The sequence below is a fragment of the Fundulus heteroclitus genome, chromosome 6 (assembly GCF_011125445.2).
Source record: "Fundulus heteroclitus isolate FHET01 chromosome 6, MU-UCD_Fhet_4.1, whole genome shotgun sequence".
Lineage (NCBI taxonomy): Eukaryota > Metazoa > Chordata > Actinopteri > Cyprinodontiformes > Fundulidae > Fundulus > Fundulus heteroclitus.
This window is the reverse complement of record NC_046366.1, coordinates 7051321-7107602: the sequence shown is the minus strand read 5'-3', so window position 1 is coordinate 7107602 and position 56282 is coordinate 7051321. Positions and strand designations below refer to the sequence as shown.

At 42.5% G+C, this 56282-nt stretch overlaps 3 protein-coding genes across 4 annotated transcripts; 1 reads left to right on the top strand and 2 right to left on the bottom strand.

The window, feature by feature from the left end:
• Positions 1–1638: 1638 nt before the first annotated feature.
• Positions 1639–32504, bottom strand: fggy (FGGY carbohydrate kinase domain containing). 2 transcript variants are annotated; one of them, XM_021315677.2, is made up of 16 exons: positions 32419–32504; positions 31835–32057; positions 30687–30798; positions 30220–30371; positions 29890–29978; positions 28636–28751; positions 28409–28537; positions 19075–19178; positions 18874–18981; positions 16420–16481; positions 15544–15706; positions 8601–8675; positions 8390–8510; positions 6566–6660; positions 4456–4517; positions 1639–2051 (listed from the first exon to the last, which is right to left on the bottom strand). In XM_021315677.2, the coding sequence occupies exons 2-16, from the start codon at positions 32015–32017 to the stop codon at positions 1970–1972; spliced, it is 1653 nt and encodes a 550-aa protein (XP_021171352.2). In that variant the 5' UTR covers positions 32018–32057; positions 32419–32504; the 3' UTR covers positions 1639–1969. The 2 variants fall into 2 exon arrangements, with proteins under 2 accessions (XP_021171352.2, XP_012716518.2); XM_012861064.3 differs by having other exon boundaries at positions 32363–32471.
• Positions 32505–40000: 7496 nt separating this feature from the next.
• On the top strand, positions 40001–41987 carry LOC105925309 (transcription factor AP-1). Its single transcript, XM_021315676.2, has one exon. The coding sequence runs from the start codon at positions 40397–40399 to the stop codon at positions 41375–41377; it is 981 nt and encodes a 326-aa protein (XP_021171351.2). The 5' UTR covers positions 40001–40396; the 3' UTR covers positions 41378–41987.
• An 844-nt stretch (positions 41988–42831) lies between these two features.
• tada1 (transcriptional adaptor 1) lies at positions 42832–51439 on the bottom strand. Its single transcript, XM_036137952.1, has 8 exons — positions 51301–51439; positions 50658–50749; positions 50504–50569; positions 46467–46561; positions 46079–46291; positions 45757–45908; positions 45511–45667; positions 42832–43326 (listed from the first exon to the last, which is right to left on the bottom strand). Exons 1-8 carry the CDS (start codon positions 51372–51374, stop codon positions 43174–43176), a joined length of 1002 nt encoding a protein of 333 aa, XP_035993845.1. The 5' UTR covers positions 51375–51439; the 3' UTR covers positions 42832–43173.
• Positions 51440–56282: the final 4843 nt, after the last annotated feature.

Genomic DNA, 56282 nt, shown 5'->3' with positions numbered 1-56282 from the left:
CCTGGAGAGAAGAGCGCACACACTTTGTAGTTCATTTTCGGAAGGTTGTAGGCCTGGATTTGACTCGCATCATCCATGTGCGTTTTAGTCACGAATGACATCAGAGTTAAAGGCTGTCCGAATACGGCACAGCAGTCCGAAGCTCCTTTCGACCCCATGATAAGAGTTCTTACTGTTGACTCCATGAAGGGTGAAGAAACAGGAGCAAGGAGTTAAGGGTATTTGGATGGAGCCTGAGTCTTTACAGCCAGAGCTGTTCTTCCGTAGTGTTAAAATGAAAACCATTCACAGGACTCCATTTATGCCGTTGGCAGATTTAGGGTTGAGGTAACATTTTTAACTGGAAATAATATTAATATTTCTTGAATGGCCTAGCTGGAGACTTTACTTGAATATGATTTAGAATCTGTTTAGGAAGTTCAATATTACGGTGATAGAAACAGCCCATCTAACCTCAAAGAAGGATGGAGCTGCTCCTGCCCCAAGATAAGTTCAAAATAAAAGAAGACACAGCTCTCTGTTCAGTAGCCCCCAGACTCTGGATCTCTTTCTTTGGACTTGAGATACATTCCAGTGAACATGCCTGGTCAAATTCTCAGTTATCCGGGTCATCGCAACAACAAACAGGCTTAATTCGGAGGCAACCAGACTTTCACTCAGTTCTTTCTGAACACGTTTCGACACCTATCCAGGTGTTTTTGTCAGGAGGATTGTGCTTCCAACTCCACAGTGTTTACAGCTTGGTCCTCCAACTCATTCCAAAGAGGTTACATCAGCAGTCTCATCAGGATTCAGGTGACCAAGTACTCCACTCACACCAAGCGATAGCAATGAAATTTGTCCCCTGTATTTAGGGAGCAGTGGGATGCCACCAGGGAGCATTCTGGGTCTAACGGTCTTGCTCAGGGACCCATAGTGGCAGTATGTAGGATTCAAACTGAGGAATATGCATTCTTCCCCTAACGCAAGCACCCTGCTCCAACTACTAGGCTACCAGTACACTTCCCAAGAAATAAAAAATGGTCATATCTACCAATCAGGAGAGAGCATGGGGGAAAAGGGCCCATAGGTCGGCATCTCCCTTTACCGGGCATGCCTAATGAAACTCCTAATCACATGTCATTTTCATCTTAACTGTTTTCTTTTTCTTCCGTTTAAAAATAATACATTACTTTGTGTTGGTTTAACACATTAAAACCCATTGAAGCTTGTGTTTGTAATGTAACAGCATGTAGAAATGCTCAAGAAGAATCAAATCCACTGGAAACTTTCAGCTAGATTTGGTCAGTTTCTGACTTCCAGGCACAACTGACCACGATCACTTTAATGTTTGTTAGCGTTAGCCCCCCACCCCCACCCCACTAAAGAAGCATTAAGTCAGCTGCTTAGGATTTGCCGTTGCTCTTCATCAGGTCAGCCGGCAGCATTAGCGAACAGCTTATCAGTTTTGATCTTAGGTATGCAGGCAGCAGCCTCCTCTGCTCTGATCAGCAGACAGGACAGAGGAAGGACAGCCGAGGTGATCCGACCAGGAAGTAGGAAGGAGGAGAACATACAAGCAGATCCACTCCCTGCTGATCTGAAGGACATTAGCTCTGACATACCAGTGAACTGGCTGGGAACGCAAATATGAGCAGATTCATTTTTAACTTGTCAATATTTATTAGAAAATCATTTCAAGTTTCCACCAAATCATCATGTGTGTCTTTTGAAAGACATACTGATATGTCTGGCCTTGCTGAATTTAGGCAGAATCTAAAACCCAGACGGCCTGTCGGATGTGAGCTTTTACTGCCAGCTATGTGGTTTTATATCCTGTATACAAAAGCCATATAATGAATGCTCAGCCTGAGCCTCAGGAAGTGGGTTTTCTGTGAGCGGAATAAAAAAAAAAGTGTGAAATTATTGACATTGTGAAGAGTTGCTGGGTTAAGACACATGTTCCAGTTTCCACATGTGTTTACTAGTCTCATTTGTGCTTCATGAGGGCCTGGTACTCCCTCTGGTGGGAGAACAGCTGCAGGAACACCTTGTACTTTCTCTCATAGAAGCTGTGAAAGAAGAGAAAAAAAACACAAATGTGGGGAAGCTGTGTTAGCAAGTCAATGTATTTTCTTTGCTGATTAATTGAATTTTTTTAACCAACAAATGAAATTACATTTTTAGTAAGCCAACTAACAAAAGCATTGAGCATCTACTTTTATATAACAGCACATGTACATACAGTTGACAGCAAATAATTAACAAAAAGCACAGCATCATCAATGCAGTAAGTTGTAGATATTTATACCCCCTCAAACGTTCAAATTTTTTCACCTTACCTTTTATTGGGGTTTTATTTGATAGACCAACACAAAGCGTAGCTTATTATGAAGGGACAGAAAAATGATACATGGTTTTCAGAAGGTTTTCGAAACACCCTACACATACACAGTTACATATTTTTTATTAGCAGGAAGCATAATAAAGTCATTCCTCACTAGATGATTTATATCAACTGAGGTGGATCGGGCCTTCTGCAGGTGTCGATGTCCTGAAAACAGGTCCTTGCAACTTCTTCACTCACATTTACCACCTTGAAGGGGATTTTTCTGTTTGACATTAAGTGATCTGTACCAGCAAGCAGAAGAAAATGTAAATCTATACTAACTTTGCACATCCGGAGTCTGAAAAATGGCTAATTTTCTGTATGCACAATAGCTTAACCCCAGTCAGATTGGATATGGAATATCTGTGAGCATTAATTTTGAACTTTTGCCACACATTTTCAATGCGGTACCGCGCACGTGACGTCACCGTCTCAAGAGCAACGCCCCTTTTGCCGCTTAGGTAGGGCACACAGGAGAGAACGCATACAGGAGAGAACGCACGGATAACAGATATGACCGACTTTACAGCCGTTAAACTTTCCCAAGACGATGTCCCAGGCGCACGGATTACTGGTCGCACTGTCGAAGAACACACCAACCTTCAGCTCAAACGATGGCTTGAGGTTCGAGGGCTTAAAAAGACTGGAAAACTGGCCGAGTTGATGAACGGTAAGCTTTGTTTTTTTGAAATATTTTTGAGTAAGCCTGGTAGCAGGCTATCATGTTAGCGCCTGCTACCATGATAGCCTATATGCGATCATGGTAGCAGGCGCTACTTTATTAACATGTCGGCCACCAAAATACTCTTACCTTGACTTGATGTCGCTGGAATTGGGTCAGGATGTTCTTCGGTTGGGCCCTTTCCTCCGACAAAATGCTTGCTACATATGTACTTGAATTTGGTAACTTTTTCCGGGTTGAACTGTTGTGTAGGCCGACCGCCCCGAAGCGTACACATTTCTCCTTGGCAGTCTTGAAGAAAACATCCTTCATATGCGGCCGATCAGCGTACCTCGAGTCGCTGTTGCACGTTCCATAGCAACAATGTTTAAAAACCATGGTCTTAGATTTGGAAAAAGCAGTCGTTTACCGAGTAAAACCTAGGCTAACGCACGTCTCTTTTACAGCGAAACAGCGGCGGGTTTCCGGAGTTTGCCCCACTGCGTACCACGTGATGTGACGTCATCGTGACGTTGTGTTTCTAAAAATAGCTCGCGCGCGGTACCGCATTGGATTTAGGTTTCGATCTATCCTGAATAAAAGACCCCTCCTCCAGCATGGTGCTGCCACCTTGTTCCACTCTAGAAATGGCTCATGGTGATATGTAGCTTCCTTCCACACATGATGCTTTGTGTGTCTGCCAGAAAGGTTAATTTTAGTCTTATCAGACCAGAGCAGCTTCTCCCACATGTTTGCTGCATCCCCTACACGGCTTGAGGCAAATTGCAAACAGGACTGGTTTTGGATTCTTGTCAGTACTGGCTTTTTTCTTCAAATCTCACATACAGATCTTATTTGTGGAGGGCACCACTAATTGTCATCCTCTCAACAGATTTGTCCACCTGAGCTGTGGGTCTTTGCAGTTTTTTCCTTGGCTTCATGGGTGATTTTATGATAAATAATCTTTATCCGCTATAACTTGGCAGGCTTGCTTTTTCCTATCATGGATTGAACAGATCTCTCTGAGATGTTCAAAGCTGGGGGATATTGTTTTCTTACCTAAAGCAGCTCTAAACTTCACCACCTCACTGACTTCCATGTGTTAAAATGGCCATGTTCAAGTCCAGACACAAATCTAATTTAGAATCAGCAAGAATTAAAAGCTGATCTCCAACTTTAGGGCAATACTGAATATAGATCATCATCTATACCCGCTTATCCATACAGAAATATTTCTGATTTTCATTCAGAAACATTGTTGAAAATCATGTATCATTTTAAATCCACTTTACAACTATGTGCTGCTTTGAGTTGGTTGCAGAAAACAAAATTAAAGTTGTACTGTGACACAATGTGGGTGTAAATACTTTTGCAGGGCATTGTATATTGTCCCTATTTCCCACTACTTGAAAATATTTTTTCTCACCTCTGGAGCTCCTGGTCAGGCTGAACAACCTTCCCCACTTTAGCCATTTTCTCCATGGCCTCCTGAGACACAGATTGCAAAGACAAACAGCGCTCCATAAATGAAGATCTGGAGACGCATTTCATTTCAAATCGGCTGTGACCTACATATCTTCCAAACACAATCCGACTGCTGAGGTTCTGGTGTGCCACGGCTCATGATTAATGCATGGAGGGCCTTCTCTGCTGTTTATACCTACAAAATCCAGGCAGTGGAGTGCGTGCGGCTGAGGGGGATCAGACACAACAACTGCTGGCTGTATTTATGGCAGAAAACAAGCTGACAGCTGCAGCCTAGTCCAAACACTAGCGTCTTATTTTTAGTCTATATGGATCCAAGGTTGCAGTGAATTTTAGCGCCGCGGCTCTTTACCCTATAAAAGATTTGAAACTTTACATCTCTAATCCATATCTGTGCACCAATCGGGTTCCTCTGTGTAAGTAGAGCCAGTAGCACTGAGGGTTTATGTTCTCTGGTTCCCTCCAGTAGGTGGAGACAGTGAGTCAGACTTTGAGAATATCTTTTAAAGTGGTACCCCAAATGCTTTCCAGATCTGGGTCCCTCTATAAACTCATTTTTTTTGTGAATTCCCAGCATGCACCTCTGTATGTCATGTTAAACCCTTGACAAATGAAGTCTGAACAAAGTATTGACATCAGGGATACTAATAATTGTGTCACTGTGGATTTGGTTCAAACTACAATTTGAAAACATTGTTTTTCTCCCTACTAAATGAATGTTATTAACTTAAAGAATGGATTTCTGTTGTGTTTTTGTTTTTTCCCCAGCTGTGTTATCCAAAATACAAATGTTCACAGGGGCCTTATTTTCTTTTACTCTCCACTGTTTCGGGTCTACCTGCATCAACATAATGAGCGGTAGAAATATTGGAGTCATAGCAGAAACTGCAGTAAAAGTTATGTCTGGAAGTAGATTATGTATGCTCCCTTTAATGTATTTCATCCTAAGGCATAAAACCACATTTCAGACATGAGCAGAAACATTAGAACTGCAGTTAACTTAAGCTGTGTAATCTTTCCCTTCAACTTGTCACTATGACACAAATATTACTATACATTTCCATTTAGAATATCCTATTTGCAATTTTTATTGTTATTTCTGTTGGAGTGCACACCTAAATAGAAAGACTAAAAACAATATTTTTCTTAAATAAGGTATGCTGGAGACCAGAATTGAAACAAAGTTGAAGGAAAACATCCACTGCAGCTCCAATATATACTGATTTGTTTTCTTTTTCAGACATTAAGAAAATAACTAATTGCAGAGCGTTACTGTTGTCGGATGAATAAATCTGTTATAAACCAATAAAAAGGCTCAATCAATATGAGCCTAAATGTTGCTGTATGTGTCCTCCTACAGGTTAAAACTATTATTAGGGTCACTTTGTAATTGAAACACAATTTAAGCCTCAAACCTCTTGAAAAAAAAATAATCAACCTTTTCCTTAATCATTTACTGTACTGATTTGGGAAAAAAGCAAGTAACTCATCAAATAATACGAGCCAACCAACCCAAGCATCAGTGTTTTGATTCTTGTTTGCTATGTTCAGTACAACCCTGTTTTGAATACCCAGGAACCTAAGAAGTGTATAAAAAAATGCAATAAATCCTTTAATGTTGGGAAATGAAAGTAATTTTCCACTGAATGATTAATTATTCCATTTAAGACTTGAGTTATGTCAACAATGTTTGCGTAACATTTGCAATCTTTTTATTTTACTCATCAAGTCACTCATATTATTGAAAAGATAAGGTCAAAGTAGGTTAGGAAAGTCAAACCACATAATTGCAATAAAATTAGATGATAACAGGGTAGAAATTAGACTAACAGGGTAGGATGAATGCCTTACTTTTGATTACAGGAAAATAAAAGTGCTCGCTCATTTAATTCTCCAAGGCAAACCATTGTTGACAAAAATCTGGTCTTCACCAGGATCTAAAATGACTGAAATCTAACTCAAGGTCTATCAAAGGCTGAAACCCTTCCATCAGTTACTAAGCGTAGATGAAAAATAGAAAAGTTGTGTAATAGAGCTGTGTGTGACTGTACCTGTATGGTTCTGCAGTCCCGGGATGCACAGGCGCCCAGGACTGCCGCTCCCGCTAAAACAGCCTCGGTCTGATTGGGCAACACCACAGGCAGCCCTGAGAATGAAAATAAACTCATGGGCTTAGATGAGATCTGTCCTGGCTCCAGTACTGTGTAGTGAATGCACATGTGGCTCTGCATCCTCTCAGAAGTCATTTATCTTCTGTTGCATGTACATCTGTTTTTAAATCCGAGTTCACCTTCTACTAAATCAATCATTTATCTTGTAAACGTGAACTTTTGGCTTTGATCAGTGTCTATTTATAAGTAAGACTAATAACAACAACTTCCCAAACGAGATGCTAATATTTATTAAAAAAACTCGTCGTAATTACATTGATTACTTTTATGCAGCACTTGTAAAATGGTCATTTTAGAAAAAGGATGCCAGCGCAACATGTGTTATTCAAAACGTCCATTAACTTCAACTTGATTGTGCTGTGCAAGCTTTATCTTAGATTAACTGAGGGTCTGATCCATGTTATACCTTTGCACAAATAAACTTCCAGTATCACTTGTCTCATTAGCAATTTTTCAAGCTTTTTACTTTTGGGCCGTGGGCCAGAATCTGTAGGATGACTTTTCGTATGAACTGTCAGGGGGCAACTTTCTTGCTCTTGGATCAGTTGCTACACATAGCAGGGATCTCAAAACACCAATGTTCCCACGATTTCGCTTGCACGTTAATAAGTTATAGCCGATAAAAAATATACATTTTGCACTCCCATCCAATGGGTCACATGATTCGAGTTTTGCTGCTCAACCAATCAGATGGCTGTGTTTGTAAGCTGTGCGAGTTCAACCAGTTCATCATGGCTGCGCCCGTAAGGTGTTGTATGCATCTGTTTCCAGACGAAGAAAGCCCGCTCGTTTGCGGGCTCTCCCAGTTTGGCTTTGTCCATGTATTTCATTTAGCGCTTCCTGTGCTATCGTAGTGCAGCAGGTCTTGGTAATATCACAGTAAATTGGGCAAAAGTCTGAGCTGTTTCTGCCCTGCGATAGACTGGTGACCTGTCTAGCGTGTACCCCGCCTCTCGCCCGTTGACAGCTGGAGATTGGCAGTGGCACCCCTCACGATCCCAGCAGGGATAAGCGTGTAGGAAAATGGATGGATAGATGGATGGACTGGGCTCTTTCTTTTTCCTTGCCATCAACATCTTTGCCAACTGGCACCAGAGAATGGTATTATTGGGCTTTCTTCGTCTGAAAACAGACCCTAACCTTACCACAGACCAGCCTGTGGCTGTGTTCCTTGGTCTTCATGATGCTGTTAGTTCATGGATGTTCTCTAACAAACCACTGAGGCCTTCATAGAACATCTGGATTTACACTGAGATTACATTACGAACAGCTGGACTCTTAATTAGGTAACTTCTGCAGATAGCTGGTTGCACTGGATTTTATTCAGGTCTATCACAATAAGGAGCCTAATTAAAAATGAATCTAAAAAATTTTTTTTTATATAATTTTCCTTCCACTTCACAGCCATGCCCTACTTTGTGTTGGTCTATCACATTAAATTCTGAATAAAATATGTTGGCTGTAACATAAACTGAAAAGGTTAAAGAGGTATGAATACTTCTCTGAGGCTCTGTAGGTCCAGTGAGTTTAACAAGCTACCAGTGGACTACACTCTGGTTACAGCTAACGGATCAACTCAGGGTCAGGTGTCATACAATAGGGTTGCAAAATGTGAAAGTCTGATATTTTTACTCTGTCATTTGAATAACAAAGACCAGCTTCAAGTATAGCTGTATGTGTATAAACCTTCACTCTGTGGCTTACCTGTAGCATTGGCCTGGATCTGTACAAACAGAAGGTTTTTGCTCAAGCCGCCACACAAGAAGAGGGTTCTGATGTCATGTCCTGCTTCTCTCATGGCGTCCAGAATGTGCCGCGTACCGAGCTGAAATCAGAGACAAGGAGGAGGTTTAGACACCAGGATTTGTTTGCACACAGCCAAAACTGAGAGAGTTATTTGAAACATGTGGCTTACAGCAAGAGCTTGAACTGTGGCTAAATACAGCAGGGCCAAGTCATCCAAGGTTTGGGAAAGAGACAGCCCAATCACCTGCAAAACAGTCATGGGACACTAAGAGAGAAGGTCTGGGGAGTAACAGGAAGGGCTGAATCGCCAACTTAACCCTAAAATTAATCAGATTAAACTAGGTGACTTTGGGTCTCAGAGGATTTTAAAAAGGTAGCTATTTTATTTCAAGATTTCTGATATTCATCCATTTCATTATATCAAACAGTAGGACATCTTAAGGCTGCTTTTACAGAAATGAAGGATTAGGGTAACTAAAAGTTACACACTCTCTCTGTGACTTCAAATCTGTGAAAAACTGAGATCATGACATAACTGTAAAACCTTTCCCACCTGTAATGCAACATAATCCTGCAAAACTTTGAGTGAAAAATAAACAAATGTGTCAGAAAGACAAAAAGTGCAATAACAGTTGCATAAGTGTGCAGAACGTTGGTAAAAGCACCTTTATATTTTATCTGTCAGTATCCCAAATCTTGGTCAGACAGTAATTGTCCTTTCCATCTAGCAAAAATGCTCTCAGATTATAGGCAAATTTCTTGTCCCCTTTTAAGCCCACAGACCTTTGGTTACATTTAGTTCTTGATTCTGGATGGGACATTCCAAAACCTTCCTTATTATTTTCAGTTCTGATCCTAATTTGGATTTACTTTGAAGCTGAAAAATAAAAATCCTGCTGCATCTTCAGGTTCAGAACAGACACCTGAATGTTTTGGGCCAGAACTGATTGGTATTAGGAACTACTGTTCTCATCCACTGGTTTCAACCAACTTGAGAAAAACATCACATCCATCAGAAAAAAAAGAACATTCTCAGAGCATGGTGTGACCACCAGCATATTTTACAAAGCCTACAGTGCACTTTTAGCGATGATCACTATTGTTTTTGTGCTAAGCATCCTTTATAGAATGATGGACCAAAGGTTTAGCTTCATCGGGCTCTAACACATTCTTCCACAAAGACGGGATAGTCAGGCCTATAGCTTTTCTTTGCAAGAAAAGATTTATGTTCTGTGAACCCTCCACCTAAGTCCAGACTTATGAGGAAAACAGCAGACTGTTAATTGCAGAAGACAACCAGTACTTGTTGGAACCTCCTCCAGCTCCTGTCATATGCTTTTTGAGAAATGTCCAGTTGTTGAAATGTCCTATCATCCCATATTTGTTTATCGAATCCAAATGTCCTTCAGATTAAAACGAATTACAGTCTATAGGAAGTGATGTTATTTCCAATAGATTAGGGATGTGCCGATACCAGATTTCTTCAAACCAAGTACGATTACAAGTACTTCAACTTCAGTACTTGCCGATACCGAGTACCGATACGAGTACTATAAAGTGCCATTAACTCCTCAGAATTTATTTGAATTTTTTTTATTTTCATTTGGCTCAAACAGAAATACACTTGGTGTATTTTAATTGTATAGATCTGTCCTCTTGTTATATTTTAAGACATAGAACACCACTTTTAGTCTAACCAACACTGTTAAACATAGATTTTAACATTTACTGAATAGTTTTAACAGCCTTGTCACAGTTTTTACCTATATGCAAATTGAATATATAACTATGAAAACAAACTTTGAATGAGCAACTGATAAATTACATTATGCTTCTTGTAAAGCTTGTCTTTTAGGTCGGAACCTATTTTAAGAACGTGAGAGGCAAGTTTTTCTTGAGGAAAAGCAACATCTCTGCATTTGCTGCACTTAATCTGTTTCGATCTTCATTTATGATGTGTGAAACTGAGCTAAAAAGTCTCTCACTTTCTACACTGGTACATGGAGCTGAGAGGTACCTCTGGGATATTTTAGCCAAAGCAGGAAACCGCATTTTATTAACACCCCAGAACTGCAGTGGGTTTTCTTCTCGAGGAATTGTAGTCTCTCCAAGGTAGGTCTCTAACTGAATGGCAGCACCCACTGGGGTGGCATGGCTTTGTGAAGATGACTTGTTCTTCTGTTATCTCCTCAAACACTCTGTCCAGACTGCTGCTAGCTTGTGTCATACGAAGCCTTCTGGCAGGTGGCTCTTCCAGATTCTCCTTTGGCTCTCCTGTATTCACACTCTGCAACTCCACCTTCAGCATTTCTTTGGCATCTATGGCAATGTTGACGTTTGAGAAAAAACGATCTTTGTACCTACAACAGAAAAAAAATACATTTGCTTTTTATGGATAGGCTAGTCTTTAAATTGTAGGTGAAAAATGGTAAATCATATCATGTAACGTAAGGTAAGCTTATCGTGTATGTTAAATGCCATAAGTGTAATTGCATTATTCTAAATAAATGTTTAATTACGTTTTAGCTTAATTGGTTCTGTTTTGATCATATTCTAATATGCTAAACAGAAATGGGCAGACTTTTACCTTGGATCCAGTAGAGTTGCAATGCAGTAGAGGGGGATCTTCTCCATGTCAGTGAAGCGCCTCTTCACAGCTGCAGCTAAGGTCGACTTCATTGTTTTGATACCCTGATCTTCTTCAGTTTCTCTGTTCAGGATTCTCAGAAGCACAGTCACAGCAGGGATCACATCTGATGCCAATGCATCAGAGCAGCTTACTTTTCTTGTAAGCTCTTCAAACGGAGCCAGAACAACAACAGTTTTTTCCAAAAGTGCCCACTGGTGAGCGGCGAGATTCTCTGGAAGCTCGTGTTCAGATCCATATATTCCAAGAGCGCGCTTCTGCTCAATGAGAGACTGTAACATGTAAAATGTGCTGTTCCAGCGGGTCTGTACATCCTGTTGCAATCTTTTTGTTGGTTGGTTGAGCTGCAGCTGAATATCTTCCAGCCGGGAGTAAGCTAATGTGGAGTGTTTAAAATGTCTTACGATTTTCCGACCAATAGCGACAGCATCAGTCACACTCCTCTGGACCAGAAGCCCCTCGTTAACCACCAGCTGGAGTGTGTGCGCGAAACATGGAAGGCTCTGAAGTCCGGCATCCGTCATGGCTTTTATCATGTTTTTAGCATTATCACGTAGCACAACATGAATCAAAGTTTTGGGAACGCCCCACTTCCGGAGCATCTCATCAAACACATCCGCGATGGCTAAGCTAGTGTGTGATCCCCGAAAATGTTTTGCATGCAAGACAGCCCTCTGCAGGGTGAAATCTTTGTCAACCCATTGCGCAGTTAGGCTAATGAGTGACACCGGGCTAACGCTGCTCGTCCAGATATCAGTTGTCAAGCTTATCGCTGAAACGTCTTGCAAAAGGCTTTGGATGTGTCTCTTCACAAAGTCGTATAGTTTCGGCAGCTCCCGGTCAGTGATGTATTGCCGACTAGGAATTTCATACCTCGGCTCCAGCACACTCAGAAGACGTCGGAATCCAATATTTTCAACGACGGATAATGGCTGGTCATCGAGGGCAATGTATTGGGTAAGAGCTTCTGTTATCTTCATTGCGTGTGGACTGTCTCTGGACATCTTCTCCCGCTTCTTCAGCGTTTGCGGCAATGTTGGTTGTTGCAGTTTCCCACCGCCATGAGAGAACTCCTTGTGTTCTGCGTCGTGTTGCGTTTTAAGATGTTTTATCAGGTTACTTGTGTTGTAACTGTTAGGGTTTGTTCCTCCTCTTGATAACTTTGATTGACATATTTTGCAAACAGCCTTACTTTTGTCGTCCTCGTTAACTTGAAAATATTTCCAAATAGCGGACATGGCTAACTCCTTCACCCTTTTTGTGTTTGCTCCCTCCTCCTTCTCTATGCTCTTGACGTCACACTGCGTTCTTCTTCGCTGTTTTGTCTTCTTCTTCTTCTGCGTTCTTCTTCGCTGTTTTGTCTTCTTCTTCGTCTAGTATCTGATCGCAAACTAATGCTTTCTGTTAAAGAGAAAAGTATGCTAGTATCCGGTCCTATAGTATCGGAACACATTTACGGATACAAGTACGAGTACAAACACGTGGTATCGGGCCAGATGCCGATACCAGTATCGGCATCGGTGCATCCCTACAATAGATTGCTCCAGAAAGAAACTGTATTTCATCTTGCCATTGCCAGAATATCGTCCACCTATTTTCTATACCTGCTTTATCGTTCCTGGGTCATGGCTGTCAATCCGGAAAGGTCCGTTGGCAATTGGGTTACCATTACAGCTTAACAAATCCTTATAACAAAAACCATAAATAAATATTCTTCTGCAGTCTTAATTTTCAGTAAGAATAAAGAAAGCTCTCTTGTAATATGCATCTTCACATTAGTTGTTAAACAGCATTTTACAGAGAAATCTTTCCTTGTTTTAGGAAATCCCTGCAAACGTAGCTTTTTGCTTTTCATTTGTATTTACTAACTATAAATAATATATTTAACTACCATCACTCCCAAAATAAGCCAAACATTTTGGCAGCAGAGTAATAAAGTTAGATTTTCCATAACTTTTACTTTTGAGGGTTATTTATTTGACCCCAGCCAAAAGGGTAAAGCCTTAAACAAAGAACAATTGTCAGGTTGGGCAGACCTGTGTGGTTGTGCTGGTGTTTTCCAGGGAGAGAAAAGGTTTTTGGGTTACTTAGAGTACAGGCTCGTCACTGGGCAGGGTCCATTATAGATGATATTGATATGTTCACATTTTTACAGTTTCTGGAGCTGTTTAAACATACCTTTGCACCCAAAGTGAGCGAGGAGGAGTCCACCATCAGAATGTGATCCCTTAAACTAGGTCAAGACAAGTTACCTAGTAGGGATGAACCTTAGAGAATCTCACTGATTTAGCTATCTGCGTAGACAACCGAAGGTTTTCAGTAAAGATCTAGCCTTGAGTATCTGACAATGCCTTTTTGTATCACTAATGTCCCTGCTGTTTTTAAGGCTCTGGTCAATGGCCAAGGCAAGTCAAGTGCATTTGTAAAGCACATTTCAGAAACAAGACAATGCTCTACATGAACAAAACACAAGAAAGGAAAACATAACAGAGGAAAGCACATTGTGTTGGAGTAGTAGCAGCAGGTCAAAATTTGAGACGAGTTGGACTACGAACTTCAACATTAACATTCAAAGGCAACTCTAAACAAATAGTTTTTTAACCTTGATTTCAAGGAACCTAGGGTTTCAGCACTTTTACAGTTTACTGGGACGTTGATAAGTGGATCATAAGAACTAAATGCTGCTTCTTCATGTTTTGTTCTAGGTATGCAGAGTAGATTTGAGCTAGAAGACCCGAGTGATCTGGGTAGTTGATACACTGATAACAAGTCTGTGATGTATTTAGGTGCTAAGCCATTCGGGGATTTATTGACTAACAGAACTATTTTAAAGTCTATTCTCTGAGATACAGCGAGCCAGTGTAAGGACTTTAGAACTGGGGTGATGTGCTCTACTTTCTTAGTTTTAGTGAGGACGTGGGCAGCAGCGTTCTGGATCAGCTGCAGCTGTCTGATCCACTTTTTAGGCAGACCTGTGAAAACACCGTTGCAGTAATCAATTCTACTAAATATAAACGCATGGATTAGTTTTTCCAGATCCTGCTGAGACATTAATTCTTTAATCCTGGAAATGTTCCTAAGGTGATAGAAGGTCGACCTTGCTTTTGGAGGTTCAGGTCAGAGTCCACTACACCCAGATTTCGGGCCTGATCAGTGGTTACCATGACCAGAGCCCTCCCAGTTTTCACTACTCACTTATTTCAATAAATCTCCAAAAACAACTCTCTGCCTTTGTGGTTTTTGTCCCATTCAGAGTCTATTAGAAAACCCAGTTATGACATAGCTGGTGACGTTTTGTCTTTAAACAAAACTACTTTTAGTTAGCGTTTGACAGAGACTTGAATAAAAATTACATATACACAAGCAGTCAAAAGTTTGGACACACCTTCTCATCCAATGTTCTGTCTTTAGTTTTATTCCTAGCTCTGGGAACTTCTTCAAGACAGTTGGAAAACCATTTCAGGTGACTAGCCTTATGAAGCTCACCAACAGAACGCTGAGTGTGTGTAAAGCCGTAATGAAATCAACTGTTTTGAAAAATCTATATATCTATATAAATTATATTACAATTTTTTGTTTGCTTCATTGTTTTGAATTTGCCAGGGGACCCAGACTGAGGACCCGACATTACAGCCGGACATAGAGTTGTGTTTTCAGAGGTTTATTGAAAACAGAAACTTGGATGCAGACAGGAGTAACCTTGTTACAACCTGGCAGTGTTGAGAGCAGGCTTTACACACTGCAGAGGCATGAGGCAGAACAGCAGAGATAAGTCTGTGATCAAAGGGCAGGTGAGGGTCATACACAGAAGATCAGAGGAAGGCAGACAAATCCAAAAGGTTAGGTAAAGGTCACAGATTAAGGTACAGAATCAAGCTCCAGAAATCAGAAGATTAGTGGACGTCAGACTAGAGCAATGCAAGGCAGGAAAATCCAGGAGACAGAACATGGTCATAGCATGACGATCAGGCAAGGAAAAACTGCTGGACACGTACTAACCAGAGCTTTGTTTTGTCTGGCAGTGAGTCCGTGGCTATGAAACGCTTGGACCGTGCAGGAACCAGGTGCAACGCATGATGCTGATTGCACAAGTGTGAGCCATGAGGCTGATTATAGCAGAGGAGATGGACGTGGTAGAATGGAGAAGATAGGCACAGATGCTGACAGATTTCTTCACATATGTATCAACATTGTAGAAAGGAGAAGAAGGAAAGTCTATTGAATGACAAAGATGTGTCCAAATATTTGACTGGTAATGTACATTATAGACACCTGAAAACACACCATAATAATGGTCTGATTTTTTTCTTATATGTTTGCCCCTTTATATAGACCTCTTCTTTCATATACAACCTAGGGTACTTTGGGTATTCAGAATAGAAAAGTTTGAGTTAGGTGGAGAAACAGGAACTTTGTGTTCCAAGTGACAACATCTCAGAGGTGTTGAGTCGTTTTCAGCCCTCACCATGCCTTTCAAGGCCGGGTCAGCAAGTGGCGATCTGTTCCCGTGGAAGTCCGGCCACATGTGAAGGTTAGTTCCCAGCAGGTCTACAGCAGAATGCGAGTTGGCCATCAGAGCCAAGTGGCTGTTCAGATACGTGTAGATATTCGCGCCAGTGAAAGGAACTCTGAAATGAGAAGTTATAAACATTTTAAGGACACATACTGGGCACTTAAGAGAAGATAAATATAATAATCTAACTAACTAACTCTTATAATATGAAGAAAGTTTTAATGATTGTTAATACAGTCCAGAAAAGAACTGAGTGCACCATTGTCATTGTCTTTCTCAATGAAACCAACTATCTCATGGTAACCCCTTTAATCAGACAAGGTCAGTTTTTTTCTAATTGCACTGTTATGAAGTTGATGGAGCTTCTTTTTTTTTTTTGCCATTTCTTTTCTTGAGGTGAAATTGAAAGAAGGCACACTCCTGTGAAAAATATCAACTTTCAGAAGCCTTTTGAACAATCATTTTCAATGTAGAATGACAGCCAACAAATGCTTTTGAAATAACAAGTCTTCCCAGACTGATGGGCTGAAACTACTACTTTTGAAAGGTCATTTATTGCCCGGGCTTTTAAAGAGGTGGCCACACCTGGGAAAGAAAATGTTTATCAATTAGCAACATCTGGCCACTACTTTACCTCCTACAACGTCTGGAAGCAGAAAGCGTGGCTTAGGTTTTTCCTATGACCGTATTAGCCCAGTTGGACAGAATCCACTACATCAGCGCTTCTCTGCTTTTACTGAAATGTGGTAAATACGATACGCTTCATCCAGCCAGCTGTGTGGAAGCGTTTGTGGGAAAAGCAGCACTGCATGAATCATGTGAGCTGACCTCTGGTTGACCTGTTCTTGTAGCTGGGTGTAGGCAGCATGGCCCTTCACAATGTGCTCAATCTGAGGGAGGAGAGGAACAACAGAGAAACAGGTGACAGAAGATAAGAAGACGGCTCACGAGGACGTGAGATTCAAGTTTGCTGAGTAATAAATGAATTAACCCAGAATTGGCTGCTTTTCTAAGTAAAGGGGTGTGTGATTGTTGTGCATCCGTTTTTTGTTTTTTTTTTGTTTTTTTTTCGGTCAATCTGCAGCACTTGCTGCATGTGTGGGTATACAGCTGTGTAAAAAAAAATTACACATCCCAATACACATTTAATTCTTCATAAAGAAATATTAAAATATTAAAGGGGATATATCTAGGGTGACCAGAAGTCCCGATTTGTGTGGGAATTTGCCACATTTTTCACTCGTCTCAGTGTCCGACAAACTTAAATAATATCCCGCATTTGACTGGGTCAGATTCAGAAAAGTAAAAAAATAATTCAACATGCACGTTTCTGAGATAAAGACGGCAGAGCTGCAGTCATCGTCAACGAGCGCTGCGTCGGCTGTAGATCTAAACAATCAACAGCTTCCCACCTCATGGCCAGCTGCACGCCAGGATGCTAGTAAAATAAAATGAAAAGGATTTTGATGTATACGGAACTACATCCGTCAAAGCAAAGACAATGCTACTACAGAGAATGGGGAACGGGTTCTGACTGAATGAGGTCAGAGAAAGGTCGTTCTCAGAGAGCTTTTTGTGAACTTTGCCAAAGTTATTTTTCAGCTTCACACGGAGCTACAGCAGCCAAGATTATCTTAAACAATATTTAACTTTAAGCAAAAGTTTCATACAGTTTTTCTAATAAGCTTTAAAGGAGGGGCTGGTGACTGTCTCCAGCGGTCAATGGGCGAGATACGGAGACACGGGGTCCATCCTGGAAGGGTTGGCAGTGACAGGGCTAATGTTTAACAGTTTTATTAAACTTCAAGAAAGTTAAATAATGCTTTTTATAAACTCACCAGTCACGATAATTCATTGTTGTGCACAAAACAGGCTAAGCAGAGTGTAACTAATATAATGTGCGCTCCGCGTTAGCTTAGTAGTGTTGGTTATGTGTCCCGGATTGTCCCTCACAAGCACCATGTTGTCCCACATTTGATCATTTGAGATCTGGTCACCCTAGATATATTGTGCAAAATCAAAATTTTTAGCCCGTAAATACATTTTATACGTTGTATACTTGGAGTTTCTAGGGGTGCAGAAAATTTTGTCTATCCAGGGGCTGCGTAGATACATTTATATTCTCTTTGGGTCATATTTTTCAAACTGTTCAGTTTTCTATATTCTCTATTGCACTTTTTAAACAATTACATCACAGTATTTACTGTGGAGCTGCTAAAGGAAGGACGTGGATTTCTTGTTTATCAGTTTATCAGCTGCCATTTTTATTTTTCGCTGTAATTTTGTATTCCAAGTTAAAGGATGCTGAAGCTACAAGTGAATAAGTGAAAATGTTCAGTTGTTCATTACGGCGTCCCCCAGCATAATACATAAATGGGTGGAGTGGACCGCTCAGAGACTTGGAGGAGGGCGGGATGTGAAGTGCCTCATTTGCATTCAAAGGGGACAGGTCATGAAAAATCCACCTTTTTTATTAAAATACATTTGGTTGTGTACTTGGACTTGAACGTAGTCTGTCCAGGTACTGGATAGATATCTCTATATTATGTTTAGGTCATATTTTTCAAGCCGTTCAGTTAACTTTGTGGGCAGAGAGTGAAATGCCTACTTTAGATTTAAAGTAACCGCACCAGAACGAGTTGCTCTCAGACGCATCTCAGAACAGGGTTAAAAAGGGGGAACATGGGGGTAAATAAACAAGGTAAAGCATTGCAATTCCACTTTATACAGACCACAACTGAATGATTTTAATCTGATATGGAAGAAGTGAAAAGCATGATATGGCCCCTTTGATGTGCCTGCCTTTGCCACACATGACATTTTAAGGTTTTCTGATACCTTTTTAGCATCTTGCTGACAGCCTTAAGGGTTAACTTGTCTGGGCCACCACTCCAGTGCATGTTTACTTTTGTCTTGCATGTCCTCCACAGAGTAGTTACCACACAGTAGAAGCAGTAATAGATCTCTTTATTTACTAACCACGGTCATGAGCAGCTACAGGTCTTTGTGTAGACCTCAGAAAGCTCTTTTGATCTCACTGTGGCATTTACACCAGCTTCAACAGTCAAATGCACACCAATTTGTCTGAGGTCTAATTAGGACAATGTTCTCATTATGTTCACCTGATCTGATATGTCTGCATGTAATCTAGGCTTCACTTTTTATGACATTTTACAAAAACCTGTTAACGGCCTTTCTGCTCCTATGATAAATTTACAGTGCTTAAACCTCCCACACTAGGGAGTCCTTATTTGTTCGCATGACTTGTCAAAATGGTCTGACCAGCCTTCCTGTAGCACTCTGTCCTCCCTCGTTGAGCCACAAGCCTGGCACCATGGCGGACGGGTACGGTCCCCACACGCCTGGCACAAAGAGAGGCTGCTCGCTGATCTGGTAACAAACAACATACATAAAAAAAAAAACTTGGAATAAAGCAATCAAGCTCTGATTACAGTGAATTCATGCAGCCCTGAAACCACTAACCGCCATGTGACAAGTGGACGTCCCGCAGATCATGGCCATGCGTGATGTGATTGGCAGACCCTCGCAGGGTAAGTCGAAGCCTTGCACATTAGCACCTATAACACCTGGAAGGAGGTCAGCAGCTATAAGCAAAGCTTTACTCAGCACAAAATCATATCAGATTATTTTAGGGGGGTAGAAATGTTGTAAACACAAACGTGCAGCATTAAATCTTTATAAAATGGCTCTCCTGCATTCACATGGGATTCAGCAGTGACACTAACTGCTGGAATAATGTTTGCAGAGCTGGTTTGAGTTTTGGGGAAGAAGGTTAGCCTACGTGCAGAGTGACAGGAACAACAACTTGTGGATGGGAGCGATTCGACCTCTGAACGACAACAATATGTGACTGGCAGAGGTCCCGACCGCAGGTCAGAGGCTAGGGTTCACTAGCAGTGTACCGCACAGAGCTAAACCAGATGGTTGGGATTCCCCAGGCGGCAGGAGCGTTTCCCACACACCCTGAAGGCAACGAACGCAGTGGAGACGGAACCTGCTCCTCTTCAAACTGCCGAGATAACAAAGAGTCTCCTGTCAAGGTCTAACGCCTGAAAACATGCAGCTATATAACCCTAATGGAAAATATTTGGCTTTTGCTGACCATGAAAACTAGTTGTCAGTTGCTTTATCATTTTATTTAATGTATATGTTTATGTATATGTTGTTACTTTAGATTCTGGACGGTTCTTTTCTTTTTTATTTCCCATATTCACACATTGTTCACCCAGCACTGGCCTGCCACTGTTTAGTTTTAAGGTTTACCAAAGATATGAAAAAGCCAGAAGGCTTTAGCTCGTCCCTGCCAGGCTGTTCAGGATGTGCATCAGGCCAACGGTTCTGCAACATCACAAGCAGAACCTCCACATTAACACGCAGCTTTCAGCCTCAAGCTGTTAAAACGCTAATCTCCTATTAAAACGATCCACTTTTAAATTCCTTCACTGACTGCCTATGATTTGATTTATTGAAAGATTTTTCACGTTGGACCTGCAGGAGTTCCCACAGAAACACTGCCTTGTCTAAGGCGGGGGGGCTGGTTTTAAACATGAACTTAATTACCAATGTTTCAAAAAGACATTATCAAAACAGCTGAAGTTTTCCATCGTATGAGTTGCGAGATAAAGTGTCAGAGTGACCGGAGCTTTCCCCAGCTGTATGGAGCAGAGAGGAATGCACCTCCCCCACATATTGCTATGCGCTGCCAGCCAGCTATTACAGTTTTCCATCAGTAACAAGAAGGAGAAAGTCGGCCAAGACACAAGAAAAGTCATGGTGTGGATACTATAGGACAGCCACCATGCCTGCCAATCCTGCTTTAAAACTACGGTTAAAAGGTAATATTCTGCACAATAAGAACATTTACTAGAAAGCACTAAATTTACACACAGAGGAGGGGGTGCAGGTTGGACTGTAATTTCCCTCTGGGATTATTAAAGTATTTCTGATTCTGATTGTGAGTTCTTCCTACGGCTTGAGCACCAAAGACTTCGTTGTGACTTAAAGCTCACAGGGCCCCGTCGTGATGCCAAGGTTATAGGGTCCCTCTGTGACTACAAGCTCCCGGGGCCCAAGTTTCCAGAGCTTGTTCAGAACTTCTGCAGGGATTTCCTCTTCCCGAGCTTCTTCGGGGGTTCCCACCTGCCAAGTTCCAGTCTGTCAAGCTCCAAGTCTCGTCTGACTCCAAGCGGAGGCATCTGCCGTCCTCCAGAAAGCCTTGATCTGGTGGCGTGGGCCTCCAAGAGCCCTGAACATGTACTGCGGGCCTCCAGACCTCCACGTCTTCCTGGGATGACCTCCGGGTTGCCTGCCTGAAGTGTTTTTTTTTGTTTCGCCCTTGTTCCGAGTCCCCCTCCGCCCACCTTGTCTGGGTTGATTTTGGTTTTCATTTTTTTAGCATGTGGAATCCGCCCTTGAGAAGGGGGTACTGTTAAGGTTCTGGCCTTGCTGCTTGTGTATCTGCCTCTGCACCCAGTAATTATGATTATCAGCTGCCACTGCCTAATTCAGCCTCATTCAGTTCACCTGGTCACCTGCCGTCACATACTGGGCTTCCACAGTCAGCCCGCGCCTGACTATTGAAAACTATCCAGTAAGTAGATGTCCAGCGTTCAAGCCTCAGACTAGGTTCTTGTTATCAAATGTCCCTGTTCTTACCTTTCCTTCATCGGATACTTAATTCAGGCATTCTGGACATTGACCTGGACTACCCCGACCATAAACCTTGCCTAGCTCCCTGTCAGCCACCACGGCATCCTGCCCAGAGTAGAAGCACACTTCCTGCACCGGGGCTTGCTTGTTTTAAAAATAAACCTTCTAAAACGCAACATATCTGGCCCAAATATTGGGTTCTCTGTTTTGTCAGCGCATAACAGATATGTGTACTATACTGGTGTAAGGAAAAATTAATAAGCATTTGCACTGTAGCCTATAGCAGTGTTTCCCCAACACTGCTCCTCAAGAAACGCCTTATATGTTCTTCTTCTTCGTGGAATTTTATAGCCGGTTGGCACGGAACGAAATGGTGCATTACCGCCACCAACTGGTATGGAGTGTGGATCTGAATGGCCACTATTTATTTATACTCAACAAAACAAGTCACAACAAAATCAACAAAACAAAATCATCAAAAATAAAATAAGATTCAAATCCTCTCAATTACATTAATTAATCTAAGATAATGAAAAACAATTGCATAGCACTTATCTTGAGTTCTTTGTAAGGATTTCTATTAAATCAAACTGTATTCTTTCCATTTTAAGATTTTGGACCATTTCCCTCCTTTTTCTTTCATACTTCTTACAGTGAACCATAACGTGTTCGATAGTCCCTTGTTGATCACAGTATTCACACCTACCGGTGTTATGTTTACCTATTTAGGATTAAACAGTACTTTATTCAGTGTGCCCAAATCTAAGTCTTGATGTAATTGTTTCCTCTCTTCTGTTCCTTCCTGCACATCTCAATTCTCCTACTCTCGTCTGAATCATGTAAAACCACCGTCCTTTCCTCTCTTCCTCCCATTGCTTTTGCCACCTTTCCTTCATCTTCTGTTTAATAATGCTCTTTACTTCCATTTTACTAATTTTAACTGACACATCAATTACTTCTCTAGTTGTACCCTCCTCTGCAGCTTTATCTGCCATTTCATTTCCTTTAACTCCACTATGTGCTGGTACCCACAAAAATATAACTGTAATTCCCATCATTTGAATTCTGTATAATGTTTGCTGGATTTCAATCAAAATATCTGTTCCACTGTCTGAATGATTCCTCTGTAAACTGACTAGTGATGAAGTTGAATCTGAACAAATAATCACTCTCAGTGGTCTTATTTCCTCTACCCATTTCACTGCAAACAGAATTGCTAGCATTTCTCCTGTGTATGCTGATATTATCACTGGTCCTCTTTCCTATTGTAATATGAAACTCTGGAAAAATAAAATATATTCCTATCTTGTTAACAAAACTCTTTGATGCATCTGTGTAGATCTGGATGAAACTGTAGTAACTATTAATATTTGCCTGTATTGTATGTGAATTCAAAATAAACCCCCTGTCCTTGTTTGTCTTTTCTAATAGTGTAAGATCTACTTTAGTTTCAGGTAGTATCCAAGGTGGTACTGTTGGACTTAACTTTAAATCATATATTAGGTGATGCACCCTACCCCACACCCACCCTTAATTTTAATTTTGTTTATTTACTTATTTTTATTCTATTTATTTATTTATTTTACTTTATTTTATTTCTTTTCCCCCTTTTTTATTTCTTTATTAAGTTTTCTACACATTGTATCCTGTTCAGTTTTGAAGAAAAAAAAAAACAGGAGCTAAATTGTATGCCTTTTACTAGTTTACTACTCATATATATGTATGTTCGATATGGCATTCCTTGTCATTTACAGTTTAAATTATGTTTGTAATGTCTCTCTTCCTCCTAATAAAAATATTAACACAAAAAAAACTTTAAATCAGTTAATTCTAACTCCATTGCTTTTTGTTTAACTGTCCACTCCTTCTTCTCTATTTCCCAACAAGATTTTAAAGTGCTTTGTGCTGGATGACCTTCACTATGGCCCTGTAAATTAACCCAATAGTTCAGAGATAACTGAATTCTTCTCAACTCAAGTGGCATTTCTCCCATTTCCACTTGTAGTGCTGCCGTTGGAGTTGTTGCTTTATATGTTTTAGATGTCCCTCTGCTTAAGAACACGTTTTTTCAGTTGATGGCTGATTAAGAGGCTTTGGCTGAACTGTAATCATCTGAATCAGGTGTGTTAAAGCAGAGGCACACCTAAATCCTGCAGGGCAGTGCGCCTTGAGGACCAGTGAGGGGAAACACTGGCCTACAGGCTGTGCAGTCACAAAAGATGCCTTCCTGATATCATCAGGGAGCAATGGTTAGTTTATTGGAATCATAATTTCCTAACAAACCTAAAGCTATATTACAACAGCGGCACTTTAACAAATCAGCCTATCTCCCTGAATTTGCATGGCAACACAGAAATGCAGCAGAGCTAACTGAAAGATTTTGAGGGAGATGAGGTGTAGAGTTTTATTATTTTATTAATATTTGTTTAAAATATGTTTTAAAAAAGGTAATTAATTTAACAGCAATTACAATAGCAGTGTTATTCATTAACTATTCAGAACTTTATATTATTTGCACATAGTGAGGTGTCTTATCTAATAAAGGCTAGAGTAACTACGAGGCACCGACTTTAAACTCTAAGACAGATATAAAAACCCACCAAAAAAAAAGTTCCCTTTTAGACCTGGTATGTACCAACCTTGAATTTTAGGGAACAATAAAACATTTTAACAATATTTTAAACATAAACCTGCTAACTGTTCATACTGTACACCACTGTACTATAATACTGTGGAGATCTGATACCGACCATCATTTTTTTTGCTGCATGCTATTTCATCATACAAAGCAATGACAAGAATTTGAGTTGATATGCTTTTGCAGTCGCAAATCTAGAAATAGTTCTTACATGGGGAAACATTGTCTGTGACTTAAATGAAGGGAAATCATCAAAGCCTGCATTCGTGAGTGTCATGTTTTTGTGAGGAACCCGAACACAACCACACACAGAGTTCTGTTTTGTGAGTTTTATTGAAGATGAAGACCAGAGTTCAGATCAGATGGAAGCAGGAGGCAGTTAGTGGCTGAGGCTGGCAAGCTGGATGGAGACGGAGCATGGAGGCAGCAGGAGCAGCAACACAGCAGAGTGGAGACTTGGAACTAGAACTTGACCAGCAGAATTAAGCAGCATGACTGAATGAATACTTGCTGGACCGGAGTGGAAGCAGAACCAGAACCACAGCAGGCGGACGGACGGACAGACGGACGGAGATGAAGGGAACCCGGGCTGGTAATGAAAAGGTAAGGTGAGCAGTCAAGAGCATAGGTAACAGACGAGCCGACGGGGAAGGGCAAACTGAGGGAGGTTTAAATAGTGAAGCTGACAGGTGGGACTGAGTCCTGGCTTGATTAGTGGCTGGCAGGTGTAGATGATTGCTGAGGTGGAGAGGAGACTGGGGTGTATGGAGGGTGAAAAGTGCCCTGAATATGTGCATGGTGCAGCAGACAAAGCTGCACCATGACATTACCCCCCCCTTAAAGCCGGCTCCCAGACGGCCAAAACAACACAACAAAAAAAACGACCCACCCAGGGTGGGTGGTGGGAGGCTAGGATGGGGGGCCGGAGTAAAACCAAAAACTACCCAAACAGGACAAATGTAGGCAAACAAGAAAACTTCTAAGCAACGCTGGCAGGCAAAAACCTAGGAAACGAAGGGGGAACTAGAGGGTGTACTAACACGCCAGAAAAACAGAAAAATCTAAACACCAGGGAAACAGAGAAACTAGGAGGACTCAGGAGAACTAGCACAACAGGGAAACTAGGGGAAGTCAAAACAGAAACTAAAGGACTATAAGAAATATAAGAACCAATAAATAATTCTGAAACCAAGGGATGATAACTAACCCAAAACTAAGGCAGAACAAGAACAAATAAACAAGAAAGCACTGGAGCCTTAAGGGCACAGACAGTGACGGCTGCTAGGAGACCGGCAGCAGCTAGGCCACATAGAGTGGTCGTGGAGGACGGCCAGGACGTGGCAGGCGGCGGAGCAATAGCGCCCGATCGAAACCTCGAGGAGGGCGGCCCCGACGGCGGGACAGCCAAGTCAAAAATGGGCGTCGCGGCGGACGACCCCGACGAGGCAAAGTCAGATTCGGGCGTCGCGGAGGGCGACCCCGACGAGGCAGAGTCAGATTCGGGCGTCGCGGAGGGCGACCCCGACGAGGCAGAGTCAGATTCGGGCGTCGCGGAGGGCGACCCCGACGAGGCAGAGTCAGATTCGGGCGTCGCGGAGGGCGACCCCGACGAGGCAGAGTCAGACACGGGCGTCGCGGTGGGCGACCCCGGTGGCGAAGTAGCAGAGTCTGATGTGGCCAGCGGTGGAAAAGTACCCTGGAGGACAGGCGGCTACCTACTAAGGGCAGCGCAAGGCCACAGGCTACGGAGGTCACAGGACTAGAGGCTACGGAGGTCACAGGGCTACAAGCTACGGGGCTACAGACCACAGGGCTACAAGGGACAGAGACCACAGGGCTACAAGGGACAGAGACCACAGGGTTACAAGGGACAGAGACCACAGGGCTACATGGTTCAGGAGACGCCTGGCTACAGGCCTCAGGAAACGCCTGGCTACAGGCCTCAGGAAACGCCTGGCTACAGGCCTCAGGAAACGCCTGGCTACAGGCCTCAGGAAACGCCTGGCTACAGGCCTCAGGAAACGCCTGGCTACAGGCCTCAGGAAACGCCTGGCTACAGGCCTCAGAAGGCGCCTGGTTACAGGCTTCAGAAGGCACCTGGCTATAGGCTTCAGGAAACGCCTGGCTACAGGCTTCAGGAAACGCCTGGCTACAGGCTTCAGGAAACGCCTGGCTACAGGCTTCAGGAAACGCCTGGCTACAGGAAACACCTGGCTACAGGCCTCAGAAGGCGCCTGGCTACAGGCTTCAGATGGCGCCTGGCTACAGGCTTCAGAAGGCGGCGTTCCCTCCTGGGTCACCGCGTCGCAGGAAGGCGGCGGACCCACGTCGGACGCCGGGCTGGCGTGCTCTGCACCCACGTCGGACGCCGGGCTGGCGTGCTCTGCACCCACGTCGGACGCCGGGCTGGCGTGCTCTGCACCCACGTCGGACGCCGGGCTGGCGTGCTCTGCACCCACGTCGGACGCCGGGCTGGCGTGCTCTGCACCCACGTCGGACGCCGGGCTGGCGTCGACCAGATCCTCGGCAGCAGGCTCTTCTGATGCAGCCCCTGAAGCAGGATCAGGGCTTTCTGTGGCCGACTGGGAGAGAACTAAATCTTCAACTGCAGGCTGAGCAGGATCTGGTTTTCTTGCTACTGGCCGAACAGGATCTGGATCTTCGGCTCCGGTGGGTAGACTGAGGAACAGGTCATCCCTGTCCCCATAGAAAAAATCCCACACCTGAGACTCGTCGACCTGAGGAGCTTCGACCGGACTCTCCTGATCGACAAACATTGCAGCCACACCCGTTCGAACCACCAAGGGAACAGAGGTGGCTTCGGACCCGGTCAGAGTGACTGCGGCGGCTGCCTCAGGCAGGATCTCAGGGAGCGCTGTGGCGGAACTCCTATGCCGGCGAGCTCGCCGTCTGCGCCGGGAGGGACCGGGCGGCAAGGGAGTGGCTGCTGCTGCCAACGAGGAAGCAGGGGTTGCAGAAAAGACAGCAGCAGCGGCAGCAGTGGTGAGAGCCAGATCATCGACAGGCACCGCGGTAGAATCAGGAGCGGGTGGAGTTGTAGCAGTGGAGATGGCAGCCGTGATTGACAGGCGGGTGGGCGGAACGGAAGCCACAGCTGCGGTGGCATCAGCGCTGGAAACAGCCGCGGTGAAGGGAGGTCTGGGAGGAGGTGGCCGGCTGAAGAGCTGGGCGACTGCAGCCCGTTGGTTCCAGTCGAGCTCCTCATATAGCTCCGGAAATTTGAAAAACGGTAGGAGTTCCTCTTTGCTCTTCAGCAGATTCCGCACCTGAGTCACCGCACTCATCCGCCTCCAAGGTGGACTGAGCGTGGCGATGACATTCAGACAATCCTGGACCTGTTCCATGAGGAGCCCCACGTTCTCCTGGAGAACATGCTCCGCTGAGCTACGGTCCGGGAGCGGGGCAAGATCCATCTTGCCAGTTCCTGAATGGAAGCTCTGTGTGGGTGTCGGGTTCTTGTGGTCGGCTCGTTCTGTCATGTTTTTGTGAGGAACCCGAACACAACCACACACAGAGTTCTGTTTTGTGAGTTTTATTGAAGATGAAGACCAGAGTTCAGATCAGATGGAAGCAGGAGGCAGTTAGTGGCTGAGGCTGGCAAGCTGGATGGAGACGGAGCATGGAGGCAGCAGGAGCAGCAACACAGCAGAGTGGAGACTTGGAACTAGAACTTGACCAGCAGAATTAAGCAGCATGACTGAATGAATACTTGCTGGACCGGAGTGGAAGCAGAACCAGAACCACAGCAGGCGGACGGACGGACAGACGGACGGAGATGAAGGGAACCCGGGCTGGTAATGAAAAGGTAAGGTGAGCAGTCAAGAGCATAGGTAACAGACGAGCCGACAGGGAAGGGCAAACTGAGGGAGGTTTAAATAGTGAAGCTGACAGGTGGGACTGAGTCCTGGCTTGATTAGTGGCTGGCAGGTGTAGATGATTGCTGAGGTGGAGAGGAGACTGGGGTGTATGGAGGGTGAAAAGTGCCCTGAATATGTGCATGGTGCAGCAGACAAAGCTGCACCATGACAGTGAGTGCCATGCAAAAAACACTGGTTTCTGTTTTCGAACACTATTTTCTTTCCATTGGCTGCGCAGAAATGCGTCTTGGTAAAGGGAGTTTTCCACTTTCAGGTACTACAGGTCTTCTCTGTTTTTCTTTGCTTGTGCAGCGTTTTGGCCAAGTGGGTTAGGTAAACAAATTACACTACAACAGCTGCAGAAACCCATCCAGGAGGTTTACAACTAGAACAAGAACTGTAAGAATTTTTCCACAGTTTTACCGAGTATAGTTTTGCTTTGTGGAGCATGACGCTTTCTCGTGTAGTTGCTAAAATATCACCCTTGCAGATGCAGCTCCTCTTCAGAGACACTTCATTAAGGTGCTATAGCTAAATTATGTGTCTCTCATTAGGAAATGATGTGATGTCAGTTGACTAAGGGAAACACAAGACCTTTGTCTCTTAACTACCCTCCTGTGTCCGGTGTTACCTAAGCCTCCAGCATGAGCATCAATGAGTGATGCACCAACCGCTGTAGCTGGATTCAAACCCAAATCTCCTGCGGCCTCTGGAGTCAGGCCTTCTGCCAGCGGACTTCCAGGAGAACACGTCGCACTACCTGGGTGGCAAATTATGAAAATGGAAGAAGACAATGATCAAAAAGAGCAACCCTTTTTTGTGAGAATACTGTTGTTTTTTTTGTGTGTGTGTTCTTGCCTATTTTGGAGAAATTATTTTCCAGAAGATCCTCCAGTCCAATGCTAGTCCAAAAGCTGGGATCCCATCCATCTGGAGGGCAGTATGTCCATTTGCAAACTAGAGTACATAAAGATCTGAGGGACAGCATGAAACGTGATACCAGTTTACATCACATGAGTTCTGATAACTGTCCAGCTGCCTTTATTATTTCCTGTCACAGGACCAAAAACTCTTTGGTCACGATAAAACCCAGATAGATCTCCGTATTCTCTGTTTCTACTTGAAAAAAAATCTCTGATATGAGGTCAGTGTCCATAAAACAAAGCACCACACCTTATCAGAGAAACAAAAAACATACACTTTGGTATCTATGACTCACAGTCACATTAAAAACCGTGCCTATCAAAGGTTTTATTTCCTGTTAAACCTTTGGTGTTTTCTCACATTTCAACCACAACTTTAATGTATTACATTTTAAATCAGGGTTAGGCTTGAAACGTGTCACACACCTCAGTTCAGTCCAGCATCCCAGAAGGGAAATTATGTGACTAATGCAATCCAACCAAGACGTAGCTGCCTGCCTAAACTGACAGTCTGGGTAAGGAGAGCATTTATAGAGAAAACTAGCCAAAAGGTAACTCTGGAGGAGCTGCAAACATCCACAACTCAGGTTGGAGCATCGTGGGTAGATGAGTTATCATTTGTGCACTCCACACATCTGGAGAAAAGCAATTGCTAAAAAAAAGCCATTAAAAGTCCCGTTTGCAACGAGCAATTTAGGGAACAAGTGATCTAGTCACGTCATCATGCTGTGGGTACGCTTTTCTTCCATAGGGACACAGAAGTTGACCAAAATCTCATCCTAGAAAAATACTTGGTAGGGAATGGAAAAGGCTTGAGATTGGCTCACGTTCAGGACAGCAACAGTAAACCTGCCTCCAGAGGTACAATGGAGTGGTCTGATCAAAGTATTTTCTTAGGTTAAAATGGTTAACAAAAACACCATTCCCCACATGTGTCTAAGTATTGATTCAGGGAGCAGAATAATAACGCACTCCAGACTTTCAGATTTATTTTCCTTCCACTCGATAATTACACACTACTTTGTGTTGGTCTTCTCATACAATTCCAATAAAATAGGGTAACAAGTGTGAATGTAATATGACAAAATGTGAAAAAGGTTAACGAGGTTTGTTTACTTTTGTACACGTATAAAATAAATTTTAAAAAAAGAAAAAAAAAAAACAGATTGCATCAGCCAACAGAGCTGACCTTGTGATGGAGCCTGTAGCTTTCCAGGACAAAAAGTCTGGCAGATCAAAAAAGTGAGCAGCTTTGTTCCAACAACTTTCCTTTAGATTCTGTCAAAGGGACAAGAAGAATCTGTAGTTATTAGCTACTTTTTTTACACAAAAAAAACATATATGCACAGTAATAGCAGAGAATTCAATGTTCAGGTAATTGATGAACTGGATGCCCACCAGCAGATTTGGAAGGGAGGCAGAAAAAAAAAATGAACATGACCATACAGATAACCAGGCGGTTCAAAGAGCAACAATAAAACGTACGGAGCGCAGTGGAAGGGTCGGTGACCTCCCTCACCTCTTTTAGCCAGAGAAGCTTAGGGGGTTGCATTTCTTGCGACATGACCCCTCCCACCCTGCTCAGGACCCTGTGTCCGGTGTTTGTTATCCGAGCTGCCTGCTCTGCAGCCCGATGGTCCATCCACATCACCACATTCTTCTGTGGGTCGCCTAGAAAACACAATCAATTCTACAGACTGCCTCAAGCAAACAGAAACTTCATTTCATTTACCTGAAAACAATATGGATAAAACACTAATCCAGTTTTAACCATTACTATTTTAATAGGCTTGCTATTAAAAAGAGCTGTATTACGTTTTTATAAGCTGCTATTTTAGTTGTTACCAGGCTGAGATGGTTGTCCTCTGAGTAAAAGGTCAAAGCCGTTTCGTGTGACACAAGAACTATTCCAGCTCAATGCGTACAAGACAGTCAACAGACTAAAAATTGAAAGTGAAATGAAGCAAACCAACACATGACACTCACCCTCCAGAGTGACGGGCACGGGATGAAAGCTTTCGTCCAACACCACAAGAGAGCAGGTCGCATCAAAACCAATGCCCCTCACCTGGCTGCTCTGCACTCCACTGGTTACTCTCTGCAACCAGACGCAGCAATAAGAGCACCGCATGTAATCATATAATTAATCACTGTATAGCAGCAAATGATCAGGCATTGCACCATCATTTTACATATGCTGTACACAGAAAATGGCAACATAAATTATGCATTATATTTCTCAAACAATTCACAACTTTGAAGGATATTAAGACAATACATGTTCCCTCTTAACCAGGAGCATTTTAACACTAGCAGATGTACGCTTAACTGTAAATTAAACCATACAAAGTTTTTCACCACATCAACCACACAATCCAGAATGGGCACTTTCACCACCTGCAGAACCACTCCTTTATTGGGGGGGTCTTGCTAACTGCCTCTAGTTTCCACCTGGTGTCTATTCCATCTGTACAACAGCAGTGAAACTGATTATCAATCAGCTTTGCTTCTTAAGTGGACAGTTTGATTTCACAGAAGTGTTATTGACTTAAGAGTTACATTGTGTTGTTGAACTGTTCCCTTTATTGTTTTGAGCAGTATATATGAGTTTAAAGGTGCGCAAACTCATTGAACAAGGTTATTTATTTATTTTCCAGCATTAAAATCAGTTTTTATTTCCATTGTACGAGATGTACAGTATGTCGCATTAAAGATAAAATAAAAAGATGAAATAACTTAATACGGTCTTTTTTTTTTTTGCCATGCTATGTGCACCTCTGAGATGCACTGTATATAAACTTATTTTTAACAGCACCTTTATTTGCAGTCCATTAAATTAGAAAATATTGCCCTCCCAAACATTGCCGATAAAGAGTTGCATTAAACAGTAGGCTATCTAAGACAGTAGAACTCAATGCCATGTCATTTGGGATGGAGTTCTTTAATATTAATCTTATATAAATATATATAAATATATAAATATATATATATATATATATAAATAAATAAAAAAAAATATATATATATATATATATATATATATATATATATATATATATATATATATATATATATTTATTTATTTTATTTTTTAATCTTTTTTGAGACCATCTCTCGCTCTGAGGTCTTCCTACCTTGACCACCGTACAGCATTTCTGCCATATCTCAGTGGAGGACTGGACATAGTGCTCAGGCTGGGGCTTCCAGATGCTGATGGCTTCCTCTGCGGTGGCCTTCAGGAGTCCATCCCGGGTAACCAGTGCAGCCCTCACACTGGCAGTGCCCACGTCCACGCCAACATAAAAAACCTCTGCCATGAGGAGGGGCAGCTGAGGATCCTCCAGTCAAGTATTACCCCTGTCAGCGTCAAATGGTAGAGGAGTAAATAAAATGTTCACAAAAGAAAGAATGAAATGCATGTTTTCTTTCTACTCTTGTTGTTTTTCTATCCATTCATTATAGTAAAGACTAAAATCATAGTTTGCAGCATTTTAATCTGGCCCGCTGTTATCATAAGGACACTTGTGTCCTCGGTTAGAAGATAACAGCGCTGCAGATTTACAACTATCACCGGCGCAGGCTGTCCTTCGATTAACGCGAGAACAAAACACCAAACAAACAACGCATTTGTTCTCACACTACGGCAACACGTTGGAACCTACCCAGAGGGTCCAAATCTCATATGTGAGCAGAGAAGAAAACCAACAAGTTTCACTACCGTGAACTTTGATGTGTGTTCAGGACTCTGGATAAGACGGCGCGCGAAAGCGGCCAAAAAGGATACAGTCGCGTTTCTCCGTCGAACCGAAACGAACGCAGGATTCCATAATTTCAGGAAAACCGTTAGAATAAGTAGATTAAAACGTGGTAATAAGACCTTTTCATGCGTATATGTTAAGTATTTATAAATAAAAAAATATATTACAGTAATAATTATATTTATTTGATTATTTAATTCTAACATATTTAATAAAGGTAGATGTCCCAGAAATAGGGACATTGGGACACCTATATGACAGATAAAAATTATGTATTGATTGAAGTTTAGCCTTTTTTGCGCTAAAAATAAATTACCATTGTGTATGTAGCTACTATTACAGTTCAAAAGCAGACAGGTCAGAAAACTGAACTGTTACTGACAGTTCAGGCAGAGCAGAGATTCTAAATCATCACTTAGCCAACCTTATGATTATGCGATCCAAACCATGTCACAGATTTATAAGCAAACTATAGTTTTAACAAATTTTTTGCCATACATCAGAAGCCTATAAAGTCACGGTGCATTACAGAGCTATTTCAACAACCATAATCAGTCTGATTAACTAGAACATGGGATACACGTGATTTTTTAAAATATATTTTATGCTTAGCAGCATACTATTGTGAACGTTTACCAAAATCCCTAATAACTTGTTTCCATGAGTCCCACCTTTTTGTAATCCTTTAAACTTGTCTGTGATTATTGGTTGTTCAGGTTTCATGAAGCTTGCTCAAAGGTTTTCTTTAGATCTGTCAAATGCTTGTTTTGTTTTGATAAAATGAGACTCACAGCAACATCTTGTAAAAAATATCACAGCACAAATGGATGATGTAATCTAATTACTTTCCTGTTTATTAAATGTGGTAATTGTTTGTTGCTTGTTGTCATTTAAATTAGTTTTTGTTGTCATTTCACCTTTTAACTTTTTTGTTCTCTTTGTCTTTTTTTTTTTTCTTCGTAGTAGGTACACATGGTCTGCTGTTCTGTTAGCTGTGACATCATCCAGGGGGGCAGATCATCCGCTACTACCATATGACATAGAAAGGATTCCTGGATCAATGGGCGCTTCTGTGCTTTTTGTGCCTCTGCTCTGTCTTCCCTAACCCCCAGTCAGTCGCCGCAGATGACCGTTCACACTGAGGCCTGGTTCTGCTGGAGGTTTTCCTTCCCCTTAATGGGGAGTTTCCCTCTCCACCATCACTTCATGCATACTCAGTATGAGGGATTGCAGCAAAGCCATCAACAATGCAGAAGACTGTCCACTGTGGCTCTACGCTCTTTCAGGAGGAGTGAATGCTGCTTGTCAAGACTCAATGCAATCTGCTGGCTTTCCTTAGATGGGAAACTTCTTGACCAATCTGTCTGATTTGATTGAATTTGACTTTGTAAAGTGCCTTGAGATGACGTGTTGTGAATAGGTGCTATATAGATAAAATGTAATTGAATTAATAATATTATCTATGTCTTCTTTATTGTTTTTATTTTGACACAACCCTCTCGGAGTTTGGACTTTTTTCAAACGGTGTTACTGTAAAAGTATTTGGTGGTTTTTATTAAAATAACTTTCAACCATTAAAGCAATATGACAGAATTTAAATTTTGAAGCTGTAACATTAAAGCATCCTTCCACTTTAGAGCTGTTATGCCTGAATGATTTATAGATCAGAGCTAAGTGGCCTGATAGACTAAAAGTTTTTTCTCTAAAATATCATGTACAACAAATAGACTAAAAATGGATGGCAGAGCAGTTGATGCCCAGTCAAAAATCGGCATACCAATTCCTGAAGAAATGTTGTTGAAGACTGTTTTTGAAGAACAAGTCATTGGTAGCAAAATTTGAGTGAGTGAGAAAACTCAAGATGTTCACACTGCGCTCAACTTCCTCTGGAGGAACATTACAGAAACGCTTAATGTGAAGAACACAAGGTACTGGAGGATGCCCTGAGTTTCAAGTGTTTTTATTTACAAATACAAACCATTATGAACAAGTTTACACATTTAAAATTACACAGGTGTGTTGAACACATATGTACATATTTTACAGTTCCAGTCAGAGTTCTTAGACACCTTGGGGCATGAATGTTATATTAGGTCTTGGTCTTAGACTGAAAGGTGCAGACCAAGAAAGAATGACCAACTGAAATTTGCAGCTTTAAATTTAATGGTTGAAAGAGACAAAAATTGATTAATTAGACCACGCTAACAAAATGTGTGTGTTTGGAGGAGTCGGTGAAAAAGTTTCAAACCTTACAACATCGTGAAAACTATCAAGGATAATATTGGCAGCATCATGCTAGTGGTCTGTTTCAATGCTGCTGCTGCTGATACGTGTAATATACAGACTACCTTCAATTATTTTCAACTTTGCCTTAAATCAACATCTAGCTGAGAGGATTTGGTCACAGATTTAGGTGTTCTTAAAGGACAATTGTCCATCTAAACTGGTTAAGGAATGAATAAAAGCTGCCGTATTGGCTTTCCCAAAGACCTCAACCACACTGGGTCGATAAAGGTAACCAACCAATTTAAATGAGCTCCACAAATTCAGCCAGGCTGTTGGTCAGGGTGAAACGTCCTGAGAGATATTTAATCAACTATTAGTCAGGCTGCATCAATATATTTGAGTCTGCATGTGTCACAGGTGTTCACAGGGCATTTTTCCATTTTAAAGTGAAGCCTTAAATCTTTGATGGGCAAGTCCAAGTCAGTGCTCAAGTCTTATGTCCCAATTTTCCCATCAAATCGACAACACCTAGGGTTAGCTTTGGTGTTAGCCGTTCATTGTAGCTCCGCTGCTCTCACAGCATACTTTCAACATGGTCGAGAGGCGCAAAAAACAAACTGCGTACAAGTGTAGAAGAGGAGGAAGGCCTCAGTAGAGAGAAATAAGACCAGAGTGGATTTGGGAGATTTCTTTCTCGCACAATCCCCTGAGGAGTGGAAGAGCAGGTAAAATGGTCTTGCGCCTGCGCAGTTATTCAAAAAGGAAACTCCGCCGTTTCTTGCTTGCATTTCTGGAAAAATAGCTGACTCTGCCTTTGAGCGAGATTCGAGGCAGACTGGAGTGGCACTCTCTCTGCCTTATGCTGCACGGCAGATTGGTGGTAAGGGCAGAAACTATATCGTCCATCGATGAAAAACATCTAATAACTTCTTTGTCCTCTCTGTTATTGTGTTCTGTTCTTGAAGCAGCTGTCTAAAGGAAGTGGCGTGGGCTGTGAGCTGTGTGTTTGGGCCTTTAATGGTCAGCAGAGATGGAGGCACAGAGGGAAACCTAAGCAGCAGGACAGGAAGAAACAGCTGCTCTTCAACAAACACAGCACAGACAGTGTTTGAAATCTCATCCGTCTCTCTCTCTCTCTCTGTGCCTTGGTTTGTATCACCCTCTAGTACACACGTGAAGGTAAGCAACACAGCGCTCTGTTGATACAACAGCACAAGCACTTATGGCCCGTATCTCTGCGTTTTGCCGGAGTGAAGGCATGGGGGGGGGAGTTTTGGTGGATGGCGGACCATCCCACCGCCGTACAACAACACCAGCAGGGTCTGTTGGGAAGCTGATAGCTTCAGCTTCCGACTGGAAAAGAGCCTGCAGTGGAAACAGCTGGCCTAGGCAGGGAGGGTGTGGGGAAAAAACACTATTCTCCAAAGGTAAAAGCCGGCAGGGAAACAGGAAGCGTGGCCGGGGCACAGTGGTAGATAGATGGGGAAAATACTGTTCTGTGGGCCTGACACAGGTGCACAGGGAGAGTGAGAGAGACATTCACAAATGGTGTCTTTCTTAAAGCCTTTAACTTGTGATGAAAGACATGAGAAGAGAGTCATACTCAGCAAATTAGATTATGCATTTCTAAGTGGTATGTTTGTAAGATTAGAAGTATGTTTTGAAAAAGAAGCAACAACCTTAAAGCCAGTAGTAAACATGCTTTTCATTAAGTCCTCATTTCCACATGCCAAATGTTGCTTTTTTTTTTTTTTTATTGGTCTGATAAAAAAAGTTCTAATCTTAAATGCTGTGTTTTTATTAGCTGGAGGTGGGAACAATTTTTGAATAAACAGAAACCAAGGTTTTAGAACATTATCAATCCGGGTCGCACTTAGTTAAATGAGTTGCTGAAACAAATGAACTTGTCAATATTACTCTAATTTATTGAATGGGACCGTACACTGAGAAGAACAGAAGCAGAACGAGAACACAGAAATGTGTGTGGGGGGGGGGACCTTTTTTTCCACCATAAATGGGCAATACAGGTTTCCGACAGACGTTTCTGTGTCCTACATTAAGGTTTTAGACTCATTTTAACAAACAGGTTTTGCATACGCTGGGCGGTGAAGACAACACTCGGGGTTGACCCGAGGCAGCTCTGGTTAGCCCTGTTCAACAGGGGCTGCTAACTTATTTAGTTGGCTGGAGGAGAACACGTTGAATAATACAAAAAGGGAAACCAGACAGACTGGACTGCAGCAACGGAGGTTTCAGGGACCAGTGCAGCTTCATTTTTACCCACAGGGCCTGCATGTGTGATTCATAAAACAGACCTGTGTCACATTTCGAAATAGTCAAACTAGTTCTGGTTGTGTCTGTGGGCTCTAGTCTTTTTTTAAGCGTTGTGGCCTTTGGTTGTTTGCAAAACATACTCAATATTATTTGAACTTCCTCCGTGTGGAATTAACACCTTGTTGATGCACCTTGATAAACTTTATGAGTGGATTGAAATTTATTAGAGAGAAAAAATCAATTACAGTATGGATAAGAGCTTTTTAATTAAATTTATTGTGAATTGACACTGTGTAAATAAACTGAAGCTCGTTGGCCAAAAGGCTCAGTTACAATAGCTCGTATTAGCGGTACACCACACAGCTCCCCTGTCTTTAGAGGGTTCCAAAAGCAGTTTTTTCAGGGCCAGCCCAGGTTCCTGCGGCTCTGCTGAAGACCAGGGTCAAACCGTGCTGACTCGAGAGCAGTTTTGAGTGAACACCCCTCTTTTCAGTGTTTGGCGAGGAGAAACGAGAAGGTTTTTCTCTGAGGAAGTCCAGAAAACCTGAAGAGCAACGGCATTAAATTTAAGGACTACTATACTACAGAATTGGTCAAACCGAAATACAATTGTGTTATTTTAAAACCATGAACTACGCCTGAAGGGTTAAAAAAGAAAAGAAAAAGAAAAAGGACGCCTCAGCTTTCTTTACCCAGACGAGCTGTATCAGATTCGTGGATTAATCAAGACGTTCTCTCATTTTACACTGAAAGCCGTTACATTTTGTGTCTGAACTGTCCATCCATCCACCTCTTAACGGTACAAGGCAGCACCTGTCTGCCTTTCCCTGGCGGAGGCCCGTCTTTCTGTATAAAGCACGCGGTAGGAGCAGCGGCCGGCTTTCACAGAGGTGCCCCGCTGAAAGGAGCTCGAGCACGGTCAAGCTTCGATAAAGCTTTAAATGTTAACTATGTGTCTGAAATCCCCCGGGCAAGGCAGCGGTTTTCTTTGGCAACTCTTGTCGCTCTACAGAAGCTCGATCTTGGTCTCAGCTGGCCGCAGCCTGGGAGTCCGTGCCTAATCAAACCGATAAAAATTATTTCACAGTGGTTAAAATCGTTTTTTTTTTTTATCAACGTGTGCTCTTCACTCCCGCCATGGCTGAGGCGAAAGATCTAATGTAAAGCTTTAAAATTTACGTGTTATGTTCGACAGCTTGCTCTGCTGAGACAGGCGCGGAGTGGGCCTGAAATAAAAATGATTTCACTGCGGTTAAAATCTTTTTCATTAACGTGTCCTTGCCCTGCCATGGCTGAGGCAAACAATCTCATATAAAGGTGTAAATATTAACTCCATCACTGAAAACAGCCTGAAGAAGGAGCGGTTTGCCCCGGGAACCAACAGCAGCGCTCTCCAACACGCAGTTCAGACAGGCTCTGCCTTATTTTAGTATTAGATGTGTGATCAAGGTATTTATCCTGGAGGATTACTCCTTAAAAATACTGAGACAAACTTGCATGTAAAGTTATAGAAACATTATTCATGAATTTTCTTTAATTCATAATGATGTATTTTGTTCATTATTTACCATTTCTTGCAAGTGTAACAGGTCTGGAGGGGGTGGGATTGGAGGTGATGGGGACTGGGGCTAAACCAGCGCCCAGGAGTTTCCCTCTTCCAGTTCTTTCTAGGCCCTGGAATCACTAAACCAGGCGAAGATAATGAGAGCGGGGAGGAGCTGAGTGGGGCAGGCTAAACAGGCGGGCCAGTGGAACTGTGTCTCTAAACTACATTTGTGGAAATCATTAAATAATAAAGAGAGTGACAGCATTTAAAGTGGCACTTCATTTCAACCAACCAGTCTGGCTAAAGGGGATTGTTTCTATGCAGTCACAAGACATAAGAAACCAGTTTACGTCGATGCAATATAAAATGCTAAAAACACTTATTGATGAATGTACTGTGGCTTAAAAAGTATTCACGCCCCTCACATGCTGTCAGGTTACAACCACGAGCTATGGTCAGTTTTTTTTATTGAGATTTTATGAAAAATCAGCAAAAAGCAGCACATTATTTGTGAAATGCAGGAAAATGGATTCATAATTCTTTTTTCTTCCTTGTTCTTTTTTTTTAAGTTGCAAATTCCTGCAATTGTAATACACGCGTCATAACCAAAGCTGTGATTTAATAGGAACTTTTTTTTTTTCGGGGTGCGGGGGGGTGGAATTACCACTCGTCAATTAAAACCCATCTGGATCCGTGCGGTCAGCAGGGGCCCGTTTATACTTGGTTCCTCAGGACCAGAACTAATCGGCGGGGGCCAGGTTCAGGTTCTGCGCTCCTCAGCTGTGTTGGCTCCTTTAACAGGTCAGGAAACAACATTTGAAAGTCTTTTCGGAAAAGGGAAAGTTTGTTTTATCCACTTTATTACTTTTTATTAGCATTTTACAACTAATTCGTGCACATGTCTTTATGCATGCATTTGCCTTTTTCCTGCATATGCACTCTTTTGTCGTTCTTGTGTTGTCCCTCATAGCCTTGGATAACATTTCTATCTGCGGGTAGCTCACTCCACGGTGCCCAAACTGTAAAAGCTGGGACTTTTAACGCGTCTTCCGTAGAACAAAGGGACTCTTGATCTGGGTCAGGCTCATAGTGTCTAATCTCTTTCTTTAAACACACTTTCACGGACGAACAGCGCTCACTTCCCGGACCGCTTTATCTGGCCCTTCCTGGCCGGGGGAGAACGGATCTACTCCCAAACCTTTTGCGCTTCGGTACTTAAACGAGATGCCGGGCAACGTGAGCTGTGTTTTCGTGTCGCATTGCAAAAAAAAAAAAAAAAGAAAAGAAAAAGTGTCGTGATCGGGATGGACAAGTAGAAATTGAGCGGGTAACTAAATATTCAAAAACAATACGTAATCCCAGAGTACATTGCTGCTGTGCCTTGCATTACCTAATCCCATAAACCATCGCGAGGAGAGGCGGGGACAGGGCCGGTTGTCGGAGCAACACATATGTCACTAGACGATCCCCGCCCACTCTCCCGTCCCCCGGCCAATCGCGGGGCGTAGAAATGACATCATTGTTATTTTCAGTGGGGCTGCAGCTTAGAGGTGGATAAAGTTCGTCTCCACGTTGGAAGTGATTGAAAGTATTACTCGATTTCGGAGTCTTTTTTAGTTATTAGATCGAGGGGACAATCCAAGCGGGGGGTCCGACGGCTAAAACCCCAGAAGCTCGGCGGCGGAAGAAGCGTTTTTGTTTGTCGATGACCGGACGGTTTCACAAAGGAAAACTTTTCCTGGGACGCAAAGTTGTCAAGTGAGTTGAACTCCAACAATAGGCAGCCTCTGCCTCGGGACAGCGGACTGGTTGTCACACAACATATGTATACAGTCGAAATCGGACTCTTTATTTAAACACAGATAGTCGGAGACGTAAGAATAAAAAGGTTTATGTCTAGGAAAACTAGTAAAATGGAAGCGACCTTCTACGACGAAGCCGTAAACGCCTCCAACTCCCAGCATGACGGGACGGCCGTGTACGGGTTCAACCCCAAAACACTGAAACAAACCATGACCCTCAACCTGAACGACCCGAAAAACTTCAAGCCCCACCTGGGGGCGAAAGCCCTGGACATTCTGACGTCGCCCGACGTCGGTCTGCTGAAGCTGGCCTCGCCGGAGTTGGAGAGACTGATCATCCAGTCGTGCAGCGGGCTGACGACCCCCACCCCGACCCAGTTCGTCTGCCCCAAGAACGTCAGCGACGAGCAGGAGGGCTTCGCTGAAGGCTTCGTCCGGGCCCTGGCGGAGCTGCACTACCAGCAGATACCCGCCGCCGCCGCCGCCGCCCACCCCGACGCTCAGACCGGGGGGAGCAGCGGCGTGGCGCCCGGCGCCCCGCCGTGCGAGGGCGGCGGGATTCCCTACAGCTGCACGGTGCGCACCGAGCCACCCGAATACACCAACCTGGCCGCTTTCAGTCGAACCGTGGGCTCGGCGCCCGTGGCGGAGAGGCACCCGCCGGCGGGTTACCCGGGAGCCCCGCAGCCGCACCACGGCCACCCGGACCACCAGCTGGCGGCGGCGCAGCACCCGCGGCTGCAGGCGCTCAAAGAGGAGCCGCAGACGGTGCCCGAGATGTCCGGCGAGACGCCTCCGCTCTCCCCGATCGACATGGAGAACCAGGAGCGCATCAAGGCGGAGAGGAAGCGCATGAGGAACAGGGTGGCCGCGTCCAAGTGCCGGAAAAGAAAACTGGAGAGGATCTCGCGGCTGGAGGAGAGGGTGAAGAACCTGAAAACCCAGAACACGGAGCTGGTTTCCTCCGCCAACGTCCTTCGAGACGAGCTGGCTCTGCTCAAGCAAAAGGTCATGGACCACGTTAACAGCGGCTGTCAGCTCATCCTGACGCAGCAGCTCCAAGCCTACTAGGCTGCGAGGACAGAAGGAGCCAATAAAGGGACCAAACGCAACTTCAGACGGGCTGCTTGAGACCTTTCACCGACTTTTCCACTCCGGCCGTGTGGACGTGAACGGTTGTTGGCTTGTGATTGGTCAATGTAAACGAAGCCATCACTTTAAGTTGCAGACGGGCAGAGAGCAACTTTTGCGCCATAGTCTGCCACTTTTTTTTGTCTTTCACTACATTTAACATCTACAAACAAAAAACAAAAAAAACTTGTAGATATCACGCGTGGACAATGTGCACCTCATCACGTGACTTGGGGAGGGGGGAAATCCAGCTGCACACGGTGAAACACACCTCGTCTTGCAAATGTCAAAACAGCAATAGAAATAAAGTTTAGCACTGAGCGCATGTACAGGAAGAGACCAACAGGACTTTTCCTTCTCGGTGTGCGCAGCGTTTACTGACGGCTGCCTTACTTTCACACTTTTTTTGTTTTGTTTCCTTCCTACGACTTTATAATACGTGTGTAACTGATTAGCCCTGAGAATAACCCTTTGTAATATTTGTACGCAGCATTTTTGAGCACTTAACTGTAAATAAGGCTAAACGAATAAAAGCTGGACACACCTGCGAGCATCTTTTGTCTAATTTATAAGGAGATAGCGGCGGGCAGGCTTTTGTTATTGCAGAGCCGGGACAGACGGGACACTGAGTCACTCTGTGGCGCGTGAGGCGCCGACGCTCATTGGACAGCCGGCCTTCCGGAAGTGAGCATGCGGGGAGCCAAATATGGGAGGATGACCGAAGCGCGCATCGGGGAAAGGCTGTGCGTGGCTGAATCACCGCCCCCCCCCCCCCCCCCCTGCTGCTGGTTGACTCCTACAACTCCTGAAGCAACTGCAGATTTGTTTACACAGTTCAGTAGTATGTAGTAAGAAGAAAAAAAAAAAAAAGATTTACCTTAAACACATTTATTTATGAACATGTGTGACTTGTATATGTATAAAAAACACTAACAAAAAATGTATGAACATATATATATACACACACACAGAGGGCAATAAAAATACTGTCGAAACAGTGAGGACCACCAACAGGGTCACCAGGAGCCATTCTGGACACACGTTTCAGGTCTGTACAACGAGCAGCTGTGCAGACATGCAGGTGTTTGAACTTCAGCTCTTCTCCAGACCCTGGTGTACTCTAAACATCTCGTATGTTCAGATTATTTGAGCGTTTTCTTATAAAAACAGTGCTTTGCAGAAACATTTTTAGCCCTTCCAACATTTTGTCATCCTACAGTCACAAACATTGCATTTTACTGGAAACGTCGGCGATATGACGACACAAAGCTGTGCTCCTTTGACAGCTGAGGATAGAACTAACGGATAGCTTTTATTAGTTTCGTTTGACACAAAAATCTGAAAAGTGTGGTGGAAATCTGTATCGAAATTAGTCACTAATTTTGCCCTGTGGGACAAATTCCAAAACTGGATTCTTTTTTTTCTTATTTGCAAAGCCATTAGTTCCTGGAGTTTAAACAGGCTATATCTAGGTATTATAACCAGCCAATTTTCTATTATGTGGTAAACATTGAATTTGAGTGGGAAAGGGATAGCTTTGTGTCTGGGAAAATGACTCATGCAGCAGATGACTTGTTTTCCAGTTTTCCAGCCTTATGGTTTCCTCTTGCTCCATCTTCTGTAAGCCACAGGCATTATCCACATCTTACAGAGCCTTTCACTCTGAACACACAGTTTTCCCAGGGATGTTCAGATTTCTATGGATCAGATCAGTCCTACGGTCCTGTGAGAGCCTCTCAGCTGACCAGCATGCCCTCCTTACCAGCCAGCCTCTGTCTGTGTATGTGGTCCTGCTCCAGTTCTTCGTGGCTGGGGTGCCAGAGCTGAGCCAGGATGCGCTCCATGTTGAGGGCATACATTGTGTGGGACGGCATCACACCACGATGAACCTACATCACAGATATTACAAGAAGCATTTAAAGTGTGAAAACTAAAGCAGTGTTATTTTTTTATAAAGATAGTTCTGAGAAAACATCTGGAGGCTCTGTTATTTCACTTTGCAGATTATATCATGTTAAACTTACACAAGCTGTGACAAAAAAAAAAAAAAAACTTATACAATTCCAATATAGCAGGTTTACTATTCAGAATGATAAACATTAGCCTGTAGAGGTTTTAGAGAATGGCGGTTTTACTGCTGAAACAACCATTTCCTTTTCAATCAGCAACTGTGGAAAACTTTTGTCTCAGTCTATTAGCGTGTAGACAGAGCAGACAGGAACTAAGCCCTGATGTCAACTTCATGGCGCTATGGAGATGTTAAATGCAGCACTGGACATAATCCAGACTTATAATTCCCTAAACCCCCGCTAGACTTTAGAAAACAATCATAGTTCTTAATGACCCCTTAATGTGGCTGGAAACATCGTCTACAACACTAACAAGTCTGCTGGAGACCTGGAGACTCAAAAAGAGTGAAACAGACCCTGTTACATTATGATGCAACAATAAAACCCAAGGTGCAGGGTGGGTGTGACTGATTAGAGAAAACTTCCTTTCTCACCTGCAGGATTTCCCCCAGAAACCTGGCTCAGTTTGCCAGGGGGGCACAGGTGATGGATGGAGCGGACTGGTGTGTTATGTCACTATTCATTATTCCACTAAGCTGATGAACATTTATCTGCTAAATACAGGTCAGTCCTGGATGAAAACCAGCTACAGCCTGTGAAAGACTGGGAAGGGACAATAAAGCTGGTAACAGAAGTAATAATATTTGGACCAATAGAGGAGAGATCAAAAGTGAAGTGACTGAAGCTGTGTGCTTCAGCTGCTTCAGCTAAAAACCACTAATCAGGCCCGAAACATGGGAGTAGTGATGGACTCAGACCTGAACCTCTAAAAGCATCTAAAGACAATTACAAGGTCGGCTTTCTATCACCTGAAGAACATTTCCAGGATTAAAGGACTAATGTCTCAGAAGGATCTGGAAAAACTAATCCATGCGTTTATTTTTAGTAGAATTGATTACTGCAACGGTGTTTTCACAGCTCTGCCTAAAAAGTGGATCAAACAGCTGCAGCTGATCCAGAACGCTGCTGCCCGCGTCCTCACTAAGACTAAGAAAGTAGAGCACATAACCCCAGTTCTAAAGTCCTTACACTGGCTCCCTGTATCTCAGAGAATAGACTTTAAAATACTTCTGTTAGTCTATAAATCCTTAAATGGCTTAGCACCTAAATACATCACAGACTTGTTATCAGTGTATCAACCCTCCAGACCACTAAGGTCTTCTGGCTCCAGCCTACTCTGCAGAACCAGAACCAGAACCAAACATGGAGAAGCAGCATTTAGTTCCTATGCTCCACTTATCTGGAACAAACTTCCAGAAAACTGTAAAAGTGTGGAAAGCCTGAGTTCCTTTAAATAAGATTAAAAACAGATTTGTTTAAAATTGCCTTTGAATGTTCAAGTTAAACTGTTTTACTGTTTTTAAATGTTTTTTTTGTTTCTACATTCTATCCCTACTTGCTTTTATTCCTATATTTTAATCATGTAAAGCACTTTGCATTGTCTCTGTACTGAATTGTGCTATATAAATAAATTTGCCTTGCCTTGGTAGTTGAAACTGCAGCAAAAGGTGGTTTTATGCATTATTGCCTGAGGAGAGCTGAATACAAATAAACTCCACCCTTTTCAGATTTTCATTTAGTAAAACGTTATTTCTTCAAACAGTGTTCTTTTTTGTTACACTTCACGTTAACACAATACTTTGTAAGGATGTAATGTGACAAAATGTGAGCAAGTTTTAGAGGTACTGTGAAGCTAATCTGGGTTCATTCAAATGCACGCTGGCTGAAAACGCTTTTGAAAAGCTTAGCATCTGATTTACATAATAATCCAATTCAATAAAAATAGACGCAGTGGCTTTTGGTGCAACCAAGCCGGCACATGACAAACCCAATCACTGTAAAGTCTGCTTTCATGTGACTGCTTTAGTCATTTCAGAGCAGCCTTCGTAATGCCTCTAGCGCTGGTTGTACAACGCATAGCAAATTTAAACTCCTCATTGTCAGCTTATGACAACTGACGTGCTAATAAACACTGACCACAGACATATTAGCTGAACTTCTTACCTTTAAAGCTTCCAGGAGGTCGAGCATGCTGATTGGAGGGAGCGGTGCAGGTAGAGTGTCAGAAGAGCAAGCCAGCAGGTGAACAGCTTTTTGTTCGGCATCATCAGGGGACACCTGAGGTGGCGGGCACGCAGGAAGAGAAGCGCTTGGAGGGGGACTTTAAAGGGGAAAAATAAAAAGCAGAGATGAAACATTTATGTGTCTGACGCCTCTCTTCTCCAACCATAAGTGTGCCCGTTCCCTTACCATTCACTGATGCCGTGGTACGCAGAGAGGCTGTTCTTGAGATAAGGCCGAGGCGTGACGTCGGTGCCAAAGGCGTAAGGGAAGCGTCCGTCGCGTAGCCGGTAAGCCTTCCTCCGAGTGATTACGGCGGTCAGGACATCCTTCAAGTGATGCTGAAATAACAGCTCAGAGTTGATGCACAAGCAGGCAGGAAATTGCTTCCATTCACTGATTTACGGTAAGCGTCTTAAGAGACACGGCCCCTGTAACTCTGGAAAACCTGACGATGGACGTAATTATCATGCAACGCTTGTGACCAGGCACGGGGAAGATGACAGCCCACCTCCACAGCACAGATCGTGGTGCTGATGGCCTCCTCTGTGACGTTATCCAGCCCCATCTCGAAGGCGGCGACCATCATGCGGGCCTCCAGCTGGCCCCGCGTCGGCAGCAGCAGCGTGTGGGAGCTCAGGCGCGGCTCCTCCTCTTCGCTCCCCGCCTCCCGCGGACTGAACGGCTGCGCGCCACACAGAGGGTTCTGTGGCTGGAAGCGATGCTGCGGGCACCAAAAGCAAAAGACCAGAGAGAGGCGGTGAGTCAACTGTTAAATACGTACAGTGAATCATTACCTGACCCAGACATCAAAAACACACTCATGATATGAACAATTGGCTTATCTCAACGGTTCCCATTAACTTCCCCTGCAGTAAGAAAAGAGAATAAGGATTTACGTCAAATTTCTGTCTGGAGGAACACTTCTTCTTTCCTTTTGGCTTGCCAGGCTTTGATGCGCAGCTTCCTGACCACTGCAAAGGACCTGTGCCATCTAGAGGACGGAGAAGGAAACAAGAGACATTGAGGACACACCGGAGGGACTAAACAAAAGGAATCACTTTCAGGGCAGTCAAAAGTAGCCGGTCAACGGCGGTAAATCGCCGTCTATAGCAGCTCCTGCCGCCGCCTACTTTTCCCCGATTATACATCCCAAAAATCAGCTTAGCATCTGTCTCCACTGAGAGCAACATCAACGAGTGATTGGGTTCCTTGTTCCAACCGAGATGCTACTTTTCCGATCAAAACACAGACCGGTGTTATGCCGAAAAGTGCAATAAAACCGTGAGAGCCGACGTGAGTTTTGAAACTGCAAAGCTTTTTAAGCGGAAGATCAATCGTGCACAGCACCACGTTCATAGACCAGTGTGATGCATTCACGAGCGTCAGAAAGCTATGGTGCATTCAGGAGCATGGGACATTTCAAACTTACAAGGAAAGAGGCATAAAACGGAATAGAACTTAACTCATACAATAATGTATTTATCCAGAAACACTGTGGGCTTTCTTACAATACTGAATGCTCTATAATTGTATTTCTGATATTTTTTGATTATGCACATCTGTTAGATTTTTATTCTGAAAAACCTATAATATTACATATAATAAAATATAATATTACAGCAGCAAATTATCAAAGTTTTTCAGGGGATGCATTTTATGTTCGTCTCTAGAATCCTCGCCGATGATATGATATCATGTGTGTGTGATGAGTGCAAGGGAAATTAAACTGTGATAAGAGATTTTGAAAAGAGCGATATGACTGAAATAAATTCAACATGTAAATTCAATTTCAAATTCCAAACCTGTATTTTTATTATAAAAAATATGACTTTGTTCGTGAAGAAATGTTATGATCGTTTTTAGAACAGAACTGTGAATAATAATATTAAGATGAATAGACCTCACCTAATCTGATCTGTTTTATGTGGTGCTAGTAATTCAAATTAAACAACTTTTATGCAAATGGAGATTACCTTACCTTGTTAAAACATGATGATATTATGTGAAAAAATTATGTTTTAAGAATAATGATAAAAAAGAAATGTTTTTGAAGAAATGATCATTCACATTTTTTGCCTTTTATTGAATTTGAAACATGCACTCTGACTCTATTGTTTAAATAATCATCTGTCTTGAAAGCTTCCAAAATATATCAGGGAGAGTCTATTTTTCAAAATTCTCCCCTCCGGGGCTCGGGCACCGGCATAAGTGCACCCTCCTACTTGATAGTGTGCAGCCTGCTACTTTAAAAAAGTTTGACTGCCCTGCACTCTTAAAACCGGTTCTAACCGATGGAACTGACAAAGTAACACAATTGTGCAATGGAAAGCATCTTGTAGTGGCGTCACACAAGCCGTGACAAATGTCAACCGTCATCACTGCACTTGGATTTGGTTTTTATAATCTGCAACAAACTAAAAGTACAGAAAAGGTCGTACTAGGAACAAAGACCAACAGAAACCCCAGACAGACGTATATAAACATGTCAAGTAGCAAAACGGCTTTGTGTGCAACGGCATTCTGAGTGGAGGAGCAATGCAGGTTTAATATATAGAGGGCATTTCCTTGTTCTCTCCCTGGACTAACCTCAGCGAACAAGATCTAACAAACCCCACTACGATACAGATTATAAACCTATTCACAGGTTCCAGGTTCTGCATATAAGGATAAAGATGGAGTTTAGATGACTAAATCCCACCATAAATCTAAGGGAGACGTATAACCCCAAGATCTCAGAGTCTGATTATTTATATCAAACTGAAAACAACACGCCTGAAGTGGCAAATGCAAGAAGGAAAGCATACAACGAACATTTTATCGTTATTGTCAAAAATCACATATCATGAAAAGAATTTGGGTTTTTTCTTGACAACAATAAATTCCAATTAATAATGTCTGACACACACAAAACTGCCAGTATTGTCAGCTTTGTCATTTTAGCCACTGTTTGCCACTGTAGCTTTCATCAGAGCATCAATAAATGTCAGCAAATTCAAAAACATAATCAAATGTCATTAGTGTGTGCAGGTTAATGATAAAAATCCCATTTCTTTATGTAGCATGTGTCCTTATGAAACATACTTTGAATTTTGTTTTAATATACATCACATTACTAAATGTGTTTAAGGACAGTATTTTTATTTATGGGGCTCTAATGAAGTCACAGCCACAAAGTTACCTAAAAAGACTACAAGAATATGGTAATAGTCTTATTCCATCACTTTTATTGTTATCACAATATATTGTGATAAAATTTAAAGTATATATCCCCCACCCCTACAACAAACAGATCAACATCTTCGAAGGGTGTCATTTCTTAAACTCAACAATATCAGAGACGTGTTACATTTAAAGTACAAGCAGAGCTGAGGCTACCATGAGTGGACTTCATAAAACCACTTCATTCAAGACATGTCGGAAAGTGTCGTTCTTTTCCTGTCCAGAGTATCAAGGAGGAAACACACCAGGGTGTGAGCGCAGCAAAACGTCCTACGCTTAGGTTAGCCTTTCATTTTAATCAGTCAATTAATTTACACTACAAGCATAACACGTGCGTAAAACACGCATATTTATGCAACGGCTAAATTAGATTAAAGTTCTAATTACAGACGCGTATATGTGTCAGAGTTCACTTCCGAAAGTATGCCAAAATAAAAGACGAGTCTCGGTTCGACAACATGGTGGCAGACGCTGCTGATTGATGGGATGCACCCATTGCTCCTGAGCACTCTGCCTTCCTCTCACAACACATCGTCAACTAGCAGAAAGAAGGTCATGGTGCTTTTTCCATGTGACAAACATTCTTCTCTACGCAGAAACACGCAGCTGTGGAGCGTACTTTGCAGCCTTTAAGAACACGGCTGTAAGCTGTGCCGCTTACGTCACGTGCCCAGTGTATGTCCTGCAGCCTGCAGCCTGACTGGGTTTTCTCCCTTCAGCTCAATTGGAAGGAGTGAGAATGGCGAGGAAAAAAATAAGCGAGTTAAAAAGCACAATTTGAGGTTCGTCCTTATGTATACTGGCCTTTTCTTCAATGACTAACTTTGTAGATAAAAACAGATCAGTTTTTAAACAGGAGACAGGTACGTTGGGTCAGCCTGCAAACCCTTTTAGTACTTTGTAGAACAGGGTCACTCTTTGTACTGGACCTGCTAAAAAAATACGTGCTGGAACAAAGTGTGGCGACTACTTCCTGAATGACAACGTTACTGTTGTCTCTGTGAGAAGAGTATGGTCACACAGGATGGTACATTTATTTTGCCACTCACTCTATAGAAAACCAGTTATCCAATTTCCTTTCTGGTTCAATAAACCCCAGTTTTACACTGATGATACCAACTAAGCTCCCAATCCTGTGCCGATAACAATCACATTTATATGATTTTAAGCCAGGTCACTAAAATTTAATTAATACCAGCTATAAATCAAACTATTTCTCTCTCTTTAGGCACTTTGATATTTGCCTTTCATTTAGTGTATATAAAGTTAAGCCCGAAATGATTCATACCCCGGTCCCAAAAGACCTAAAGCTTGTGCCTGTTAGGAAATAAGACGGACATCTCCTACAGCCAATAAAACCATGTGAAAATGGTATTCCTTTCTGAAACAACAATTTTACCTGCCTTGCAAACTAAAATATCCAGATTTGGTAATTATTTTTAAAATCTGGCCACACAATGTGGGCACAAAAGGATTCCTATCTGGAGTCTGCATACGTTTAAAAAAGATCCTATAAGATCAAAGTTAATAGAAGAATGGAGGTGCAAACAAAACTTGGCGTTAACGTATTAAATAAAATGAGCTTCATGGTAAGGTGTTGCGCTGGACTAGGTTTTCAGCAGAAGACCTCATGACCCTTGATGACCTAAACTATGAAGCCATAAAATCTGCTAGTCCGGGACCGCGGTTCGTCTTGGTGACCCACCAAACCCACCTGGTGCGGAAACGATGATCTGGCATCGTGTGAGGATGGCCAGCAGGAAGTCGTTGTGAAAGTGGACTAGGACAGAAAAAAAGGGAGACATGTGATCAGTCGCAGTCTTTTCCACTAACAACAGCGAGGACAGCAGCTTCTCTGCCACACCAACCGTTTTCCTGAGGCAACAGACGGCGAGCCTCGACGTCAAACTCTTCTTTGCTGATCTTCTGTTTGAACCACAGCTTCAGGTTTGCCCAATAACTGCAAATAAAAGACAGAGAGAGCGACATTAAGTCACTTTTAAACAGCTACACTCGACTTCACTGCATCCTCTAGGTTGCTTAAGTCTTTGTTTGCGCGGAAGTTAAGAGACCCCGCTGCATTTCTTTAAATACACATTTGCTTCCACACGGCAGTAAACGGCTCTCACAAGATGAATGACCAGAAACGCTTTAAGACACCTTTAAAAGATAACGTTTATCTATCTATCTATCTATCTATCTATCTATATATATATATATATATATATATATATATATATATATATATATATATATATATATATATATATATCAAACTGTAAGAATAGACGGTTATTGGGCGTCGCAGCACTCGGGACAGCAGAAAATGCTCATAAAATGTCCATGAGACGCTGACTGAGCCGCTAAAAACATTAGCTTAGCTACCTGCTAGCTAGGTGCTAACATGCGCACAGCTGAGAAGCCTCGGACTAATTATGCGGCTCAGCTGCGACACAGACATGGTGTGCACATCAGCTCAGAGGAGCCGCAATCACAACGCGCTGCGCTTACTGCTTGATATTATCGCCGATTGCATCCGTTAAATTCTTCTTTGCAATCTCCAGCTCGCTAGCGTGACCCGCCATTGCGTCAAAGCAACGTCATCAAACGATCCCGCGAGGTTTTTTGTAAACTTCTTTCTTCTTCTACGGTGTTCTGTGGCGGTAGGTATATGCAGAGCAACAACGAAGGTCCGTTACTGCCTTTATTTACTGGACTGGAGTGTGGACAGAAAATAAACCGAAAGAAGAAAACAAAAGAATGTGTCAGAATTGCTTCAAGAGTGTTTTTACTCATATACTTTAACATATCAACACCTGTTGCCATTTCCAGGGGTTTATTGTTTGGTATTATTAAGAGTTCTTTTTCATTCGATCAAGGTAAAATGTAGGTCTAACTGGCCTAGAGTGGAGTTTTTTTTCCTCTCTATTATGTTTGGATGTTCTGTTGGAGTAATTTTCCCCTAAGTCCCTAATATTAATAGAACTATGTGTTTTAACCAGTGGTTGAGCTAACAACTGCTTTATTGATTGAATGTTTTCATTTTCCATCCATCCATTTTCCGACATGCTTATCCCTGCTGGGGTTGTGAGGGGTGCTGGTGCCTATCTCCAGCTGTAAATGGGCGAGAGTCGGGGTACCCCCTGGACAGGTCGCCAGTCTATCACAGGGCAACACAGAACAACCATTCACGCACATCCACATTTCCTACTAATGCCATTTATCTTCCTTATCTTTCCCAAAACATCTGATTATTTTGTTTCCCTACCTATGATTAAACATAGTGTATGAGCTTTTCTCTCATGTAATGAGTTTTAACTTGCTTTAATAGCTATTTTTACAGGGAATAGTTTTCTTATTTCAACTTCCTGTGGTTTCAGAAAATGTTTTGTTTGCTGTCCGTATGATTATTGATGTTAGTTATTAAATATCTCAATACCCTTACAATCCCCCTGAATAAAGACCAGTGCAACAAATTGAGAGGTTATCTAATTAGTAAAGATAGTTTGTAATTTAATCTCAGTATAAATCCAGCTGTTCTGTGAAAGCCTCAGAATTTTGTTAGAGAACATTAGAGAACAAACAGCATCATGGAGACCAGGGAACACACCAGGTTTAAAGCAGGTTTAGGTTGACACTGGTCCCACACTGGTCCCCGTGGTGAATTTGATTCTTCTGTGGGGATGCTTTTGCTCACCTGGGATAAGAAAGCTGTACAGATGATGGGAAAGATAGATAGAGCTAAATCCTGGACAATCCTGAGCAACTCCTTTTAGATTCTTGATACTATGGGAAAGTTCACCATCCAGCTAGATAACAACCCTGGGCATACTGCCAAAGGGACAGTAACATAGTTTAGATCAAACCATGCATCAGAATGATACAGTCAAAGCCCAGCCCTAAAACTAAGATCCTGAGAAAGTCACAGAGGCTCTCCATGCAGTCTGACTAAGCAAAGAAGAAATGGCAAAAATGTCTGTCAGCTGTGATTATAGCAGAAGCAGATACACAAAGCATTTACTCATAGGGTCTAAATACTCCTTAAAATTGTTTAGGTAAAAAAATAAAAAATCACAGAACATGCATCATTTTCCTTCCGCCTTACAATTGTACATTATATTAGGTTTTTATTACACGAAATCCCAATAAAAATTGAAAGCACTGAAGCTGTTGGGTAGTTTGACAAAATAGAAAAAAGTTAAAGTGGAGTGAATACATTTGCAAGGCAAGGAGGATATTTTTAAAAAGAAAACAGGACAACATAAAGTGGAATCAGTCTAGAGCAAGTCTTTAAAATGCCTTGAATGATCATTGGACGTATGTGGAAACATTTGAGTCATCTGAAGATGTCTGCCCAACATGTAATATTTAACGTGATCCAACTTATTGTAACAAGGTTATTAATGATATTCAGTTTTCTCTTTTCTGATCCACAAACATAAATCCTAAGTTAGCTTTTTCCAGCTCTACTGATAGATGATTATGATAAGTGTTTAACAACCATAAAGTGACAGCGTTAGCCTGTTGTTCTCTTGTAGAACGGCATTTTTCTTATTTCTGCATAAATATACATAATGACAAGAGCTAAAAACACACATCCCTGAAAAAAGCAGATATAGGGATGCACTTATTTAAATGGCAATAAATGATTTTTCAAATATGATTTGAAATTCTAACAATACGCGATGGCCGCATTTCCTTTTGTAGTAAGAATCCTCTACCACTAGATGGCGGGATTTCCTTACATTAGGCACGGTGTCCAGGCGACATTCTCAGCAGACGCTCAAATTCCCATACCATGAATCAAAAAAGTTGGGAGAGTTGGGTGACAGGCTGATGAATGAAAGGCACTCTTCTCTGTAGCAGTGATCTCCAGCTCCTTCTGGGAGATCCCAAGGCTCACCCAGACCAGAAGAGCCAAAGCCCACAGTCCTTGTGCCCTGGGGGTCTCCTCCCAGTGGGATGTGGCTGGAATGCTGCCAAGTGGTTAAAGGTATCCTGATCAGATATCTGAACCATCTCAACTACAGCAGCTCTACTTTGAGCCCCGGGATGAGAGGCAAAGTGCAGGCCTAGCAGAGTCTAACCCATTGTGGGAACAAGTTTGTTTCTGTACCAGGTGGAGATGGACCTCTTGTTTGACTTAAACAAGGAGGGGGATTACCTTCTAAAGCAGGGGTTCCCTACCTTTTCAGTCTGCGACCCCCAAGATAACAGTGCCAGAGACCGGCAACTCCCTTTGGTACATCATTTTATGAGAACTCTTAAAAAGCACAGTCTTAAGATGTTGAACATCTTGTAAAGTTATGTTTTCAAATCGGTTTTACAAGTAAGAATTTTTTTTAGCACATCATCATAAAATTATTATTAGTACCAGGACTTGGAAACGGTTGTGGAAATGTGTGACTTCATTCTCATAATAGTATGACTTTGTTCTCGGAATATTACAATTTTATTTTTGTAATGTCTGTTCTTGTACATCTAATATGAGTTTATTCTCATAATTCACACAATTTACACAAAGAAATAGGTCATTGGTCATGGGGGAGTAAATTTCCACAAAAAAACTCAAACATTTTAAGATTAATTTCATATATTTCTGAGAAAAAAGTTGGATGTCCTCTGATGTCGAAATGATGTAAATACTCAAGAAAAAACATATAATTTTCCACAATGAAAGGCATACATCGGCTATATTAAAACTATTCTCTGACACCTCATCACATGACCCCCACATGGCGTCTCACCACTCCCCTGGGGGTCCCGACCCCCACTTTGGGAACCCCTGCTCTAAAGCATCCCAGGATGCTCTGCAGGATGCTCCCCCCCCCCCCCCCCCCCCCCCCCCCCCACACACACACACACAAGCTTTGTCCAGATGCAAAAATCACATGTGGACAACCATGGGCAGGTTGATAGGTTGCTTTCTAAGCACAGCAAATTCTAAGAGATGATGACAAAATGACTTAAAGATTTTGTCACCAAGCTCTGATGTTAATTAGACGAAAATAAGTTTTGGCTTCACAAATAAAAGTCTCACCACACATTACTAACATTTAGAGGCATTTTCCTCCAAAGAACAGACAGTTCTGTATTCACAGAGCCTACGATGTCTGCACTTCTAACACTTCTAATCTGTAGAAGTCCAAGGACATTCACTGCGAGAAATTTCCAGATTTCTCCCCTTCCAGAATTTTGCTTCTGCTAAAGTTAATTAAACAGGAAATATGCCCTTTTGGTCCCCTGAGTACCATTATTTCTTATTTCATAACTTTCTTATTACATAAAATCCAAGCATCTGTCAGTAATTGTAATAGAATTAAAGTAGCTGTCTGCTGGAATATTTGAACAACGTCCCACTCTAACCACTCCGAATTCCTGCCCTGTGCGATTGTCAGTCACATCTACTGCTAACGTGGAATGCAGCAGCAAAAATATACTTCTCTAAGAAGAAATGAAACGCTATTTTTCTTCTAGCGCGGTCAGGGGCTGTATTTGAAATCTCATTGCTCCTCTATACTGGATATAAAGTATTTCTGTGGTTCCTCCTGTGGCCCTCTGTGGCCCCTCGGGTTCATAGCCCTCTCAGGCAGCTTAGGTCTGGTTGGGAGGCCCGTTTGTTTTTCTCTGTTTTAGCCATGGTACAAAAACAGTGGAGTAGTCAGGGTGATGGCTTCTTTGGCTCTGTCTCCCCAGGCGGTCATGAAGTCTTAAACAGAGCGCCATGACTCACGCCATTCATCACAATGAGCGGGATCATAAAGCCAGAACACATACAGTTAACAGTCTCACTGTGGACTGTCTGTGGGTTTCGCACTTCAGTGGGTAGAGCTGACTCCACAGTGTTTTGAGGTGAAATGTCTTGACAGAGGGGATCCCTTAGATGGTGTGGAGGGTTTCAAGTTTTGAGGCTAGAATAAACAAGCATACAGATCTGACCACATTAACAATGAGAACCATCTGACTTCTTAGGTCATTAATGGCTGTAGTTCAACGCTGAACGTCTGTTAATGAGCATATTCTAATTTGAGCCACAACGTATCCTGGCAAAATAAAGAAATAATATGAATCCAACCAGTGTGCGAAATACCTGTCAATATTTGGGGGGGTCCCCATCTCCCGATTGTTGCGCAATACCGATGTAAAGGTTCTCAATATGCAGTAGGCCTATAACATTACAATGTCAAAGTCAAAGTTAGCTTTAATGTCAATTCTTCACATTCACCAGACATACAAGGACTCGAGAGGACGTTCCTCATTCACCAACAGTGAAACAGATAAAGTGCACAGGCACAACAGATAAGATCAGTTCCTAATACTAAAATTTAAACATTTTTAGTATTAATCGCCCTGGGATCATTAAAGTATATCTGATTCTGATATTTGTGAATAAATGTTTTGAATTTTAAATACTGGACATGTTGAGCTTAAACATTTTTTAGTGACAAAAAAATATTTCATTTTTAATTTTTTTGACACAGTTTAAGACCCCT

Excerpts from the sequence above, each read along its gene's own strand:
- fggy (XM_021315677.2), bottom strand. The coding sequence starts at position 32,017 with ATGGCAGAGGTTTTTTATGTTGGCGTGGACGTGGGCACTGCCAGTGTG. Across the intron at positions 30,372-30,686 it reads CGTGCCCGTCACTCTGGAGG|GCGACCCACAGAAGAATGTG; the intron begins GTGAGTGTCATG and ends TGTGTTTTCTAG. Across the intron at positions 28,752-29,889 it reads GCTACAGGCTCCATCACAAG|ATCTTTATGTACTCTAGTTT; the intron begins GTCAGCTCTGTT and ends GCTGTCCCTCAG.
- tada1 (XM_036137952.1), bottom strand. The coding sequence starts at position 51,374 with ATGGCGGGTCACGCTAGCGAGCTGGAGATTGCAAAGAAGAATTTAACG. Across the intron at positions 50,750-51,300 it reads ATCGGCGATAATATCAAGCA|TTATTGGGCAAACCTGAAGC; the intron begins GTAAGCGCAGCG and ends TTTTATTTGCAG. Across the intron at positions 45,909-46,078 it reads CCACGATCTGTGCTGTGGAG|CATCACTTGAAGGATGTCCT; the intron begins GTGGGCTGTCAT and ends CTGTTATTTCAG.
- LOC105925309 (XM_021315676.2), top strand. The coding sequence starts at position 40,397 with ATGTCTAGGAAAACTAGTAAAATGGAAGCGACCTTCTACGACGAAGCC.